At 52.4% G+C, this 59,255-nt stretch overlaps 2 protein-coding genes and 2 long non-coding RNA genes across 12 annotated transcripts; 2 read left to right on the forward strand and 2 right to left on the reverse strand.

The window, feature by feature from the left end:
* Positions 1–11,661: 11,661 nt before the first annotated feature.
* Positions 11,662–33,908, reverse strand: MAP7D1 (MAP7 domain containing 1). 9 transcript variants are annotated; one of them, XM_084871944.1, is made up of 18 exons: positions 33,589–33,908; positions 20,359–20,709; positions 20,112–20,180; positions 19,456–19,619; positions 18,582–18,687; positions 17,067–17,177; positions 15,843–15,965; positions 15,574–15,746; positions 15,331–15,473; positions 14,445–14,773; positions 13,982–14,174; positions 13,742–13,880; positions 13,510–13,614; positions 13,154–13,207; positions 12,920–12,965; positions 12,731–12,821; positions 12,428–12,615; positions 11,662–12,244 (listed from the first exon to the last, which is right to left on the reverse strand). In XM_084871944.1, exons 1-18 carry the CDS (start codon positions 33,632–33,634, stop codon positions 12,234–12,236), a joined length of 2,442 nt encoding a protein of 813 aa, XP_084728070.1. In that variant the 5' UTR covers positions 33,635–33,908; the 3' UTR covers positions 11,662–12,233. The 9 variants fall into 9 exon arrangements, with proteins under 9 accessions (XP_084728070.1, XP_084728069.1, XP_084728074.1 ...); XM_084871943.1 differs by having other exon boundaries at positions 18,573–18,687; XM_084871948.1 differs by lacking the exon at positions 17,067–17,177.
* On the forward strand, positions 20,717–24,543 carry LOC311616531. The gene is made up of 3 exons (XR_014793908.1): positions 20,717–21,616; positions 21,779–23,550; positions 23,747–24,543. It is a non-coding gene; the product is annotated as an uncharacterized lncRNA (long non-coding RNA).
* A 7,667-nt stretch (positions 33,909–41,575) lies between the features above and the next one.
* TRAPPC3 (trafficking protein particle complex subunit 3) lies at positions 41,576–55,086 on the forward strand. Its single transcript, XM_084871959.1, has 5 exons — positions 41,576–41,739; positions 51,515–51,612; positions 52,100–52,199; positions 53,734–53,916; positions 54,369–55,086. The coding sequence occupies exons 1-5, from the start codon at positions 41,698–41,700 to the stop codon at positions 54,486–54,488; spliced, it is 543 nt and encodes a 180-aa protein (XP_084728085.1). The 5' UTR covers positions 41,576–41,697; the 3' UTR covers positions 54,489–55,086.
* LOC311616532 lies at positions 50,712–51,507 on the reverse strand. The gene is made up of 2 exons (XR_014793909.1): positions 51,127–51,507; positions 50,712–51,083 (listed from the first exon to the last, which is right to left on the reverse strand). It is a non-coding gene; the product is annotated as an uncharacterized lncRNA (long non-coding RNA).
* Positions 55,087–59,255: the final 4,169 nt, after the last annotated feature.

The following is a 59,255-nucleotide window of genomic DNA, read 5'->3' on the forward strand; positions in this document are numbered from 1 at the left end:
GAGCGTTGGTCTGCGGACTGAAAGGTCCCAGGTTTGATTCCGGTCAAGGGCATGTACATTGGTTGCGGGCACATCCCCAGTAGGGGGTGTGCAGGAGACAGCTGGTCAATGTTTCTCTTTCTTTGATGTTTCTAGCTCTATCCCTTTCCCTTCCTCTCTGTAAAAAATCAATAAAATATATATTTTTAAAAAACGAATTGCCATACAAAAATTAACTCAAAATGGATCAACGACCTAAACAGAAAAGCTAAAACTATAAACTCTTAGAAGAAAACATAGGGGGAAAGTTTCATTGGATTTGGCAACCATTTCTTGGCTATGACACCAAAAGCACAAGCAATGAAAGAAAAAATAGGTAAGTAAATTAGATTTCATTGAAGTTAAAAACTTTTTCTTTTTAATATATTTTATTGATTTTGTACAGAGAGGAAGGGAGAGAGATAGCAAGTTAGAAACATTGATGAGAGAGAGAGAGAGAGTCATCGATCAGCTGCCTCTTGCACACCCCCTACTGAGGATGTGCCCGCAACAAAGGTACATGCCCTTGACCGGAATCGAACCCGGGACCCTTCAGTACCCAAGCCGACGCTCTATCCACTGAGCCAAACCGGTTTCGGCAAAGTTAAAAACTTTTGTGCATCACACACTATTAACAGAGTGAAAAAAACAACCAATAGAATGGGAGAAAATATTTGTAAATCATATATCTAATGTGATTTATGTCTAGACTAGATAAAGAACCCTTAAAACTCACTAACCAATTAATAAATAGGCAAAAGACTTGAATAGATATTTCTCCAAAGAAGATATACAAATGGTCCATAAGCAAATGAAAATATGCTCAACATCATTAATCATTAGGGAAATGTAAACCAAAATTACAATAAGATACCACTTTATACCCATTAGGATGGCTACTAGGGAAAAAAAAGTGTTGGAGAAGATGTGGAAAAATTGGAATTCTTTTGCAATGCTGTTGGGAATGTAAACGGTATAGCACTTTGGAAAACAGTATAGTATGGCAATTCCTAAAAAAACTAAACAGGATGATCATATAATCCAGCAATTCACTTCTGGCTATTTACCCAAAAGAATTGAAAACAGGAACTTGAACAGATATTTGTACACTCATGTTCATAGCACCATTAGTCACAGTAGTCAAGGTGGAACCAACCTAAATGTCCACCGACAGATGAATGGATAAACAGAACGTGGTATTTACAAACAGTGGAAGATTATTCAGCCTTAAGAAGGGATGGAATTCTGGCCCCTCACCTTGTGTATAATCCTTGAAGAAAAAAGAAATCCTTGAAGACAGTCACAAAAGGACAAATATTATACATTCCACTTACATGAGGTACCTAGGTACTCAAATTCATAGAGACACAAAATAGAATGGCGGTTGCCAGGGTCTGGGTGAGGAGTTGGTGATAGTAAGTTAGTGTTCAATAAAGACTAAATTTCCATTTGGGAAGATAGTAAAGTTCTGGAGATTAATGGTGATGATGGTTGCACCACAATTTGAATAATGCCATAGACCCGTACACTTTAAAATGGTTTAAATGGTAAACTTTATGTAATGTATCTTTTTATTTATTTATTTATTTATGTATTTATTTTATTATTATTATTTTTTAAGGAAAGACGTTAAGGAAGATTGGTCTCTTTATATATTTTATTGATTTTTACAGAGAGGAAGGGAGAGAGATAGAGAGCTAGAAACATCGATGAGAGAGAAACATCAACCAGCTGCCTCTTACACACTCCCTACCAGGGATGTGCCCGCAACCATATACATGCCTCTGACTGGAATCGAACCTGGGACCTTTCAGTCCGCAGACCGACGCTCTACCACTGAGCCAAACCGGTTTCGGCTGTTATGTATCTTTTTACCACAATAAAAAAGGATGAAATAAAAGGATAACCTTTACTTTTAAAGATATTTATATTTTGAAAAACATGTTACATTTTAAATTAAATTTGCACATTCTAAACAAAAATTACGCTTTACAGTTCCCACTGTTTGTTTGTTTTTAAATATTTTATTGATATTTTACACAGAGTAAGGGAGAGGGATAGAGAGTTAGAAACATCGATGAGAGAGAATCATTAATCAGCTGCCTCCTGCACACCTCCCACTGGGGATGTGCCTGCAACCTAGGTACATGCCCTTGACCAGAATCAAACCTGGGACGCTCTATCCACTGAGCCAAACCAGTTAGAGAAGTTCCCACTGTTTTAAATTTTAAACCCAAATTTTGGTTATTAAGTTTTGTAAGCTTTAAATTAGCACAAGTGATCACATAGAATGATAGTGTTGAAGTAATTTAAGCTGTTTCTTAGCCTTTGCAGTTATTGTGTTATTGTTGTTTATTCTGAAACTACTGTTTAAACTCAAGAATATGTAGTGTCATAGAGTTAGAGACGCCAGAGCAAGCTGGAGTGATTCCAAACTATTAAGAAATTACTTTTTTTTCTTTTTGTTTAATCCTCACCTGAGAATATTTTTCCATTTTTAAAAAGAGAGTAGGGGAGAGAGAGAGAGAGAGAGAGAGAGAGAGAGAGAGAGAGAGAGAGAGAGAGAGAGATTTGAGAGATTTGTTGCCTCCTGCACACCCCAGTCAGGTGCTGGGGATTGAACCTGCAACACAGGTATATGCGACCTGAGACACTTTGGTCCATGGGCCAACACTCTAACCACTGAGTCAAACCAACCAGGGGAAGAAATTACTTTCAAAATGAACGTGTGAAGAAGGGGCTAAGTGAGATTTCTCCTTATTAACTTCCATTATGGAACATAATGTTTATTTTATTTAGTTATTTTAAATATATTTTTATTGATTTCAGAGAGGGAGAGAGAGAAAGAAACATCAATAATGAGAGAGAACCATTAATTGGCTGCCTCCCGAATGCCCCCCTACTAGGGATCAAGCCTGCAACCCGGGCATGTGCCCTTGACTGGAATCTAACCTGGGACCCTTCAGTCTGCAGGCTGATACTCTATCCACTGAGCGAAACCGGCTAAGGCCATAATGTTTATTTTAAAAGGTAAGCAATAAATTTATGCTAATTTGAAACTTCTTTACTAAAACTCAACAGTGTGTGTAGCAGCAATTTAGAACTTAGACCAATAAAATATTTTTTTCAGGGAGAAATATTTTTTGACTGACACTGTTTAAAATTGCCAATGGACGGTGATAATAAAAAGCAACCCACTTCTGGTCATTTTGTTAAAGTGCTTAAATTCTCTACAGACAATGCACCTGCACTGCTCTTCCCTTGGGCCAGACCCCTGCCACCATCCTACCTTGGTACACAGTTCCCAACATATGGAATCCAATTCCACCTGTGGACCAATTACAACGGTCAACTACTAGCATAGCTGAGTGCCGGGGGTGCCCTCTGGAGTCATTCCAGCTCTCAGCCCTCGATTTCAAGGACTTCCCAGGTGTTGTTTCCCTTTCCCAGGAAGCCTCCCTTGACAGTCTCTACCTCCTTGAATCTGGATGAAATATTTCTCTTTTATGTCCCCGTAGAGCTATTAGATTGCATTATAATCATCTCCCTTCACTTCTCCGCTGAGTGCTCTAGGGATCATCCGGTGCTCGAGGTGCCGGCCTCCCAGGATAATGTCCCACGTGGGTCCCGAAGTGACATGTTTGGGAAGGGCTGGTAGTAAGCACACAGGAGCTGGGCTGCACAGGAAGTCAGGGCCCCTCGAGGAGGAGAGAAGGCCTTGCAACTAACAAAGCTCTTCTTCTAAGGCATCAGCTTAAGAAATCGATCACCCGTGTCAGTGGCCCTCATTTCCACCAGCTCACAGTCAGGGGCATTGCCCACAGCTACCAGGCGAGTAAGTCAAGCCTGGATGCGCCCTTCCTGGCCTCTCGGCAGGGCCTCCATCACCCAGGGCCGGTGCCTGCCTGGTCCCTGCCGCTCCGACCTCGCCCACCGGGCCATGTGCTCGTCTGACCACCAGGGGGCGCCGGACGCACGGTCCTGGGGACGCCGGGCCGGGCTCGGGGTGGGTGGAGTGACTGCTGGCGGGTGGCGCTGGGGCGTCGGGGTGAAGAAAGGGTGTGGGGGGCGGGGGCGGGTGTTGTAAGAGCCGCAGTGCGGGAGCGTTGGCGGCGGGGGGAGGGAGGCGGAGGGACAGCAGTTGCTGCCGCCTCCGGCGCTGCCTCCTCTGGCCTGCTGGGGAAAGGGCAGCGATGAAGAAAGGGAGGGCTCCCCGGAGAGCGGGGCCGCCGCCTCCGCCTCGCTGCTCCTCCGTCTTGCCCAGGAACAGACCGGACATTCCTAAGTCTCCGGCGGAAAACCTGGAAATAGAGCCGGAGGCCGCCTCCTGCAGCCCGGCCCGTTCTTCCCAGCCCAGCCCCAGGCTTCCCGGAAGGGCCTGCTGCGCCCAGGCCGGCCCAGCTCCGAGCTCTGCTCCCGCCGGGAGCTCCCCCTGCACTGTCCCTCCCTCCAGCCTGGGACCAGCCCGGAGCCACCGACCTTATCCAGCCACTTCTAGGTCAGGGTCATGATCTGTCAGTGTCCACATCGTTATTTGGCCACGAAAGCTGGGACTCATCCTTGACACCTTTCTTTTTCGTCCAATCTATGTCTTCACCTCCTTTCTACCTCTCGGTTTCCTTCCACCACTCACTGAACCAAGTGCCCATCATCTCTCGCCAGAACTGGTGCTCTTTTTTAAAAAAAAAATATGTTTTATTGACTTTTTAGAGAGGAAGGGAGAGGGATAGAGAGTTAGAAACATAGATGAGAGAGAAACATCGATCAGCTGCCTCTTGCACACCTCCTACTGGGGATGTGCCCGCAACCAAGGTACATGCCCTTGAACGGAATCGAACCCTGGACCTTTCAGTTTGCAGGCCCATGCTCTTTCCATTGAGCCAAACCGGTTTTGGCAGTACCGGTGCTCTTGTCTGGACTCCCTACTTCCAGGCTTCACCCCTTCTCCTCTTAATCCTTTCTCAGGTGGTAGGTAGCCTTGACAATATTTTCCAACCCCGTTTTCAACCCCCTTTTGACATCTCTCAATACCCTTCCAAACTCTGAGCATGGCCCACCGGGCCCTAAAAGGCCTGGTTCTTTCTGCCTTCCTGGCACCACCTTCCTTCTCTGTATGCTCCAGCTACACTTTCTGTGCTCATCATGAGCCTTTGCAAATGCTGCTGCCTTTCTGCCTTGGTAACGGGCTCCTGCTCCTTCAGATCTCAGCTCCAGCGTTGTTTTCACCCTCCCTGACCTCCCTGAGCAGGCCAGATCCCCTTATTTCTAACTCTCCCAGCACCCCGTACTTCTCCTTTATGCATCTGTCATAGTTACCACCCCCGCCGCCCTGCTGCAGTTTTGCTTTCCACAGTTTCAGTTAGTTACCTGCGGTCAACTGTGGTCCAAAAATATGAAGTGGGAAATTCCAGAAGTAAACAACTCATGAGTTTTAAAACGCATGCCATTCTGAGTAGCATGATGAACTCTCGCCACCCTGCTTTGTCCGTCCGCATGGGGTATGAATCCTCCCTTTGTCCAGCGTGTCCGCGCTGTACGCGCCACCCGCTCATTAGTCACTTCGTAGCCTGTTCGATCGACTGTCATGGCCTCACAGTGCCCGTGTTCAAGTGGCCTTTATTTTACTTCATGGCCCAAAAGCACGAGAGTAGTGATGCTGGCAATTTAGATATGCCAAAGGGAAAAGGTGAAAGTGTATGATTTAATAAGAAAAAAAAATCCTATGCTGAGATCTACAGTAAGAACTAACCTGCCTGGAAATCTCTGAAGGAAAACGAAATTGGTGCTAGCTTGCTGATAAGAGACAACATTTATGATAATTATTCTATTTTATTAGTTATTGTTGTTAATCTCTTACTGTTCCTAGTTTATACTTATCATAGGTGTATGTATAGGAAAAACATAGAATATACAGAGTTCAGTATATCTGTGGTTTCAGGCATTCACTGGGGTCCTGGAATGTACCCCCTGCAGATAGGGGGACTACTGTAATTATAACCGTCCATTTATTTGTAACATTATTTAATTAATGTTTGTTTCTCCCACAAGACTGTAAATTCCATGAGGATAAGGACTACATCAGAGAGGATCCAAGATGGCTGCTCAGGTATACACCTAGCCGCAGCAGCTCACAACAATTTCAAGGGAATACAACTAAAATGTAGAGTGGACATTGCCCAGAGCTACAGGTAGTCGACTGACTGAAAACTCTACAATAGGAAGGAGGGAGAAAACCAGAAGGAAAATCAGAGGAGCTGAAAAAAAGCCTAAGGTACGGAGACATGCTGCGCGCTCGCACGCACGCGCGCGCGGAGAGGTCGCAGCCGGAGAGGAGGAGAGGGCTGGGTGCTGCCTGGCGTTCCCTAGCAGGAAGGAAATAGAACCCCCAGCCTGGGCTGAACCCCCGAACCGGCAGCGCTGAGCCCCAAGTTATGTGCCAGACCCTGGGGACCCAGGCTCCGGCAGGGGGAGACAATCCCTGGAGTCGCGAGCACATGGCGCGCAGAGGACTGAATGTTGACTCTGATGCTGGATTACCCTAGCCGGAAGGAACAGGGCCTCCGGCGGCGGCGCTGAGCCTCAGTCCAGACCGCCCCGAACTCCAGGTCTGGGCCAGTCCCTGGGGACCCAGGCTCGGGCAGGGGGAGACGGGGCTGTGAGGTGGAGTCCTGGGAGCGCGGGGAAAGGCCGAGCCCCCGGAGTCGCAGAGGACAGTCTGTTGACTCTGATCCTGGACTCCCCTAATGGGAGGGAGAAAGAAAGCTCCAGACTGGAGGAACGCGACGAGGAGCAGGAGCCCCTGCCTGACACCGGCCAGCTGGGCGCCAGCAAGGGACTGGGCGACGGGGCCCCCGGGGGGGGGGGGGGGTGCCCCTGAGCCTTCGACTGCTGAGCGCGGGCAACGGAGCCAAGGACAGGGGCTGCTTCCTGGGCGGCGCAGATCCCGGCAACAGGCTGAAGCAGCACAGGAGCCTGCGGAGAACAAAGGGGTGCCACAGGCCAACCTGCTGAGCTCCCAGGACAAGGAGGAAGAAACCAAAGAAGTTCTCAATGTGAAGAAATCAAGTGAGAGCAAATGATAGTAAAATTACTTAAGAAAGAATACAAAGAAGATCTTGAAAAATCAAAGACTAAGTCAGAACTCAACGCACCAGCCAACATTGCAACATAAATGCGTTGTTTTTTTTAAAAAAAAAAAAAAAAGAAAAGAAAAAAAAAAGAGAAAAAAGGGACAGAATGTTGGAACAGCGGCGACCAGGCCTAGAGTGGCCAGGCACAAGGCAGTGGCAGCTGGGCCCGGAGCAGCAGTGGCCAGGCCCCAGAGCAGCAGCAGCCAGAACAAGAGCATCAACGGCCAGCACTGGAGCAGCCAGACCTGGGGCAGTGGCAGCCAGGCCTGAGGCAGAGGCGGCCAAGCCCAGGGTGGCCAGTCCAGGAACACCCAGACACGGAGTGGCTGGGCCCGGGGAAGCCGGGCCCAGAGCAGCCGGGTTGGGAGCAGCCAGGCCCAGAACAGCAGTAGCCAAGCACGGAGCATCCAGGCTGGGAGCGGCCAGGCTCGGAGCAGCCGGGTCGGGTGCGGCCAGGCCCGGAGCAGCGGCTGCCAGGCTGGGAGCGGCCAGGCCCGGAGCAGCAGCTGCCAGGCTGGGAGCAGCCAGGCCCGGAGCAGCTGGGTCTGGTGTGGCCAGGCCCGGAGCAGCGGCTGCCAGGCTGGGAGCGGCCAGGCCCAGAGCAACAGCTGCCAGGCTGGGAGCGGCCAGGCCCGGAGCAGCCGGGTCTGGTGCGGCCAGGCCCGGAGCAGCGGCTGCCAGGCTGGGAGCGGCCAGGCCCGGAGCAGCCGGGTCTGGTGCGGCCAGGCCAGGAGCAGCGGCTGCCAGGCTGGGAGCGGCCAGGCCCGGAGCAGCCGGGTCTTGTGTGGCCAGGCCCGGAGCAGTGGCTGCCAGGCTCGGAGCAGTGGCTGCCAGGCTGGGAGTGGCCAGGCCTGGAGAAGCGGCTGCCAGGCTGGGAGCGGCCAGGCCCGGAGCAGCAGCTGCCGGGCTGGGAGCGGCCAGGCCCGGAGCAGCCGGGTCTGGTGCGGCCAGGCCCGGAGCAGCGGCTGACAGGCTGGGAGCGGCCAGGCCCGGAGCGGCCGGGACCAGAGCAACCGGGCCCAGAGAAGCCGGGTCGGGTGCGGCCAGGCCTGTAGCAGCAACAGCCAAGTCCAGAGCAACTAGGTCGGGAGCGGCAGTGACCAGACCCGGAGCAGCTGGTTGTGGAACGAACCAGAGCAACAGAGGCCAGGCCCGGAGCAGCCAGGCCCGAAACAGCTCGCTCCTCGCCTGTCCCTGCCCACTGCTGCCTCTCAGACATGGCTGGAAACTTTTGCGGGAACTTGAGGGTCTGCTGAATCAAGTGATGAAGGCTTAGATCTGGATGTGTTGAGTTAGTATAGCGCTGGGGTGTTGATCTGTGAGTGCCTTGGATGGGGCCTGGATGAGGCTGGTTGACCTATTTGGAAATGTCTTTTGTGTGAAGTGTATCATTGTGCATGTGGAGGTATTATTGATATGAGAAAATGCTAAGTAACAGATTTACTATCTGAAAAGGGATTTACTATCGGGGAAAGGGAGGGAGGAAGAGACTGAACATAAACTGTGCACCTATGGATGAGGACAATGGGGGATGGGGAGGGGGCAGAGGGTGGGGTGGGAACCTGGTGGAGGGGGGAAGAAATGAGGAACCTTTGTAATAATATGAACAATAAAGATTGATTTAAAAAAAAATAATAAATAAAAAATAAAAAAATAAAAAATAAAATAAAATAAAATATACAGGGGGAAAAAAAAAAAAAAAAAAAAGGACTACATCAGTTTTTGCTCACTTGTGAATCTCCAGCACCCATGCGCCTGACGCACAGTAGGTGCTCGGTATTCCTTGAATAAATAAATATTGCATGTTGCACACTTCGATGTTTCCTGAGCCCAAACCTGTATCATCTCCTGTCTGGGCTCAGCAATCACTTTTAACTGATCTCCCAGTTTACAGTCAAGTCCCTACTGGTTTCCTAGCCAACAGCCAGAATGGTCTAATAAAGACGCCAATCTGACTATGTCACCCTTCCCACCCCCTTTTTAATAGCCCTCAGTGGCTTCCCGTGACTCTTGGGATAAACTCCAAATTACTGACGCAGCCTTAAAAGGCCTTGTATGGTCTGGCTCACCTCATGCACAGCTCCAACTCCCCGACGAACCTTTCTTAATTCCAGGAATATTGAGAGCTGTTTTCCCAGGCGCCGAGGAGTCAATGGTGAGTGACAGCATGCTCCCTCAGGTCTTACAGCCTCCAGATCTGAGCACAGCTCCTCTCCATGCAGGACCTTTGCACATGCTTTCCCCTCATCTGCAAAGTGCTTCTTTCTCCTTTTTGTCCCGACTTTGTCCCAGCAAACTATCATATATCCGGTCAAACACCATCTATTCAGGGGTAGCTGATTTGACCCCAACGTAATTAGTTCCCCAAGTTAAGATGCTTTTACTGCTCCTCTTAGTCCACCTCATAGCCCTGACCACATTTTTATTTTTACATGTTTGTGTGGTGATGGCCATCTTCCCCACCAGGGAGCTTCTGTCGGGTTTTTACTTCCCATCACATCTTAGCTGATACTTAGCTGGTCCTCCACAACTTATTGAATGAATTAATGATTGATTCCCTTGCAGAGTATTCAGAGGGTGTCGCCTTCAAGGATCTGTTGGTGCCTCAGCCTCATTGTGAATATAAACTGGGGGCTGGGAGGGGTGAGTAAAGGAGCTCGCACCGAGGACAGGCTTCTAGAAGCTGTTCTGTTAGTCCTTTCCCTGCCCCTCCTCATCCCCAACACCTGTGACTTGGCCCCACTTTCCTCTCCTCCCCCACCCAGCTCTGCCTTGTTCTTGAAGCCACACTTACCCCTCCAGGGCTTCCTACATACTGAGCCCTCTACCTGCAACTCTCCTCCCTGCTCTTTCACATGGCTGGTTCCTCCACATCCTGCAGGTCAAGTTTAATGCTGCATCTGTAGAGGACACCTTCATTGTAGCTCCCAATGGAAGCACATTTATATACTTATTGTCTGTGTCCCTAGATGCATTAGCTTTTGACCACACATCACAGAAAATACAACTCCATTGGCTTAAAGAAGGAAGCTGTGTAGGGGTAGGGCTGCTTTGGAGGTTGGGTTAACTCAGTGATGTCCTCTCGGAGCTAGGTTCTTCCCCTCTTGCTGCTGGCTATGTCCTCAGGTTGGTTAGAGGGTGGATGGAGCAATTCCAGGCACCATAGTCCGACCTCATAGCAGACAAGCAGGGTTTTCCCCATCATTATGCGTCTTAGTTGTCTCTTGCTGTGCAAGAAATTATCACAAAACTTATCAGTTTAAAACAACCTTTATTATCTGTTTCTGAGGGTTAGAAACCCAGGAGTGGTTTAGCTGGCTGGTCCTGGCAGAGGGTCTCTCAGGAGGTTATTGATGAGCTGTGGGCCAGGGTCAAAGTCATCTGAAGGATTAACTGGGGCTGGAGAACCCACTTCCAAGCTTATTCATGTGGCCACTGGCAGGGGCTTCGGTCCCTTGATCGGGTTTCTCCATTAGCTGCCCATATGCACCAACTGCCTTCCTCCAGAGGGAGTGAAGCAAGAGCGACAGCCACCAAGACAGAAGCTGTGGTGTCTTTAGTGACCGAATGTTGGATGGGACACGCCATCACTTCTGTTGTATTCTGTCGGTCACTCAGCCCAACTACATGGCATCTTTTTTAAAAGTGAGGAAGGCCTCGCCGGTTTAGCCCAGTGGATAGGGCGCCAGCCCGCTGACCAAAGGGTCCAGGGTTCAATTCTGGTCAAGGGCAGGTACCTGGGTTCCAGGCACCTCCCGTACCCCAGGCCCTGGTCAGGGCATGTGCAGGAGGCAACCAATCAGTGTTTCTCTCACATCGATATTTCTCTCTGTCTTTCCCACTCTCTTCCATTCTCCCTAAAAATCAATGGAAAAATATCCTTGGGTGAGAATTTAAATAAATAAATAAATAAATAAATAAATAAATGCCTCTCCTAGAAGCCCAGAAGGCTTTCCTTTCTTTTTCCCTTTTTGGAAGGCTTTTCTGTATAGGTCTGTGGCTGGAACTGTGTCACAGGCCCATACGTAAACCATCACACAGGAGGGGGTGGGACCACCAGTTCTGGCTCATTGCAGTCAGGATTCACCCTGGGGCTAGGTCCCTCTCCCCTGGAGCACAGAGTGGGATCCAGGAGGAAGATGGCCACCTGAACCAAGTCAGGATTCTGTTCGGAATAAGGAAGCGGGGATGGGAATGGAGGTCGAGTTGGCAACGCAGTGTCCACGACACTCACCTGCTCCCTGAGAAGAGAGCTACATCTCTGCCACTACTGTACCCCCAGCACGTGACCACTGCCTGGCACGTGTACAGATATATGTGTGTACTCTCCCTAAAAACCAACGCGGGGCAGTGTGAGACGAATAAATGAATGAATTCATGACTAAACTGGAGGACCACTAGGACCACTGCCAGGCAGGAGCAGATATCCCCAGGCCCTGCTCCTTAAGTTCTTCTGAGAACTTGGAGGTCACCTGCCACCACCCCCTCCGCCAGCCCCAAGGATAGACAGGACTGGCAGGATTATTCTCACTTTATTTCTGGAGAAGTTTGATCAGATGCAATAACACTGATTCCAGGCGAGGGCAGGGGCATGGGGACCCCGAAAGCAACCAGCATCCTGTGGCCCAAGGTGCTCCCCATCCCCAAACCTGGGCTCCCCCTCAGTTACAGTTAAATAGAGAGGAAGATCTTCCCAGGGAGTCTTGGGAGGGTCTGCCTCCTGCACCCGCCCCCTCCAGGCAGAGGAGTCTGAGCACAAGCTATTTACAGTATTCACATCCACTGTACCCCACCAAACCAAGGCAAATACTACAGGCGGCCCTTCCCCAAGGAAGGAGGCCGGAGAGGCTGTGAGTGTATGTGTGTGTGGGAGGTTTCCGCGCGTGTGAGCACACAAATGCACTGCGGGGCAGGGCCTGGCTCCGGCCAGAGACAACAGTCTATAAGGTGCTGATTAAAAATAACAGAGGACCCACCCCCAGGGGCCCAGGCCACTTCCGGCTTTGTTCTGTTTCTTTCTTTCCGACATCCCGGTAGACGATGCAGAGGAGCCCTCATAGCTGTGCCTGGATCCAAGGCAACCCCTTAAAGGACTTCTGGGGGGAAAGCGGGAGGGGAGACGGTCAGGCAAGCTATGCCTCCGAGCCAGGCCAGCCGGGGCGGGGGGCATGTGGGTGTGAGAAGGCCTCGGGCGGGGCTGGAACGGAGGGCAGGGCTGGGGAGCTCTGGGAAGGCCCCTGGGAGGGAAGGCTGTGGGCCAGGGAGGCAGGGGTCCCTACCTGTGACCTGTGGGGGCTGCACCACAGCTTTCTTGAGGAAGGCTTCTGCCTCTGCGAAAGGCAGGAGTGCCTCTGCCGTTCGGCCCAGGCTCTTTTCGCCAGAGGGTCCCTTGGGGGAGGAGAAGCCATTCTCCTGGTGTGCCGGGGGAGGCTGCAGGCCGTTCACCAGGGACTCCTTGTTCGGCAGGCTGTGGATGCAGGAACACACTCAGGCAACTCACATCCCCGCACAGCCCAGGCACCCCCCCAGCTCCAGCCTGCCCCTGCCTGCCTGCCCAGGACCCCGGGGTGGGGAGCTGGTACCTCCACTGAGGCTCCTGGGCGGCCAGCTCCTCTTTCTGCACAGCCTCCTTCTGCAGCTCTGAGGACTGGGAGTCTTCGGCTCTGACAGTGTCTGTCACAGGGAAGGAAAGGCCGTCAGCTGCTGGCTGGTGAGAGGAGGAGGTATGATGATGGGGTGGGGAAAGGCACAGAGGGGGACAGGGCCTTTACCTGGGCTGCCATTGCTGGTGTTTGCCTCCTTTCTCTCCAGCTTTTGCTGTGAAGAGGAAGAGCCATCAGACTCAGGTGTATGTGATCCCGCCTCACAGAGGTGCTGAATTCTCCCCTCCCCCAGCCGAGACCCTGAGCAGCCTGCCTCAGCCTCCTTCCTCCCCCCTGAATGCTCTTCCCCAGCTCCTCCTCACCGACCCCCACTTCCAACGCTGCCCTTTGGGGAGCCCTGACCTTGGCTTCAGCAGCTTCTGACTTCCGAGTCCTCTTCATGATCTCCTCCAGACGCTGTTTGGAAGCCCCACATCGGTTAGACCCAAGCGCCGCCCCAATCCTAAACCTCCCGCCATCCAGCCCCAGGCCTGGGGTCTCAGGGCCCTCCCAGCTCATACCAGTCCTTTACACGCCAGGAACCAGAGCTCACCCCATACCCTCGTGTCCTACCTTTTACAAGTCCAAGGCCGCTCCCACTTCCCTAACCCCACCAATACCATCAACCCAAACAGGGACTGGGCCCAGAAAGGCTCCGCCCCGTGGAGCCCCGCCCACCGGGCCCCCGCCCACCGGGGCCATGGCCCCGCCTCCAATACCTTTTTGCGCTCCTGCCGCTCCTGCTCCTCGCGCTGGAAGTGCTTTTCCCGCTCCAGACGCTGCCGTTCTGCCTCCTCCCGGGACCGGGCTTCGGCCTCCTCTTTCTGCCAAAGACCGTAGTGAGCTTTCACAGCTGGACCCCAGCCTTCCTCCCAGGCCAGGCCTTGGCCCACCAGCAGGAGGCGCCCACGCCCAGCCCCGCCCCGCCAGTCTGTCCGTCTGTCCAGGCACCTGCTTCTGCAGCCGCTCCTGCTCCTCCAGCTCGGCCTGCGCCTTCTCCCGGGCCTCCTGCTCTTCCCGCCGCCGGGCCTCGGCCTCCCTCTCAGCCCGGGCCTCGGCCTCCCGAGCCAGCTGCTCCTCTCGCATTCGCCTGGGGGAGAAGGAAATTCGTGCTGGGTCCGCGCTTCTTTAGCAGCCTCCATGCCTCCATAGGGGCCCCCTCCACCCCCCTCCGTCCCGCGGTGCACGCACTTGTCCCTTTCTGCCTGCAGCCGCCGCTCCTGCTCCTCGCGCTCCCGCTGCTCCCGGGCCTGGCGCCGCTTCTCGGCCAGGAGCCGGGTAGCCTCTTCGCGGTCTGTGGTGCCGGCCATGGGTTTGCTGGGAGTCACTGGGGGAGCAGGGGCCGGGGGGGCCGGGGCTGGGGGTGAGGTCAGGACAGCAGTATCTGGAGTGGAAACAAGGTCCAGGAATCAGCTCAGGCACCTCCAGCACCCCTGCATGCCCGCTTCCTGGACCTTAGGGTGGCCCATCCACTCAACTTCTGCCATCAACTTAGACATGAGCTCCTTTTCCCTGCCTGTGCCCCACTGAAGGTCCTATCTTCCAAATCCCAGTCCACAGCCACCTCTGGGCCCACACCTCTGACCACCGCCCCCACACAAGGCAGGCTGTCTCCCCTTGCCCTGCCCACCTTTCCACCTCCTCTCATGCCCACCTGCAGGGATCTCGGCTGTGGGCTGTTCCTTCTGGGGCGGGGCAGGCGTGGGTGAGGGCACAGGTGAGGGTGCCGGTGAGGCCAGGGCTGCCGGCTCCTTCTCTTCACTGGCCTTGCCCTTGCTCTGGTTCTTGTCCTCGGGCCCTGCCGCGCTGGGGCTCTCCTTTGCCTCATCCTTCCTCCGAACCCGCCCCTTGGGTGACGCAGTGGTGCCTCGAGGGGACGGTGGTTTTGGGGGTAGAGCGTGGTTGGGCCCTGGGCTGGGGCAGGGAGAGGCAGGCCTGTGCCAGGATGTGGAGGGAGAGGATGGCCGGGCCTTGGATTTGGGACTGAGAAAAAAAAAAGAAAAATGTTAAGCCTGGAGGGCACAGAGTCCACATACCCTCCCTGGGGTGTCATTCCTCAGGGAACCGTCCCTTCCAGGCTAGGCCAGCCCCCCACCTTATATGCTCTCACATGACCATAGTATTTCCTTCGAGAGTATGTTTTCTTCGCGAGTATATATCCCCAATTACATATTCTTACATCAATCTGCAGCATTCTGCACACCCCCTACTGGAGATCAAGCCCACTACTTGGGCATGTGCCCTGACTGGGAATTGAATGGGGGTGCATGGGATGAGCTCATGCACTGTTCCCTGAACCTCATCCGCTAGGACTACACAGTCATTTGATTAATGTCTGTTTCCCCAGTTGTCAGCAAGATTAATCAGAGCAAGGATGAGGTGCGGTTTGGCTCACCAAAGTGCCCTTGGCACCCAGAACAGTACCTGGCAGGTTCCTTCGTTCGCTCAGCAGGTACTGGTTGAGAGCTTACCAGGTGCCGGGCCCTGTTCTAGGTGCTAAGGTACTTTGGGGATCAGAACGCTCGAAAGGCGGTACGCACCTGAGCTCAGAGGCCGGGCCAGCAGAGAGGCGAGGGCGCGGAGACGCAGGCAGTGACTGGCGCTTCTTGCTGCGCTCCCGGGCCAGGGCACTCTTCTCCTTCTCATTTTCCCGCTCCTTGTCCTTCTTCTCCTTTTTCTGCACCTGGTGAGGAAGGGCACGGAGAGGGGGAGGCAGGGCACAGAGGTCAGTGGTGCCCACACTCCCGAGCTCGGCTCCCTGGGCCACCGGCAGGGCTACTCACCGGGGAGGACGGGGGCCTGCGGCGGGCGGGGGCGGGACTGCCCATGGAGCTGGGCTTGCGGCGCTCCCCGCGCTCCCCGGAGGAGGGGGTGCAGCGGTGCACGCTGCTGCGGGGGGTGCTGCACGGTGGCATCAGGGGACTGGCAGAGGCCGAGCGCGGGCACACCGGCACGGCTGCAGAAGGATGAGTGCGGTTGGGATGCGGCCCACACGTGAGGCTGGCCACTGCCCGGCCCCTCGGGGGGGCTCTCCCAGGGCCGCTGCCCCTACCCTGGTCCCGGCCATTGCGGGGCAGTGTGACTGCACTGCGGCTCCGTGCCAGGAAGGAGAGGGTGGGCGTCATGAGACGGTCCACGATGCTGCTCTCCCAGGGGCTCAGCTGCAGGCTTCGATCTGGGGGGAGAATGCCAGGGGGGGCTGGTTACCGCAGGGGAGCTGCAGGGCACAGGCAAAAGCCATCCCGTGCCAAGCCCGAGGAGTCTCCCCAGGAGGGCTCTGTCCTCATCACCCCGGCCACACTCCTTGCCCTCCAGTCTGACCCCCTCTGCAGACCACGGCAACAAGATCTTTCCAGGGCAAAGTGCTGTACACACGAGGGTCCGCCCCCGCCACTCCCACAGATGCAAGGGCCCTGCACTGCGAGGACAGCGAGAAGCCACCAGGATGGGTCCCACCGTGGCGCCCCTTCCCTCCTGCCATCAGAGGGCAGGGGAGGCATGACCCCAAGGATTTGGGACAGTAAAGGGTCCTGTGCTCCTCTGACTCAGGAGAGTCCTAACTGGCAGGGTGAGGCTGCGGGGAGGTCTGGCTGCCCTGGGCCACCCTCCTCTGTCCCCTCAGCTGCTGAGATATTTTTAAGTCTCAGTCAGGTGGGTTTGGTACAACAGCTGATTTGGTTGCCAGGCAACAGAGCAACCAAATAAAAGCTGGAGAAACTTATAAATAGCTCCTCCCATGGCCCTTCACATGTGAGCAGCAGGGCAGTGAGAAGCAGGCGCCGTGCCACCCTGGTGGGCCACGGCTCTGGAGCCAGCCACGGCCATGGCTGGGGTTCTAAGGCCGAGAGGGCAGGGCTGCATGGACCCTCTAGGGTGGAGCCAGAAAAAGGGGTCCCCTCCACACACAGCACCCAGGCCAGTCTGGTACCCGGGGGCAAGGCCACCTGCCTAAGGCTGGCCTAGGCCAGCTGGCTGTGGCTGGAGATGAGGCTGCCTGCCCGTTCCCACCCCCACTCCCACCGCCACCTGCTGTCGAGGCCCTGCCAGGCTCTCTGCCCTTTGTCTCTGTCCTCCTCCCTGCAGGGCACATCTCTGTCCTCAGGGTCCAGACCCAAATGCCGGCTCCCCCGAGGGGCACAGACCCCCGGTGGGGTGGAGTGGGGGTGGAGACCTAGAGTGTGTGAGGACTCCGGGGACCTGGGCTCTGGCTGAGCTCTGGAGGCTTGTTGGGAGCTACGAGGGACTCTGGAGGGAGCAGGGCTGGGCCTTCTCTTACTTCTACTGGGGGAGTTCCAGAGCGTGGCAGAGGACTTTGAGAGCCGCTTGTTGATTATAGAGTCCACGTGTTTGGGCAGGTTTACTGCCGACACAGAGCACCTGCTCCCACCTAGAGGGGAAAAGACACGGCATTAGGGCCGGGCCACACGGGAGCCGGGCACACTGGGCCGTCCATGCAGGATGCTCCGCGGGCGGGTGGGAAGGGAGGAGTGGGCAGGCTGGGAAGGGGAGGAAGAGGCAGACTTGGCTCTGGGAGGACAGGTGGGTAGGTGATCAGGGACAACCTGCATTGGGGGAGCCGACGGAGATGGAACAGAAGGAGGAGATGGAGTCAAACTAGAGAAACTACAGATTTCCTCGCCCAGAAGCCATTCCCTAGGGCTGGCGCTGCGAGCCCTCCCCCACAGCCACCCAGCGCTGCGCTTGCTGACACTGCCCAGCCAAGGCGCCCTGGCCACACACCCACACGCTGGGACGATGCAGCGCCGCTCCTAAACAGAGGAACCCACAGTCACAGTCGTTTGCACAAACCCACATATTCATACGGACACAAGAGACATGCGGGCACAGGCATATAGAGGGATAGGCATTTTTGCATGCACACGTGTGTGCAGACATGCACAGTTATAGAAACATAAACACCGAGAGAGAACATGTCAGACCCAGATGCACACAGACACGAACACATCGAAGCAGCTTAATGATGGCATTTGGAGCGGCCACTTTGTTGGAATGCTTACCATGTACCGAGCACTGTGCTGGACACCACACATATGTTACCTCACTTGATTCTCCCAAACATCTACCTACAACCTCGGAGGCAAGTAGTATTGTTATCCCCATTTTACAGATGAAGGAAGTGAGACATCGAGAAGTTAGAGGTCACACCACAAGTGCCAGGGCTTGGAGTCCTCACCGAGGCCCACAAGGCCACGAACACACCAAGGCAAACATGTTAAGACACACAATGCCCAGATCCAGGAGCACATACACCAAAAGATACACAGCTGGGAACACTGAACCTTGCCATTACATAAAGATATCCAAACATGCCAGCAAAGAACCAGACCAAAATCCATGATGGCCCTACGTGAAGAAAACTCAGAGACAAAATCTACCCAAGACAGGTCCATAAGGGGTCGGGGGGTTGGGGAGTGTGACATTTTAAAAAAATATTCCATGTCTACAGGGCACTAGAGTCCTCTTTTACATATCACCAACCAATAATAATTGTCAGGAGCAGAGAAGGCTAAACCTAAAATGACAGGTTTGATGAGCAAACCAAATGAAGAGAATCCATCTCTGACTGGATAATGGAGGTCCAGGAGAAGGGACAATTTGGTCCACAGACCATTCCAGAAGCCACAAGTCACACGAAGCAAGGCCTACCTGCTGCAGGGAGCTCCCTGCAGTCCTTGCACTGCAGCTGCTCCCTTCCCCCACGCCTCAGGTCCCAGCCTCACCCACCCGCCCGCCCACCCACCGGCCCCTCCAGCCCACTCACTGGTCTTACGTCCTGGGGAGCCGTGGTGCAGGGCCCCTGCCCAGGACCAGCGCTGCTGCCGGATCTCAGCCCACGTTTTCTTCACGGACCGCTGGATGGCTGCTTCATAGCGCTCCTGGCGGGGAGGGCGAGAGAAGGGAAGTCTGGGTTCAAAATCCTTCATCGCACCTGGGAGAAAGAGCCCTCTCTCTCCTGGGACAAGCCCTTCCCCAGAAGTTTTCTCTGACTCACTGCAGGTAACCAAGGTTACCGAATCCTTGCTATGATTAAGGACCATGGGCAGCAGATCCCTTGTTCTTGGGGAGCTTTTCACTGTTCTTGAGTCATTTCCTGAGTGTATGAGCTGTTTCTCCGAGCACAGGGTGGGACTCTCCCTGCCTGGGGCTCCCAGGCGGGGTCACGTCCCCTTGGCACTGCGGGTCCTGACCTTGAGGCAATGTTTCCCTTCCAGCCTGAGGCCGATGGGCAGAGCCAGGCCACACTTTCCTTTCCTCACTGATGCTCAAGTCAAGGCTCTCCTCACCTGTGGAGCTCAGCACACTCAGCCAGATTCATCTCTACATGCAAGCACACACACACGCGCACACACACACACACACACACACGCACGCACGCACACACACACGCACACACAAATACTGTCTGACAGCACACAGTTACAGGTGCCCACCTTGGCAAGTACTGACCCGACCATGCCTGCTGTTGCTCAGATGCTAAGATATCGAGCCCTCAGAGACCCAATGACAGGTGTGCACACAGATATAACCATGTAGACAGAGGTGACTCAGAGGCGCAAACACCGATGTGTACACACAGAGCCCGTGCACAGATGTGTGCGCACATGGGCATGCAGATCCAGGCACAGAAGTCCATGTGAACGCACCTTGTTTTTCTCCAGCTTCTGCCGCTGCCGCTCCTCCAGGGCTGCCCGGCGCTGCTCGGCTTTGAGCCGCTGCTCCTCCAGCCGCCGCCGGCGCTCCTGCAGCTGCTTCTCCCGCAGGGCCTTGGCCTTCTCCTCCTTCTCCAGCCACACTGCCTTCTTGGCCGCTGTGGGAGAGGGCCCGAGGGGTGTGAGGAGTTCTGCAGGAGGAGGACCTTCCTGGGTGGGTCTTGCTCCTGCCTGCTTTTGGGGAGGTGCCTCTGCGCTCAGACTCCCCCTCAAGTTAAAGGGTTTCTGCTGGCGGGCTCAGGCCTCGGAATGGGAGGCCTGGTTCTTCCCCACTGGCCTCACTTGAGAACAACTGAGTTCTTTAGTGCCAGACCCATCTGACTTTGGGGCCCTTTGGGCTGATTTCCGTGGGCTGTGACTGAAAGCATGAGCCTCTGGTCTGAATCTTGGGTACTCCGTGAGCTATATGACTTCATCTCCCTGAGCCTCAGTTTCCTCGTCCTCAAAATGGGTTGAGAACGCCAGCTGGGATCATCCAGGTACTGCTCTCAGCACAGTCCACATAATTAAGTGTCCACAGTGTTATGTTAACAGGGCGTTAATGATGATGGTGATGATGATGAGGAAGATGATGTTCCCTAAATACTCACCCAGGTACTTGGCCCGCTCTTCTCGCCGCTCCTTTGCCAGTTTGTGTCTCTCTCCTGCCTTCTTCGCATCTTAGTAGAGGGAACAAGAATAGATTTAGATCAAGTGGCTCTTCCGAAGGGTAGTCAGCCTCGGGGACCCTCCCCACAGGATCTCACCCCCTCCCTTTCCCCATCTCCTCCAGGGTGTCAGTAGGGCTGGAACCCTGAGCTAAGGGGTCTGGGCCAGGACTAAGGACGTCACACACACCTTGCTTGGCAGAGGGGCTGTCAGAGGCTGGCCCTGCCGTCGGGGACGGCTGGCTGCTCCTTCGAGGAGGCCTGGAATCCCGTGGGCCTGTGGCTGGTGGGGTGGGTCCCCTGGTCTTTGCCTCTGAGAAAGGGGACTCTTCCTTCTGGGGGGCTGGTCTAGGCCCGACCGGCCCTGGGGGGCTCTCTGGTTCCAGTGGGAGCTGCTTAGAGCTAGTGGCATTCTTCATGGCGGGAGGGGTGTCCGGGGGAGTGTCCGGCACCAGGGCTGACGTCGGTGGCGGTGGTGGCGGCGGAGAGGGGTCACCTTCCGGAGAAGGTCTTGGCTCTGGGGGCGTCCTGGCTGCCATAGCTGGAACACCAACACAAGAGAGGAGAGTCAGACAGCACATCTGCACCATCAATTCCATTCGAAGCTCTTTCCTTGCCCAACCGACTTGTTCATTCATTCACCCAACACGTTCATTGAGTTCCTTCTGTGTACCAGGCCCTGTTCCAGACACTAATGATATAATGGTGAGAGAACAGCCACGGTCCCACCCTCTAGCAGGGCAGACAGAGAGCCAGGCAGTTACAGTAGAGAATGAGGACTCTGTCGGGGGGAACGTAGCAGAGATGGTTAACCTACATTTGGGGGTTTCCGGAAGAAGTAACAATGAGGCTGAGCTCTGAAGGATGAGCTGGAGTTGGCAGAATCAGGAGGAAAGGGTTCTGGCAGAAAGAGCGTTTGCCAAGGGGCAGAAGGGAGCAGGCTGTGCTGGAAAAACTGAGGAGCCTGCCCAGGTGGCTCAGTTGGTTTGAGTGTCGTCCCGATACACCAAGGTTGTGGGTTTGATCCCCAGCCAGGGCGCATACAAGAATCAACCAATTAACACGTAGGTAAGTGGAACAACACAGAGACGTTTCTCTTTCTTTCCCTCCCCCTTCTTCACTCTCTAAAATAAAAATTTTAAAATGCCACAAACAACAAAAAAACCACCTGCGAGGTTTGTAGCACTTTTTGAAGCACCAAAGGTAATGACTGGTTTCCACGTCTGCCTCCCTCGCCTTTCTGCTTTACCTCAGGGTCACAGCGCCCAGCCCTGGTCTGGCTCTCAGAGGGTGCCAGTGCTGGGCACATGGGACTGGAGAAGAGGAGGGACACAGCATGGGCACAAGTAGGATCCCCAACTGGATGGGCAACCAGCTATGTCCACTTTGTAACCTTCTCTTCTTTTCCAACCACCCTCAGATTTCTTCTTTTAAGACTTTAGTATCTTGTACATCCATATAGGTTCAACCAATGGACATGGAACTCTGGGGAGGAAGGGTATGTACGGGAGGGAGGGGGGGGGGGCAAAAAAAAATCAATAAAATAAAAAAAATAAATAAAAAAAAAGGAGTTATTAGAAAAAAGAAAAAAAAAGACTTTAGTATCTTAGGGATTCTGTAGAAGATACCAAAGAGCCAAGGCAAGAAGCCACATGACTTGGTAGGCACCTGTGTATGCACACATGTGAGCACATGTACACCATGGGGCAGCTGAGGGCCCAATTCTAATGTCACTATCCCAGACAGGACAGGAGGGCCCACTGCCCTGGCAGGTAACCTTGGGCAAGTGAATCAATTCCTCTAAGCCTCAGCTTTCATAGCTGTAAAATGGGGCAATGATCCCAAGCTGGCAGGGATGTCAGGAAAGTGCCGGGAAACAGAACTTTCCTCCCTTCCCCTGTGGGTCTATACAAAGCTCCCGAAGAGAAGCCTCTGCGTGTGGAGCCCTAGTGCCACCTGCTGCGACTCTGGGCACTGAAGAGACCAGTGGGGGCACAGCCACCGACCTGGGCTTGGGCAGCAGGGCCATGCGACGGTGGATCTAGGGAAGCATTACTTGCTCCGATTGGGTGCCTTCTCCATACTAGGTCCTCTCTTCTGGGAACTCTGGCCCTTTAAGGAGGTGGCAGACTCCCCATCCTTGTGGGTGGCAATGTGTGTGCAGGGACCCCAAGGTACCGCCTTTGGGATGGGGTGCCTTTTTTTAAAAAATAATATATATTTTTTATTGATTTTTTATAGAGAGGAAGGGAGAGGGATAGAGGGCTAGAAACATCGATGAGAGAGAAACATCTATCAGATGCCTCCTGCACACTCCCCACTGGGGATGTGCCCGCAACCAAGGTACATGCCCCTGATCAGAATTGAACCTGGGACCTTTCAGTCCGCAGGCCAAAGCTCTATCCACTGAGCCAAACCGGCTCTGGCAAGGGGTGCCTTTTTTAGAGGAGACAGATGTCCAGTGGCCGAGTATGGGCTATAGCGGCAGACTATGTGAATGTGAATTCCGGCTTTCCCACTAACTGTGTGACCTTGGGCTATTACAGACCCTCTCTGTGCCACAGCTCCTCCTCTACAAAATGCAGGCAGAACCCACCTCCCAGGACTGTGAGGAGTGTTAGTGATAAGAACAACCACTAACGCTTATTCATTTCCCAAGAGCTTCCTAAAGTGAAAGCACTTTACACGTATTAGTTTAGTCCTCACTGAAAATACTTATGAAGGAGACACTATAAATATCTCTCTTGTACAGATGAGGCAAGTAAAGCAAAGAGACACTGAGTAAAGTGATTTGAGGTCACTCAGCTGGTAAGTGATGGAGGCTGGACTTGAACCCAGCCTCTGTGACCAGAATCCATGCTCTTACTCATTTCACCAGCCTGCCTCTGTTTGAGCAGTATGAGGTCATACGTGTTACACAATGGAATTATGTAAGGCTCATACTATTTTCCTCTCATTCCTCCCCTTCTAGCTTCCTGGGCTCCAGGCAAGAGCCTCAGCTGCGGCCTGTCTCCCCAAGAGCCCTGAAACTCCAGGCCAGTCCAGCTGGCACCCCCCGTGCCAGCTCCCGGCCGCCTGGTCATGGCCGTTCTATTTCCCGGCCACCGGCAAACTCCCTTCCAGCTCCAGCCAGCAGTACAACCACTGCGGGCCCTGGAAGACAGTAATGTAGTTTCATACAACATGCTTTTGTTATAACATGGGTGAGGTACCACAGGAACGTAACTCTTGTTTCTATCAATTAGCCTATGATAAAACTGGTCTCATTATATGTTGTTTCCCTTAAAGTCACAGAACCTATTGACGGCGTTGAGGACTTAGTGCGGTGGGAACTATTCAGTGAGTGCTTACTACCCACCAGGAGTTGAGCTAGACCACATGTGTCAAACACAAGGCCCGCGGGCCAAATCCAGCCCGCCAGGCCTTGCAATGTGGCCCGCACCGCGCTGTCATCACTGCACTCCGCTGTCAGTTTATGACATTGTCAGTTTATGACTGTTCAGTAAACCATTCGGCCCGCGATTTAGGCTGGATTTTAGATTTTGGCCCCTTCTCTGATTGAGTTCGACACCCCTAAGCTAGACCCTCTGCATCTTCACATGAACTCTGAGAGGCAGAGATCCTGATCCCCCTACACACAGGAGACAATCAAAGCTTACCCGCTGAGCAGATCTGCCAGGGTCCTAGAACTAGTTAGGGCCCAAAAGGCCTAGGCTTGTAAACACTGAGCTTGAAGGCTGAGGGTGAGGCCCGTGTGTTGCCATTCTCCTAGCGCCTGTGCGTGCTGCAGGTGTTGCAAGGAAAACCCGTAGGCCGATGGTTGTCTAGACCTAGGCAAATCACACCCACCAGGCAAGACGGAATCTCCACCTAGGTGCTGATAAGCCGCGCAAAGGGAACCTGGGAGGAGGGCGAGAGGGAGGCTTGAACGGCCTGGACCTGGTGTCTGACGCAGGGAAGCAGGAAGGTCTTAGAGTCGGATAGGCCTGAGTGGGGAGTCCTGGCTCCGCTGTGGGACCCGGGGCAAGCCCTGAACCTCAGTTTCCTTGGCAGGTTGCTGGGACCGATGGTGAGTAGGTATATCGTGTCTGGCACCTGCCCGATAGAATCTGTCCACTTCTTCCCATCACTGCCACTGGAGCCCAAGTGGTCAGGCCTCCACTCCCATTGCGCCAAGATACTGCTCTCTCAAGGTCACCAGTGACCTCCGCATTGTTAAATCCACCCCGTCAGCCACATCTAACACGGCGGGTCCTTGCTGCTCCTTGAACCCTTCCTTGATTAGGCTTTCCAGACACATCCTCTCCTGATTTTCCCTCTCTTGCTGGCTATGACTTTTCACACTTCTTTGCCGATCCCTCTTTAACTTGCTCACCTCTCGATCCCTCTTTAACTTGCTCACCTCTCGGTGCCCAGTGCCCCGGGCTCAGTGGAGGACCTCATCTCCCTGCTGTCTGCACGCACTCCCTCGGTGACCTCATCCAGACTCACCGCTTTAAACACCGGCTCTCTGCTGACAACCAAGTTTGCTTCTCCAGCCCAGACCTCTCCCTTGAGTTCCAGTTTCGCTCATGCAACTCCCTGCTTGACACCCCTGCGTATCTTACAGACACCCCGAATCTAACACTCCAGAACGGAGCTCCTGGTACTCCCTCCCCTAAACGCCACTCCTCCCCCCGTCTTCCCCATCTCAGTCAATGGCAACCCTGTCCTTCGAGTTTCTCAGGCCAAAACCCTCGGAGTCATTTTAGAATCTTTTCTTATCTCACATCCCACATCTAATCTCTCAATAAATCTTTTTTGGCTCAATGTGCCAAATGCATTCTGAATCCAATCGCTTTTACTGGCTTCACTTCTAGTGTTTCAGAAGTGTTACCAGCCCCTACAAAAGCCCACCCAGGGCTATTCTTTGTTCCCCTTTGGCCATTTCTCAACACAGCAGCAAGCAATTCTGTTTAAAAATAAGTCAGATCAAATCACTCCTCTGCCAACATTCTCCAAGATGCCCCCTCTGCCGGGGAGGAAAAATCAAAGGCGTCACATGGCCTCCGGGGCCTGTCGGGATCCTCCCTCGCCAGCCCATTGCCTCTGAGACCTCGTCTCTTCCTCCTCTTTGCCCCCCGCTCAGTCTGTTCCATCCACTGTTCCTTAAACGTGCCAGGCAAGCTCCTGCCTCAGGGCTTCGCACTTGCTCTTCCCTCTGCCAAGAACCCTCTGCCCCGGATTAAGCAGGTCTCACTCCCTCACCTCCTTCTTCAGGTCTGGACTCCAATGTCCCTTCTCAATGCCGCCTTCCCTGACAAACTGCAGTGGGTGGCTCCTTTCCCTCCAGCAGTACTTCCTTCTTTCCAACTCGATTATTCTCCACAACGTTAACACCATTTTAACAGTCTCTTCCATTGGCAGAAGATAATCTCCACGAGGGAACACATTTGTGCCCTAGATCTAAGGCCCTAGGACGCTGGCACACAGGTGCGCCACAGCTACCCGTTGGATGAATAAACTGATGGTCTCCCTGCTGCCAGACAGCACCGGCCTCTCTCTCACCTGGATGACTGCAAAGTCCCCCACTGCTCTCCTCACCCATTCTCACTCCGCTCTCCATGGAGCAGCCCGGGCAATTGTTCCCAAATGCAAATCTGACCAGGGTGCCCCTGCCACCTGAAACCTCTCAGTGGCTTCCCGCTGCTCTGAAGATGAAGATAAAATTCTTGAACCCAAACTGCAAGGCTGGCATAGTTTATCGCCAACTACCCCCAACCTTTTGAATCTCCACTCCATGTCACCTACCCACTTGCTCTCTGCATTCCAGCCATACTGACCTTTCGGTCCGACAGTCACCCTTGCTCTCTCCAGCATGGGGCCTTTGCACATGCTCTTCCTCCTCTTTTCTTTTTAAAAAAAATATATTTTATTGATTTTTCACAGAGAGGAAGGGGGAGGGACAGAGAGCTAGAAACATCGATGAGAGAGAAACATCAATTAGCTGCCTCCTGCACACCCCCCACTAGGGATGTGCCCACAACCAAGGCACATGCCCTTGACCAGAATCGAACCTGGGACTTTTCAGTCCATAGGCAGACGCTCTATCCACCGAGCCAAACCAGTTTCGGCATCGTGTGGTTAGTTTTAAACTGTCAGCCCTACCAGGTCTGGGCCAGGTCTGCTTCGCTCACGGCTGCAGCACCAGCAGACACCACACCGCCAGGTACGGAGACAGTCGTGAAAGCCTGTTGAATGGGGATCTAGTGCTGTATTGGAAGTCACGCTGGCCTAAAGCGGGTGCACAGAGAAGGAGACGTGTACTTTATCAAAGACTAAATCCAGGTGGCAATTTATTGCAAAGAAATGAACCTGGAAGGAAGGCAAAACAACAGGCAGTTCCATCTCAGTTGAGTTCGGGCAACTCCCTGGGTGAAGGCACTCAGGTAGAAGTTACTATTGTAGAATAATGAGTGTTTACTCCAGCAGCTCAACAAGAAAGACTTCTCTCGAGAGGCAAACAGGACTTTTGGGACGCTTTTTTGGACCTGGCGGACTATTGACCTGGAATACAAATATTTTCCTCAGAATTATGTCAGCCCGAACGAAATGTCATTGGGACGGTGTTATCCGGAACAAATGATACTAAGCCAAATTATTTCCTTGGTTAGTTATCTAGAAGGTATGATTAAACCAAGTTCCGGTGATCCCCGTTGTCCATCCTGAAACGGGATCCTTCATTTTATGTTGGGTTTGTGTCAAAATGTGAGCTGTTAGCCACTGTGAGTTTCATTCGGCTACATCGATATCTCCCAGAAGTATTTGTTAAGAACTGGATAAGAGGCAGACAGTTTGTATTTCTTTCCTGGCACAAGTTCACAGGGCAAAGGTGCAGGCGCTGGTCACAGGGTCAAACGAGGCTTGTCTTCTCACGAGCCCCAGGGAGGGCTGACCCTGGGGTCTGAGAAGACTCAGCGAGTCTCCAGAGGACCTGTCACCTTGCTCGCCTTCCCCACCCGCTGGGAGCCGGCAGTCCTTGCCTCTTTTTTTTTTTTTTTTTTTTTTTTTTTTTTTTAATGTTTTTATTGATTTCAGAGAGGAAGGAAGAGGGAGAGAGAGAGAAACATCAATGATGAGAGGGAATCATGGATTGGCTATCTCCTGCAAGTCCCCCACTGGGGGTCAAGCTAGCAACCTGGGCATGTGTCCTTGACTGGAATCGAACCTGGGACCTTTCGGTTCGCAGGCCGACGCTCCATCCACTGAGCCACACCAGCCAGGGCAGTCCTTGTCTCTTGTCCCTCTCTCCTCCCACCCCAACAACTGCTGCCCGGCCAGGTACTCCCAGCATGCTCACTCAGTCTGGCCTTTCTGTTTGCCTCCCTGCCCATGTGAGAGCTCGTGGAGAGAAGAGACTAGGGTCTCGATCCTTCCCTCAGCCCTATGCCTTAGATAGCACCTGCCCAGCACAGAGTAGGGAGTTCTACGTCTGTTTATTGAACACCTGGGTGAATGGGTGGGTAGATGGGCGGACAGATTGCGGAAAGCTACTTAGCCAGCACACAGTCAACTCCCAAGCTGCTCCGAAGCCCAGCCTCTCTAATCCCAACATCTTGATCATATCAGAGCCCTGTGTTTGTCCTGCCAGCTCCTAAGCCCAGGAAGGGAAACAAACGAATTTATTGAAGCCCTGTCGTATATACGAGGCACTCTCCCTCATCTCATTTAATTCTATGACAGCCCTGAGGGGAAGCGCCATAGACGGCCCTCGATTTGCAGGTAAGACAATTTACATAGACAGATTAAGGGAATTGCTCATGTCGTGTCAGAGGTAGGATATAAATCCGAGCTGTCTGGTGACAAAGCCCTTGTGTCACAGTCGCTGATAGACATCACCCCTCCCCGGGCTCTGCCTGTTCCTTGAAGAAGGAAATGATGCGGTGCTCCCCAGGGAGGTTTCCCCCAGACAGCGAAGGGTGCAGGTGGGGCCCGAAGGCACTGAGCTCAGGGACCAAGAATGCAGGGAAGGCAGGTCCTGCCCAGGCTGGCCACCAGGAGGCAGGAAGTGAGGCAGCAGGGCAGAGGGTGGGGAGAGTGCCCTCCAGCTGGGGGCAGAGCCAGGGAGAGCTGGCGGGCAGGGGGCACACAGATAGCACCCCTGAGCGGGGAGCTTGGGGAGGCAGAGGCATGAGGCAGAGAGAGGAATTAGGACAGAGATCAGCACCTCTGGCCAGAGCCCCTCCTGGCTCTCACAGAAGCTCCTTAGGTGGTAGCACTGGGCCAGACAAATGAAGACAGTGAGGCCGACAAAGGGGCAAAGACACACAGAGAGACAGAGTGCACGCCGCAGAGAGAGACACTCCATGTGGACAGAGCCCACACAATGGCAAGAGACAGAGCCCACACAATGGCAAGAGACAAGAAACATTCCTCTCTCTCTCTCTCTCTCTCTCTCTCTCTCTCTCTCACACACACACACACACACACACACACACACACACAGCCAGGGATCCCCTGTGTGCTTCAGACACCCACACAGCACTCAGAGACACAATGTCCCCAGTATATTTACACAGCCACATCCAGGTCACTCTGCCTTGCCCCTCGGGGCCCAGGGAATGGCCAGTTAACAGCCGCAACAGCTAACGCTGTGCCAGTCACCGCTGAAACTTTAGGCACATCAGTCCATTTCATCTTCACAGTCCTGTGCGGTGGACGCCAGTGCTCCATTTTACCACTGAGGACATGCATTCAGAGAGGCTGAGATACTCGCTTAAGTCACACAGCTGGTGAGTAGCAAAGCTGGGGTTTGGAAAGGAATTGGTTGGACGGTTTGTACTTTCACTCTGCTACCCTAAGGGGCAATCTCCTGGGTTTCCTCTCCTTCTGAAGAGATCTGCTGGGGGGATGGGGGTAGGCAGGAAGGACCAACCCTGGGGGATGCCTGACTGTGGGGCTGGGACAGAGGGGCCCTTAGGGGGCAGCCTCACTTCCCGCTGAGCCGGGTCGGAGGGAGTGAAGCCGGAGGGCCAGCCTGCTCCAGCGGTCCGGGACCGAGGCCACAGACCCTTGGCAGGACATGGGGCCAGGCCACGGGACTCTGTGCATGATAAAGCCGGGAGCCCAACTGCAGAGCTGAAGGAGCTCTCTAGCCCGGTTGGCGGCCATTGTTCCCAGCCTCCAATCAGGAGCACCCACTTCCTGTTATTTTAGGCGGCAGGAAATGACCCCATCCCGCAGTCCGGCTCCACCATGGCCCTCCCTCAGCCCTGGCAGGGCCCGCCTCACTGAGGCCTAGGTGCTGAGGGCAGAGGCCCGGCCCTAGGCCAAGGCCTAAGGATGGCCCACTGGCTGGCCTGTCCCCACCGCTGAGGGCCAAGGCCGCCTCTGGTCAGACACTAACTTGGCAGGATGTGTGTGTGTGCGGGGGGTGGGGTAGGGGGGAAGCGGAGGGGAGGCACGTGCTGTACCTCTGCCGGCCAGAAAAAAAAGATCACGGGGTCCCCAAGACCAAGATGCAAGGGAAGTGGCCAGACTGTCACCAGCTAGCTTGGCCACGATCATTCAGCAGAGGTTCGGTGCACAGGCTTTGGAGTCAGACAGACCTGGGGTCGAGTCCTAGCTGTGTAGCTTTAGACAAGTGACTTTGCCTCTCTGAGCCTCATCTGCAAACTGGAGATAGCACAAGTTTCCACTTAGTTTTTTGTGTTTTTTTTTAAATTTATTTTTATTGATTTTTTACAGAGAGGAAGGGAGAGAGATAGAGAGCTAGAAACGTCGATGAGAGAGAAACATCGACCAGCTGCCTCTTGCACACCCCCTACCGGGGATGTGCCCGCAACCAATGTACATGTCCCTGACTGGAATCGAACCTGGGACCTTTCAGTCCGCAGACCGACGCTCTACCGCTGAGCAAAACCGGCTTCGGCCCACTTAGGTTTTGAGGATCAAATGAGACAATGCATGTGACATGCTGAGCACTGGGCCAGGCACAGGGAAGGCCCTTCATGGATAGGAGCAGGAAGTAAGTCGGTTTACCAGGGAGTCTACTGGTCCACATTTGCTCTCATAAGTGGCAAAGAGTGCTGGTGGGGGCGGCTGAGAGGTGATGGAGAGCCGCTGAAGGCTGTGCCCGGGGTGCCAGGCAGAGCTGCCACTTGTCAACAAAGCTGCATTATCTGGGCCTGGCTCCTTGGCTCCCTCACTGGCCCCAAGGCCCAGCGGGGGACCCAAGGACACAGCTCCCAGCTGCTTGCAGCCTAACTTCCGGCCTAGGTCAGACCTGAGACCTGTCCTGACTGCCCTCAAGTGCCACCACTTCTATTCTGGGCCTGCATTCAGCTCCTTTCCCCACTCCCTCAGCCCTGCCTCACCACCAACAGATGCCCATCCTGCGGGTAAGCAGGGGGTGAACTGGCCTAGGGATCTTTCTTTCTCCTTTGCATTTGCGTGACTACACATTAGAGGCTCATTAGAGACCTCATTACTGGGCCCACCAGTTCATTTAGGGAGGAAGACGTCAGTGGGAGGTGCTGGCACTGACGGGACTGGCTGCTGTATGCAGAGATGTGGACCACTGTGCCAGCCTCACCAATGGCTACTCATCCTCTCAGGTCCCCACAAATGCCTTCTCCTCTGTGAAGCCTTCCCCAGGTGGAGCCCTCTGGCCGCTGTAGAACCATTATACCTGGGTTTCCCTGCAGGGAACACATCTGCCTCGCCCACTGGGTCAGTAGCGACTCTGTCTGATTCACTTCTCTGCTGTCAACGCAGCCAGCAGCGAGCTGGCACATGGCAAGCATGGGTGTGCTGGATGGGGACTGTCTCCCATGTCCTCTCCTGCTCCCACTGCCCCCTCACACCCCCCTTGCCCTGTCCCACATTTACCTCCTGAAGTTCTAATTACCCTATTCCTCAGGCCTCCAGAGGAATTAAAAATAATAACAAGAAAACAAATAGTGTTTATTGAGCACTAACTATGTGCCAGGGCTAAACTGTTTATATGTTCATCTAATATGATGACCCTAGTGCCCCTAATTTCTAGCATTATTCTCATTTTATGGATGGGAACACTTAAGACTTAGGTTAAGCAACTTAACCCGAGGTCACACCGTAATAAATTATGAAGTGAAGGCTTAAAAATCTTTGATTCTAGAGTCTACACTCTTAAGTAAACTAACTCCCAATTCCTGCCCTCTCCTCCCCTATACATATTTCATACCTGCCTGCTGGCACCAGTTCCAATTAGTATAACCATAATTACGGTGATAACACTGTCCTGAGGGTGTCTGTGTGCCAGGGCTCTCTAGGTACCTCACCTCTAACCCGCACTTGACCCCATCCCACACGACTGATAACACTGCCTCCCTTTTTCAGGGGCATCAACTGCGTGGGAAGCGGACAAGTGCCTAGCTCCACTCCAGTTGCCAGGAGATGGCTCGCTGGGATTTCCCTCCCGGTTCTGCCCCAAAGGCAGGTGCCACACTTGTCCCCTAGTCCACGCTGCCTCCTGTAAATGCCCAGTGTGCGAAAGGAACTCAGAGGGCAGGGATCCTGTCACGCGCACTCAGCCTGGCAGCCATGTCTCAGACTCCCCCGGGGCACACGGAGTGGGCAGGACCTTTATTCCTAGGAAGCCCTTGGCTCAGAGGGGGCCTCTACCACTTTTGACTTCTCTCTGTGATGGAGCAGGCTCTCCAGGCCCCTGTACATAGAATAGTCTTCCCAGTAGGGTCAAGCATCCCACCCACTCCTTCATCCCCAGTCTGGGCATCCCACTCATGTCCCTAATTATAGCCACTCAGGCCCTCATCTGCGGCCTGGTCACCACCCCCACTCAGGCTATGATGAACACCCCGGCGATGGGGACCCTGAGGTGCAGAGGGCCGGTCACCTGAAGGCATGGACCCAGGCTGGGCCTCGCTGCGTGTCCCTTCTCAGACTCAGCAGAACCAAGACAGACCCAAGCAGCCTTGTTTCAGCCCAGTCTACAAACCTTCCGAGCCGCACCAGTCTGATGGCCTGCCCTCTGCGTCCTCCAGCTCCCACGCCTACAAGGTCCCCCTAGAAGCACCCATGCTGCATAGGGAGGTGCCCACCCACTGCCAAGCGGCTCCACCTTGTCCTGGGCTCTCCACACCCAAGACACTGCTTCATCCTGGGCCCACGCCCCAGCGGCCCGGCCGGGGAGGTGGCGATGGGGATTAGGCTGCAGGACTCTATGGAGGTGTGCGCGGATGGGGCCACCTCCCCCCTGACTCAGTGGGAACAGGACTTGGGTACTCAGTAATCATGCTCTTCCCTCCTCTTCCAGGAAGAAAAAGAGAGAGAAATCCCTCCCTCCAACGCCAGGCCCAACCAGAAATCTGTCCCCACCCCCTCATCAGCTGCTCGCAGATCCGAATGGGATTTGCAGAAGTCCAGGGCGCTGGTGGTTGGTGGGGTGAGGGGAGGGAGAGCTTTGATGGTCAGGGGCCTGGAGAGAGGGGAGGAGAAAGAGAGAGAGAGAGAGAGAGAGAGAGAGAGAGAGAGAGAGAGAGAGAACGAGACTATATGTGTGTGTGAGGGGGTATGTATCCAAAGTCTCAGGCTGAGCAATGATGTGGTAGGTCCCCGGAGTGCAGGCCTTGAGCCTTCAAATCATTCTCCAGGGGGGGAGACTGAGGCCCAGAGAGGCGGGGAAGGAGGACGAGTGGAAAAACCAGATTTTTCTGTCCCCTTCCTCCCCAGATCGGGCTGGGTGGGCTACAGAGGCCCACTCCCCAGCTCCCGCCCTCGCGCCCCAAACAATGCTGCCTCCCCCTCCCCCTCCCCCTCGCCTTTATCCGGCGGGTTACTTGGCAGCCGCCGCTCGAGACCTCGCCTTCCCTCCCTCCCTCCTCCCCTCCCCGCCCGCCCGCAGCAGCAGCAACAGGCCCTTTGCGCGGCAGCTGGAGGGATGGGGTGGGGGCGAGGTCTGCGCCCGGCCTGGGCGTGGGGGGCGCCGGAATGCGGGGCTCCAGGCCTGAGGATCTGGACCCCCGACACACACTTTCAGGCTTGGGGTCACACGTGCCCACTGGGCTAGAGCGAGGCCGGCGCCCCCGCCCCGCAGAAGCGGATCTTCGGGGCCCGGGAGGACGGAAGGGGGTGGGGGCGGGGAAGTCGAGGTGGCACTGGGCTGGGACGGAAGGGTCACCCGACGGCGGCTCCGGAGCGGGGTCCCCGCGGGTCCCGCCGCCCAGGGCGCCCCGGCGCTCCGGGTGGGGGAAGGGGGAGCTGTCAGAGGATGCACCGGTGACCCCGAGTCGCCGCCGCGGCAGCTTTATTTTTAAACTTCAAGCGGGCGGAGGGCGCGGAGGGGGAGGGGTCCCCGCCCAGCGGGCCAGCCTCGTCCCCGGCTTCCCCGAGGCCCCTCCATCTCCCCCTACGCCGCCTCGGCGCGCTCCCCGCGGCTTACCTGGAGGCGCGCCGGCGCCCGGCTCCGCCCGGGGGCCGCTCTCCATGGCTGCGGCGTCGCTGGGGGGCTCGGGGGGCTCAGCGGCGGCGGCGGCGGCGGCCGGCGGCCAGGACGGGGGTCCCGCGGCACATCACGCCCAGCCCGCCCAGGCGGCAGCGGTCGGTGGTCGGGGGCGCTCCGGGCGAGGTGGAGGCCGGCTCGGCTGGGTGGGCCTGCGAGGCTCAGAGTCGCCGGCCGCCTCGAGTCTGGATGGCCCGGCCGCGATCTGCTCCCTGCCCCGCGCCGGCCCAGCCCCGGCCCCGGCCCAGCCCTATTGTACCGCCCGGGCTGGGCCTGGCCTCGCCGCCGGCGCGTACCAAGTGCGGCTCGGGGGGGAGTCCCCCCGCGGTGCCCGGGGAGCGAGCCGCCGCGCGCCCCTCCCGCCCCGGTCTCGCCCCCGCCTGGGCCTCCAGAACTCGATGCTTCCGGACGCCTTCCCTGGGGTTCCGGCTGCGGGGCCGCTAGGGCTCCGGGAGGACCCCCGTCGAGCTGCCTCCCCCCCTCGGCCGCGCCTTGGTACGCGCCGCGGCGGGAGAAGACTATGTAGGGAGCGCTCTGTGACTCACCCGCCGCCGGGAGTGGGGGGAGCGGGGCTGGGAGCCCCCGATCCCACCGCGGAGCCCTAGAGCTCTGGCTCTGCGGCCCTGGCGGTAACTTCAAGGCTAAATTCTCTGCCAAACCCACCTCCAAAGCCACCCGGGGGACGGCGGGAGACCTGAAGCGGGGTCCCAGGGAGACCCCTGAAAGAGCTAGGCTTTCTTTCTCCCCTGGTCACGGCTGGATGGGGGAGGCCCGAGAGTGCCGCCGCCGCCCTTCCTCCAGCATCCCATGGTGTGTCCTCCCCGCGCCTCTGGGGTAATTACAGGCCTGCACCGCTGCTTACCCAGGTCTCTAATCCGCTGGGTCCCTCCCAGCTCCAAACTGGGTGGTCCTGGCCCAGAACCTCCCCACCCCCACAGACCCCTTAATCTCCTCGGATACCCTCCTCCGTCTCCCCCCCCCCCCCCCCCCCCCCGTGGCCTGATGTAGGAAGGACTAGACCCCTTCAGACTCCCCTCCACCAAGGAGCCCTGCTTCCTAGCCCTCGGAAGTGGGTCCCCCAATTCCCGGTAGTGCCAGTTGAGGTGGGGCCTACTGCAGCCGGGGCAGACAGGGGGAGCCTGCTGGGAGGTGGATCGATGATGTGGTGCTGCAGAGACTGACCGAGGCCGGAGGAGGTGCAACCGGGCCTGCCCACCCCAGCCCTGCTGCTCTTTGTCCTGACCTCTAGAAGGTCAGTTCTCCAGTTCTCCATTGTCCAGAGATGAGGCCCCGGGAGTTGTTGTCCGCCTGTCCCTCTTGCCAGTGTCTCCTTCCTTTGAGCCTCTCCGGAGAGCAGCCATTTCAAGGGGGAGGGTGGAGAACAAAGAGGTCTGGGTCTGGGGCAACCTAAGAGTGAGTAGTTGGGGACCTGAACCCTCTGGGGAGGGGGGGGGAGGGGGAAGGAATAGTTCCCCCTCCAGCCCCCAAATCATTAGAAGATGATGGAAGGCCGGCGGATGAAGCTGGTAACCTTATTCTAGTGTCTTAACTTTTCTGAAACCCAGTGTGCTCACCTATAAAGTTAAGGAAATAATGGTATCATAAGGTATCATGGGGTGGTTACACAGATGAAGTGCTTAGCAAAGAGCCTGGCACATAGGATGTTTAATAAATCAGTACGACGACGATGATGATGATGATGATGATGATGGGGCTTCAAAGGTGAAAGCAAATTATGGAGAGGAGCAGATTCTCCATCTTTGTTGTCAGTTACTCCCCCTGCAGGATGAGGGTGAGGGGACCAGGGGGGGGCGGTGGGATGAGGTCAGAGAGGCCTCAAGGCCTGCATCTTCCACAGCTGAACAGGCCCACCCTGAGTCAAGTAGCGAACTAGACTCAGGAGAATTCATTAATGGAATCTAAAAGGTGGGGGAGGGGGGCTCTTTGATGGATCTTTCCCCAGCCCCACCTCTGATTTGAACTGACTGCAGGGATGAAGACATATACTAGTAGGTGGGGGTGGTGAGATACCCTCATTGACTAGAGCTCAAGAACAGTGAAAGGGAAATGGTAGCTAAAAATGAAAAGATAGGCCAGGGATGGATTTGAATGTACAGAAACAGGCCTTCTGTACAGAAACAGGCAGGAATGAGCTTGACATTACAATCTACATCAAGCATGTCAAACTCACGGCCCACAACAAATATTTTTGTGGCCCAGCCAATATGACAATATGTAAGAAACTTTTTAAAAATATATTTTATTGATTTTTTTATAGAGAGGAAGGGAGAGGAATAGAGAGAAATGTCAATGAGAGAGAAACATTGATCAGCTGCCTCTTGCACACTCCCTACTGCATATGTGCCTGCAACCAAAGTACATGCCCTTGACCGGAATCAACCCAGGACCTTTCAGTCCGCAGGCTGACGCTCTATCCACTGAGCCAAACCGGTTAGAGCTGTAAGAAACTTTTTAATAAAAATTTTGTAACTTATGCCGAGATCGGTTTGGCTCAATGGATAGAGCGTCGGCTTAGGGACTGAAGGGTCCCGGGTTCGATTCCGGTCGGGGGCATGTACCTTGGTTGTGGGCATATCCCCAGTAGGGGGTGTGCAAGAGGCAGCTGATCGATGACTCTCTCTCATCGATGTTTCTAACTCTCTATCTCTCTCCCTTCCTCTCTGTACGATCAATAAAATACATTAAAAAAAAAATTAAGTTACAAATTTTTTTAAAATATATTTTAAATATATTTTATTTATATTTAAATATTTATTTAAATATATTTTATTGATATATTTAAATATTTATATTTATTTTATTTATATTTAAATATTTATTTAAATATATTTTATTGATATATTTAAATATTTATATTTATTTTATTTATATTTAAATATTTATTTAAATATATTTTATTGATTTTGACTCTCTCTCTCATCGATGTTTCTAACTCTCTATCTCTCTCCCTTCCTCTCTGTACGATCAATAAAATACATTAAAAAAAAATTAAGTTACAAATTTTTTTTAAATATATTTTATTGATTTTGTACAGAGAGGAAAGGAGAGAGATAGAGAGTTAGAAACATCGATGAGAGAGAGAGTCATCGATCAGCTGCCTCCTGCACACCCCCTACTGGGGATTTGCCCACAACCAAGGTACATGCCCTTGACCAGAATCGAACCCCGGACCTTTCGGGCCCCAAGCCGACTCTCTATCCATTGAGCCAAACCGGTTTTGGCTGTAACTTAATTTTTACAATATCCTGATATACATAATAATAACAAACTGTAACGTTTACTAATGACTGATTACTATAATCGTGTTGCATTCATTTCCTTTACCCGCCTTACGTGTAGGCGCACCATTTCTTTCCACTAATACTAACAGGGAATATTTTAGCAGCTGATTGCTATGTCATTAGTCTTGAACTGACTTGTTTGGTGTGCGCAACAGGAAATATTTCGCTTTCAGAGATCAAGAAAAATAAGTTTACTTGCATCATGCTTATTAATTTGTGCAGTTATTTAGTGTCTGGTAAGTTAATGTCCAAGAAAAAAATATTAATTTTTATTAAAATGTTCTATTATTTTATGTTAATGATTACTCATTTATTTCAGCCCTTTATAATCAGCATGTCTCTATTTAAATAAACCTATGTTGCTATGAAAATTGAAGCTTTTGGGTTTTTTTGGCCCACATAAACATAAACATAAACCTTGTTTATTTGGCCCGTGTTAGCCTTTGAGTTTGACATGCTTAATCTACATGGAGATTCTTCAGAAGGAGAGGGGCAAGCAGTGCTATAGAACTGGAGAGCCTCTGTTGAGTCTAATGATCTGAGACTGACTTTGCAGAACTCACTGCAAAGAGACAGTGGATGGTATTAGCCTCCACCAGTGATCCTCAAAAGGAGGCAATTTATCCCCCTAGGGGACACCTGGCAATGTTTACACTGGGGGTGTTACTAAAATCCAGTGCTTAGATGCCAGGGATGCCACTGAACATCATACAATGCATAGGACTTCCCCCAGAACAAAGAATCATCAGGCCTCAAAACATCAATGGAGCCCTAACCAGTTTGGCTCGGTGGATAGAGCGTAGGCCTGCGGGCTGAAGGGTCCCAGGTTCCATTCCGGTCAAGGGCACATCCCCAGTCGGAGGTGTGCAGGAGGTAGCTGATCAATGTTTCTCACTCATTGATGTTTCTGACTCTCTATCCCTCTCCCTTTCTCTCTGTAAAAACCAATAAAATATATATATATATTTTTTAAAATCAATGGAGCCAAGGGGAAGGAACCCTTCCCTAGGTTGAGGGTGGGGGCACCTGCACCCCCTCATAAGATGCTAGTGGTGCCACTTCCTGCATGCTGAGGGGTCCGCAGTGAGTACTGGGAGGATGGAGCCTGGAAAGTGCCCGTCCTGAGATTGCTGCCATCAGAAGACACAGATGGAGAGGACTTCTCTTCATTCTCCCCCTAACTGACCAGGATCCCTGGCAGATGCCAGGCCTCGGCCACTGAGGAGGTTCAGAGAGGACATCTCTCTCTGAGTTTGGGGCTGCGTGACAGTGCTTGAGGACCCCCACTTGCCCCCCAAATATGGAACATCCTGGAGTGGGGGCACTTGCAACATCCAGAGCTAAAACTCGGACAGGCTGCCCTGACCTCTTAGATGAGGGACAGGGAACTCTGTGGCCCTCCAGTGCCTGCCCTACCGCCAGGGCTCACCCCCTGTACAGAAACAGGCGTGAATGAGCTGTTCCATCTCACCACAGCCTGGGCTCTGGGGCAGGTCCTTAAATGAGGATCAGAAATATGTCCCCTTTCTGATCCTTTTCCAGGAGGGCAGGAGTTCATACAACCTCTTACTAGTAGGTTCCGGGAGGCAGGGTCCAGGTTGAGCCTGATGGAGGGGTGAAGGCAATCACAGGGAGATTTGACACGGGGCTATGAATCAGGACCAAGGCCCTGGAGGCGGCCTTCACGCCCACAAAGTAGGAAGTGGGAGGGGCCTCATGTTGGGGTGGTGACGGCAGGGAAGAACAGACACCAGATTCTCCTACCCCACCCCCAAGGTGCTACTGCCTGAAGAGAAAGGGGTCTCCAACCCAGACTGCTTTCCCAGGGTGCCATGGCCTCTAGGAGCCACTCCCAGGCGCTGGAGGTGGAGAATGTCCTCTGGGATGTTGGTGATATCAACTGCAATAGGCCTCCCTCTCTCCAGCTCCTGGGATGCCGAAGAACGGAGGGGTTGGGAGGCAGAAACTCAGATCCAAGACTAAATAGGTTCAACCCTTTGGGTTCCCGGAAAGAGGTCCTTATCTAACGCCTTTGCTAGCGAAGGGAAGTTGTCCTTGCTGTGTTCTTTTCTGAAAAGAAGGAACCGAGGGTGGGGCAGGATGCCCGGTGTTCCTAAATCCTGGCCCTGAGGGGTGCTGGGGAGGAACTGGGATTTGGGGAAATGGTGGAAGCCGCACTGAGAGCCCTCGGAGTGGCTAAGGAGCCTTTATTTATTAAGCTTCATTTAAAAAATCAATTTTAGAGAGAGAAAGAGGAAGAGATAAAAAACATCAGTTTGTTGTTCTGCTCAACTATGCATTCATTGGTTGATTCTTATATGTGCCCTGACTGGGGTGGGGAGGGTGGGGTGGTGGGGGTGGTGTCGAATGCAACGTAGTGTATTGGGACGATGCTCTAACCAGCTGAGCTACTCAGCCAGAGTTTACAACTATAAGGAGCCTTTAAATTCTCATGTAAGCTAGGAGGAGACCCTATAGATCAGCCTGAGATGGACCCTGCCCCAACCTTAATTTAAGATTGATGACACTTTTGAAGAGTTCCCCCCTAAAAAGACGCCAAGAGGAGGAATCACACACACACACACACATACATACACACACACACTAAAATAAAAGGATTCACAGGCAGAGAGGAAGAATCTCAGAGGTTGAAAGGCAAGGAGAGACTCCACCTCCAGTCTCTCCAGAAGCTCCCTGCTTGACAGCAGGCTGGGTGGGGTGGGGCTGGTGGCTGGCCGTGACTGTGACTCAGGTTTCTGTGGGCAGCCAAAGGCAGGCGGCAGGGAGGAGCCCAGACCAACAGGCAGGCCAGCCAACTGCAGCTTTCACCTCAGCTGTCCTCTCTCCTGGGAATTCGGGATGCTCTTCTCTGGCTGTGCTGGCCTCTGGGGATTGCTGACCCCTGCTTTCCCCACCCCCAGCCCCCATGTTCCTTCCCAGAACCCTCAGCCCTTGGCCCTCTGCCCTAAGCACTGACACAGGAGGGAGAGTCGAGGGGCCTCTCCGGAGGCCCCAGAATGTCTGGGCCACAGGGCGCAGGGTGTCATAATAATCCGGCCTGCACCCTGAGGGGAGACCAGGGGAATCCTGAGCACCAGCTTTCAGCCTGAGCAGCGGAGCCCTCCAGTCTTCCTCAGCCTGGTTGGCTCAAGTCTGGACAGGCTGGTTGTTGTGAAGAGGGTTAGGGGCTAGAATTCAGCTTCTGCAGAGTCAGGCCTACGTGAGGAGAGGGTGCCCAGCTACTCAGCCCTGCCCCTCAGAGCTGACCAGCCAGGGAGGGATTGTTGGAGCTGAAACCAAAGAGCTCTGGTCAGGGACAGTAGGACTTCCCCTTGTGAGGGATGCGGGTGTGGCCAACATTCCCCTGGTGTTTCTGGGACCTGTTTCTTGGGCTGTTTTTGTTTTGTTTCCTTCCTTCCTTCCTTCCTTCCTTCCTTCCTTCCTTCCTTCCTCTCTCTTCCTCTCCCCCCCTCTTTCTTTTTAAAATATTGATTTTTTTTACAGAGAGGAAGAGAGAGGGATAGAGAGTTAGAAACATTGATGAGAGAGAATCATCAACCAGCTGCCTCTTGCACATCCCCTGCTGGGGATGTGCTCACAACCGAGGTACATGCCCTTGACCTGAATCTAACCTGGGACCCTTCAGTCCGCAGGCCGACGCTCTATCCACTGAGCCAAACCGGCTTTGGCTTCTTTCTTTCTTTCTTTCTTTCTTTCTTTCTTTCTTTCTTTCTTTCTTCCTCTCTCTCTCTCTCTCTCTCTCTCTCTCTCTCTCTCTCTCTCTCTCTCTCTCTCTCTCTCTCTCTCTCTCTCTTTCGTGGCGAGAAGAAAGGGGAATACACACTTTGTGTCCCAGTGCTCTGTATACGCCTCTCACCAGTCTTCATAACAACTGAGAGAGATCCAGTAACTTGCCTAAAATGGCAAAACTGGAATCATTACCCAGACTGGCTGCCACCAACACTGGTGATCTTTTCTGGAAGCCAGGCAGTTGTTCTAGGGAGGGAGCCAGAAGAATGTGACCTGAACTTTATGGAATACACTGGATAGTCCATCACATGGTTCAGGTGGTAGGATGCAGATGCTGGCTGCGTTTGGAGTTTGGGGACACGATGGCAGTTTGAAGAGAAAGCCACTAGCAGAATGTTTGACACATAGTAGGTGGTCATTAAATATTTTTGTAGTGAAGGAGAGAGATTTGCATGTGAGCCATTGCTAGTTTTTTGGGACATCCTGGGATCTTCTAGCTCTGAATTGCAGCAACAGCATAAGAAGCTAGTTGGAAAAAGGGACTTTCTGAGAGACCAAACCCGGCGACAGAGGAATTTGCGGAGCATATCTGAGTGGGGGCTGGGGTGTGGGGAGGAGGGGGGGAAAGTATGTGGTTGATACAGAATTACCCTAAGGTGTGGACGCCACCCGGTGGCCAGTATGCAGCCCCGGGGAAGACGGGCTCTGCAAATTAGCCGCGCGCGGAGTACTCTGGGAGTTGTAGTCCAGCTGAACTAAGGGGGCGGTGCTGCCAGAGGGGCTGTTGGGTGTTGTAGTCCGACATTTACGGGAGGGAGGGGGCAGTTACCCTCATCGGCCGGACCACGAGTCCCGTGGTGCCCCGCGGCGGGCCGCGCAGGCGCGGTGTGTCGGTGCTGGTCAGTCCGGAAGGCGGAGGGGCCGTGGTTGGGTTGAGCCTTGTGAGAAGGGGTCGCTGAGTGGGCCTGCGGCGAGGTGGGCTGGGGCTTCCGGCACCATGTCGAGGCAGGCGAACCGAGGCACTGAGAGCAAGAAAATGGTAACTCGGAGCGTGTGACTTCGGCGGGCGGGGCGGAATAGAGGCGTTCTGGGGAAGGGGTCTGGCTGGGAGCGCAACTGGGAAGGGGTCCTCCTTTGAGCTCTGGGCGGAGGAGGTTCCGCTGGAGGAAGGGGGCGCTGCTCGGTGGGCGGAGAGGGGAGAGTCCCGCCGGGGCGCCCGGGCCTGGGGCCGGTGGGAGGGCCGCTGGAGCGGCTCAGAGACCCCTCCCCCCGCCTGCGTGCAGCCGAGCCACTGTGTGCTGGGCCAACGACAGCGACGGCAATAACAGTCATGGGCACTTCGGACTCTTCGTGTTAGGCCCCGGGCCTTCTACTTACTTTCCGTGTATTATCTCACTTAATCCGCAAAATAATCCTCTCCGGTGGATGCAGTTATTGCCACTTTACAGCTCAGAGAGGTTACCTAACTTGCCCAAATGGACAGCTAGGAAGCATTAGGATGTGAACCCCTGTCTCTCTAACTCCAAAGCTAATGCTTCAGACTTCCAGACCATGGTCTCTCACACTTGCCTTGGCGTTGCAAGAGCTGCTCAGATACTGCTTTGGTCAGAAAGGAGCTTTCTGCCCCGTGGAGTGAGAGGTGGAGCAGAGAAGGCCATAGCTGGTGTCCCTCTGTCAGGGGGCGGTTCTCTTCTTGTCCTGTAAGAGTGGGACACCACAGAGTCCCCTAAAGTTTGCCTGTGAATGGGGTCTGGGCCTGGGAAGTAAGGTAGATAACACTTTTCTCCAAAGTCAGGGGACTTCTTGACAGGTGTGTCTTCTCTTTGGCATGTTCTTACGTCCTCCAGTTCCCCATGCTGCCTTTCCTTGTTTTCCAGCTAAAATCTGAGTACTCAAGGTTGCATGCTGGGCAGGTCAGGGGCCTTTTGTTGACCTTTAGCTCTAGAGGGGATGATTCAACTTCCCGCTCACCTTCGCATGTGCTGCAGGAGACCCCGTACTGCCGAGGAGGACCTAACTTTTTCTCTCAGTCAGACCCCTTTTGAGAAGCTGATGATTCCTGGTCTTCTCCCCAGAAATAGTAATTAGAAGAGCAGAGACATTCCTAATACACAGACATTTAGTTACATTTGAAGATACTCCGTGAGTTACAGGTTAACAATTCCTGTTTTGGAGGAAATACCAATAGTTTAAATAAAGAAGAACAAGAGAATGTTTTATTAGGAAATTGTCATGTAGGGAGAAAAGAATGACCATCGGTTGGAATCTGTCTTTCTCAACTGGTCCTCAGTTTCCTTATGTATAAAATGGAGATAATAATGCCCACCTAGGATTAGGTTAGATTTCAGTGTACATCGCATGGGGCATGGTCAGTGTTTCCTCCTCCTTAAGATATGAGCAGAATAGGAGAGGTCTTCCTGCTTAGTTTTCATAACTTGCATTTATTTTGTACTTTTAAAAAATATATATATTTTATTGATTTCTTACAGAGAGGAAGGGAGAGGGATAGAGAGCTAGAAACATCGATGAGAGAGAAACATTGATCAGCTGCCTCCTGAACACCCCCTACCGGGGATGTGCCCGCAATCAAGGTACATGCCCCTGACCGGAATCGAACCTGGGACCTTTCAGTCCGCAGGCCGACGCTCTATCCACTGAGCCAAACCGGTTTCGGCTATTTTGTACTTTAAAAAATATATATTTATATTGATTTCACAGAGAGGAGGGGGAGGAGAGATAAACATCAATGATGAGAGAGAATCAGTGATTGGTTGCCTCCTGACACCTCTTTGGATTCCTGCTCACTGGAATCAAATCTGGGACCCTTCAGTCCACAGGCTGATGCTCTATCCACTGAGCCAAACTAGGGCTGTACTTTTTTTTTTTTAATCTGAAATCTTTAATATGAGTACAGTCTTCACTTCCAACCCCAATATTCACTCAGCTTTTTTGAAGGGAGGGAATTAGGGGGAAGGGGGCTACAGCACGCTCCTGCCTCAAAGCTTTTGCAATGGCTCTTGTTGCTTGGAACTGGCTTCATGCACAACTATTCAAATGTCACCTCCTCAGAGAGGCTTTCCCTGATCACATGATTGGTTCTCTGTTCTGTTACTCTGCTGTTTTTCTTCATGGCACTGTATTTTGTTTGAAATATTTCATTATAAATTCTATATTTAGTTGTATATTTTCAGTCTCCCCCATGAGAATATAAACTCTGTGAGAGTAGGAATTTTTGTTCACTGCTCTATTCTCAGCAACTGAATGATGCCTTAGGCCAGTGGTCGGCAAACTATGGCCCCAGAACCACATGCAGCTCTTTGGCCCCTTGAGTGTGGCTCTTCCACAAAACACCACATGCAGGCACGCATGTACAGTGCGATTGAAACTTCAAGGCCCATGTGAAGAAGTTGGTTTTCGGCCTGGGCGAGTGCATTTTGAAGAAGTGGCATTAGAAGAAGTTTAAGTTTAAAAGATTTGACTCTCAAAAGAAGTTTCAATCGTTGTACTGTTGACATTTGGCTCTGTTGACTAATGAGTTTGCCGACCACTGCGCTAGGCCGGCTGTATTTACTGGATGAATGGCACAAAGGTTTGGTGTGTCCTCTCATTCAGTTCCTACTGGTACCTACTTGGGGCTCGTCACATGACCCTCTTTGTAGCCACATGGCTTTCACATGCTCCTTCCCTCTCTGCTTGGGCGTCTCCACCTCCGGCAGAGGTCTTCCCAGTCAGCCCAGTCTTCTGCAATCAGCAGTCTTCTAATTGCTTCAGCCTTTCAAGACTTCAAGGTTGAATATGCCCAAGTAACTAGATGTCTGCTTTTAGTTTGTGCAAACAGAAACAGCCATTTGTCCGGCAAACTTTCCTTGAGTCCCAGCTTTATGGAAAGCTCTGTGCTAGGTGTTGGGGGAAATGTAGAGAGATGAAGTCCTAATCCTTAATTCGAGAGACACATAATCTATGAGAGAGTCGGAAAAATACTAGCATAGGAGTATAGTACTGTCCGGGATTGAGTCCTGACTTTCCTGCTTGCTTGTGTGACCTTGGGCAAGTTTATTCATTGTCCTAAACATCAGTTTCACCAGCTTTAAAATAAATTTAAAAAGGTAATAATAGTATCCATATCATAAGGATGTTCTGAGTATTAATTGAGATAGATAATGCATGCAAAGCGATGTCCCAGGATGGTTCAATTCCGAGTCAGGGCACATACCCAGGTTGCAGGCTTGATTCCTAGTGGGGGCCATGCAGGAGGCAGCCGACCCATGTTTCACTCTCACATCAATGTTTCTCTGTCTTCTGTTCCCTCCTTCTCTCTCTCTCTAAAAAATAATAACAAAAATATTTTTTTAAAAAGAAGAAAATGACACTCAGTAAATGTCAACTAGCATTTTTAAAAATATATATTTTATTGATTTTTCACAGAGAGGAAGGGAGAGAGATAGAGAGCTAGAAATGTCGATGAGAGAGAAACATTGACCAGCTGCCTCTTGCACACCCCCTACCGGGGATGTGCCCACAACCAACGTACATGCCCCTGACCGGAATCGAACCCGGGACCTTTCAGACCGACGCTCTACCACTGAGCCAAACCGGTTTCGGCCAGCTAGCATTTTTATTAGTAAAGATATTAGCCTTCATGTGTCTGCATAGTGTTTGGTTCCTGAATCTCATAGGCAATCAGGCCTGCCCTCCTTTTGTGTTGTGTTACTAGTAACCCAGCCCCAGCTGCTCAGGTGAATTACTCCGGAGCAGCAGCTCCAGAATCTCCATGCCAGGAGTCTGGAGAGGGAGAGAGAGGTGGACTCTGTCCTGTTACCGACTTTCCTTCTCTAGCCGCTGGGGGCAGTCACACTAGATTACTTCTGTTGACAAAAATAGTACGTCTGACTCTTTTAGCATTAACTCCAAAAATGAGCTCCCTTAAAGGAGATTTGGTGTTTTTTGGGGGTGCTAAGTAAAAACCTGAAAACTGTCAAGTGCAGCAGCTCACCTGAGTGTAGGGCTTGGCTTAGCTCACTCTGCTCAGGTTGTACCTGAGGTATCTGGGGAAGAACTCGCAGATCTCCCTCTTTGATGCAACTGAATGATGTATTATTGGTTGCTACAGTTATTTATGTGGATCAAGATCTCCCTCTTTGATGCCCTGACCAGTTTGGCTCAGTGGATAGAGTGTAGGCCTGCGGACTGGAGAGTCCCAGGTTCTATTCCGGTCAAGGGCATGTACCTTGGTTGCAATACAACCCCAGTAGGGGGTGTGCAGAAGGCAGCTGGCAGCTGATTCTCTGTTTCTTCTTCTTTTTTTTCTTCTTTTTTAAAATACAATATATTTTATTGATTTTTTACAGAGAGGAAGGGAGAGGGATAGAGAGTTAGAAACATCGATGAGAGAGAAACATCGATCAGCTGCCTCTTGCACACCCCCCACTGGGGATGTACCGCAACCAAGGTACGTGCCCTTGACCGGAATCGAACCTGGGACCCTTCAGTCCGCAGGCCGATGCTCTATCCACTGAGCCAAATCGGTTTCGGCTGATTTTCTGTTTCTAACTCTATCCTTCTCCCTTCCTCTCTGTAAAAAAATCAATAAAAAAAAATATTTAAAAAAAAATCTCCCTCTTTGAGACTATTTCAGGGTATTTTCTGACACCACACCACAGAAAACTAGTTTAAGAATAAAAGTAATATCTACTTGAGTTCATACTATGCCCCAGGCACTGACAAGCATCTGGTTGGAATCTCACAGTAACCTTGAAGGGCAGACAGTATTGTTGTAATTGTATAGAGGGGAAAAACTGAGATTCAGAGATATTAAGGAATGGACTAAGGTCACATGAGTTTTTAAAAAAATATATATTTTATTGATTTTTTACAGAGAGGAAGGGAGAAGAGAGAAATATCAATGAGAGAGAAACATCGATTAGCTGCCTCCTGCACACCTCCTACTTGGGATGTGCCTGCAACCAAGGTACATGCCCTTGACCAGAATCAAACCTGGGATCTTTCAGTCTGCAGACCAAACCGGTTAGGGCAGGGTCACATGAGTTTTTATGAGACAGTGCTCAACTATAAGAAGACTGCATCTAAGCCCTGGCCATTGTTGCTCAGTGGTTGGAGCATGGTCTTGTGTGCATCTAAGCGTCATAGGGCCGAAACTGGTTTGGCTCAGTTGATAGAGCGTCGGCCTGTGGACTGAAAGGTCCCGGGTTCGATTCCGGTCAAGGGCATATACCTTGGTTGCAGGCACATCCCAAGTGGGGGGTGTGCAAGAGGCAGCTGATCGATGATTCTCTCTCATCGATGTTTCTAACTCTCCATCCTTCTCTCTTCCTCTCTGTAAGAAATCAGTAATTAAAAAAAAAAGCGTTATAGGTTCAATTCCCAATTAAGGGCATGCACCTAGGTTGCAGGTTCTTCTCTAGCCCTGGTCGGGGTGCCTGCAGGATGTGACTGATGAGTCTCTTTCTCCCTCTCTTACTCCACACTCTGAAATTCTGAGTGCTGCCATTAAAAAATTAATGGGAAAAATATCCTCGGGTGAGGATTAACAAAGAAAGAAAGAAAACTGATTCTTAGTTACTTAACCTGTCACCTATAAAATGGGGATAAGTAAAGTTTTATAAATGTTAATGACCATTATTATTGAACATAATTAAAGCACTTGTAAAGTTGAAGTGTTGTAGAAGAGATTCATATTTCTGTTGGGAGGAAGAATGTGGTGCTTGTGATCAGTGAAGAAATCGAACTGGTTGAATAGCTGACCTTGATGTTGAATAGCTGACCTTGACGGTCCCATGGATTCGTTTGTTATAAGGGTCACAGGAATGAAAACCCAGGTCTTCAGACTCTGCAACCTCCCCTATATTTCTCTGACTTCCTCCCCAGTTCTCTTTGTTCACTCCTTTCTTTTTTTAAAAAAAAAAATTGTACTGATTTTCAGAGAGAGGAAGGGAGAGGGAGAGAGACATTGATATGGTAGTGCAACATCTATTGGCTGCCTCCTGCACGCCCCCTACCAGAGTCCGCAACCTGGGCATCCGCTCTGACTGGGAATCAAACTGGCAACCCCAAAGTGCACAGGACAGCCAGTGCCCAACCAGCTGAGCCACACCGGCCAGGGCTGTTCACTCTCTCATTACACTGGTCTCCTACCTGTTTCTCAGACATGGCAAGCATACTCTCACCTGAGCGCCTGTACACTTTCCTAGAATTTTTCACCAGGATATTATCTTTATGGCTTATTCTTCCTCCTGTTCTTCTCTTTTTTTAAAAAATATATTTTTATTGACTTCAGAGTGGAAGGGAGAGGGAGAGAGAGACAGAAACACCAATGATGAGAGAGAATCATTGTTTGGCTGCCTCCTGCACGCCCCCTACTGGGGATCAAGCCTGCAACCCAGGCATGTGCCCTCGACCGGAATCAAACCCTGGACGCTTCAGTCTGCAGGCCGACACTCTATCCGTGGAGCCTAACCAGCTAGGGCTCCTCCTGTTCTTTTATGTCATTTTAATGAGGCCTTCTCTGTTTACCCTCTTTAAAATTGACATGAACAATAAATAAATAAATAAAATTGGCAGGAACATAAATACCTCCCAATCTCCTTTTTGCTCATTTTCCTTCACAGTACTTATCACTATCTGGGAAACCGTATATTTTATTTATTCAGGTCATTATCTGTCTCTCTCTCCAATTACATAGTGCCTGGTACATGGTAAACATTGAATGATACTTTTTTATTTTTTATTTTTTAAATATATTTTATTGATTTTTCACAGAGAGGAAGAGAGAGGGATAGAGAGTTAGAAATGTCGATGAGAGAGAATCATCGACCAGCTGCCTCCTGCACACTCCCTACTGGGGATGTGCCCGCAACCAAGGTACATGCCCTTGACCGAAATCGAACCTGGGACCTTTCAGTCCGCAGACCGACGCTCCACCACTGAGCCAAACCGGTGCTGGCTGAATGATACTTTTTAAAAATATATATATTTTATTGATTTTTTTACAGAGAGGAAGGGAGAGGGATAGAAAGTTAGAAACATCAATGAAAGAGCCGAAACCGGTTTGGCTCAGTGGTAGAGCGTTGGTCTGCGGACTGAAGGGTCCGGGGTTCGATTCCGGTTAAGGGCATGTATGTTGGTTGTGGGCACATCCCCGGAGGGGGGTGTGCAGGAGGTGGCTGGTCAGTGTTTCTCTCTCATCGACATTTCTGGCTCTCTATCTCTCTCCCTTCCTCTCTGTAAAAAATCAATAAAATAGCCGAAACCGGTTTGGCTCAATGGATAGAGCGTCGGCTTGGAGACTGAAAGGTCCCGGGTTCGATTCCGGTGAAGGGCATGTACCTTGGTTGCGGGCACATCCCCAGTGGGGGGTGTGCAAGAGCCAGCTGATCGATGACTCTCTCTCATCGATGTTTCTAACTCTATCTCTCTCCCTTCCTCTCTGTACAAAATCAATAAAATATATATTTTTAAAAATCAATAAAATATATTTAAAAAAAAGGAACATTGATGAAAGAGAAACCGATCAGCTGCCTCCTGTACACTCCCCACGGGGGATGTGCCGCAACCAAGGTACATGCCCTTCACCGGAATCAAACCTGGACCCTTTAGTCCACAGGCCGACGGTTTCGGCATCTTTTTAAAAATATATATATTTTTTATTGATTTCAGAGAGGAAGGGAGAGGGAGAGAGAGAGAATCATTGATCGGCTGCCTCCTGCACGCCCCACACTGGGGATCAAGTCTGAAACCCAGGCATGTGCCCTGACCAGAATCGGACCTAGGACCGTTCAGTCCACAGGCCGGTGCTCTATCCACTGAGCCAAACTAGCTAGGGCAAATGATTCTTTTCTATACCACAGCCCCATTCCTATTTTTAAAGCATGAAGACCTTTAAGGTACATACTTACGTTGTACACTGTTCCAAACAGGCTTGGTTCACATGGGAGATGGAGACAGACTTGCAAATCAGAGGGTACAGAGAGCTGGGCCGGGGTCCCATCCCCATATCCCAGGAACGATTCTGTGACCGTGCACTGGTCCGTCTAGGCCCTTGATTTTTCCCATCAGTAGCTTGGGGGCTGCTGCATCTAGAAGGAGCTGGATAACATCACGATGTGCTGTGACTTGGCATCACGGTGGGCTGAGGCTCATGAATAATGGAAGGAAAGCGCTCCTGACTTAATGCAGCGATGCCAGTTCCGTGGACTGGTTACTGCTGGATTGTCTCCATCCATTCATGCCCAAGTCATTCTAGTGCCAAACCTTAACCTGACGGAAAAAGCCATTCTCCTCAATAGCTTCTCTTAAACCGCCGTAGTTGGTAAATGGGCTCTCGGAGATACCCTGTCTGGCTGTTTTAGTTGAGTTCAAAGGACTTCCTAATTCAGAAACTGATTCTCTTTGGTTTCCCAGTGCAGCTAAATGTTTTGTTTTGCTTTAGGGGGGTTATTAATGCAGTTTTGGGGAGCAGTGTGCAGAGTGAACATTGGTTTAGAAACTCTTGGTTTTTGTCCTCCAAAATTACTTTTGTCAATAATGAGCTGTTTGTCCTTGGGAAAATTACTTAACCGTTTTGAGCCTCAGTTTCCTCATCTCTAAAATGAGATTAATTCCTGCCCTTTCTGCTTTACCGTTATTGTGGGGTAGAAAATGAGGTGATGAAAAATAGAATACAGTGTGGAGGCAAAAGGCATTCATATATTGTTCTTGCCGTGGGGACGAGGGGAGGAGCAGTGGGTCCTGAGAGCCTGGGTGTTAACTTGACTTGGACTCTGTTCCCCAGAATGCTGACGACAAAACGACGCTCTGCTCCAGTTTGACAGGCCTCCCCTCGGAAGGGAGTGGCTGAGTGGCGGTCTTATGTTTTTAGCCTCGTACCTGTTTGAATCCTGGGTCCAAACATACTATTCACATGTATCTCACTTTGTCTAACTCTGGTAATGCCTTTCCCCAACTTGCTGCTTTTATTCTGTCTTTTATCAGTCTTTGGTTCTGTACTTCCTCCCCTTATTTATTTAGAAATTTATCTTTATTGTTGAAAGTGTTACAGATGTCTCCCTCTCTCCCCCCGTGGACCCCTCCCCTGTTGCACTTCTTTTTACCTTCCTCTTCTCTCTGTTTCTTGGTAGGAAGGTGACAGGATTCCTTATCTGGGAAAGAGTTCCTGTGATTTTTAACTGTGATTATAGTATTATAGAAACCAGTCCAGCTACACAACGGAATGTATTCCTTTCAGAATTATCCCCTTTCCCAGAAACATCCTAGCTGTGTGTCAGAAGGAACATGACTTTTCCCATGCCTTAGAAGAGGGGTTACCATCCTGCAATGGACTTCATCTTAGACTCTCTTCCTTCCCCAGGGAGGAGGCCCCTTGGTCTGCTGCTCCTGGGTGGGGTCAGGGGGTGGGGAGTCCCTTGGTCACCACTTGCCAACCCGCAGAGGGCAGTTTGTGAATGTCAGCTTTGGGCTCGTCTCTCACAGGAGCTGGTGGATGACTGCTGCGCCCACACCAGACCCTGGTGCCTGGAGCTCAGGCTTGGGAGCTGTGGTGGGTTCTGGCTTTGCAGAAGCCCCTCGGCGTGTTGGAAAGGGACTGCTCAGTGTATGAGTGCCCTTACAGCCTGTTTTCAGTAGGTCTGGCTGCAGCCCTGCCACGTTGACTCTGGGGAGCCAGGTTCTTGACCCCTCCACAGGGGTGTTCCCTCCCACCAGACACAGTGACCTTTCTCTGAATCCTGTCACGTGCATTGAGTGAGGCCAGTCAAACTTTCTCTTTTGTGTGTCCTGACTGCGTTCTGCATCTCTTTCAGAGCTCTGAGCTCTTCACCCTGACCTACGGGGCTCTGGTCACCCAACTGTGCAAGGACTATGAAAATGACGAAGATGTGAATAAACAGCTGGACAAAATGTGAGTGCACTCCTCTGTGGGAACAGCAGGAATGGGGCATGGGGCTCCGGAGAACGTGAACCTGCCTGGTCCTTTGGAGGCAGAACAGGGTCATCACTCTTATAACCAACGTTTTGGTTTCCACTGAGCTCATTTATGGGGATGTTTTGGAATTACCTCCATTTTTCTTTTACCACCAACAGCCTTATATACAGACTGGTGCACAAAATTCATGCACGGGTAGGGTCCCTAGGCCTGACTAGGAATCAGGGCGATCAGGGCTTTCTGACTGCCAGCTGGGGCCTTTCTTCCCCTGGCTGCCAGCTGCTGGCCAGGGCCTGCCTTCATTCTGCACCACCCGCTGGTGGTCAGCACACATCATAGTGAGCAGTGGAACACCCGGTTGGTCAAACTCCCAAGGGGAAATTTGCATATTAGCCTTTTTCTTATTTAGGATATAAAACACTCAGATTCTGTAATACAGTCTGTGCTCTCATTTCCTTCCCAGGGGCTATAACATTGGAGTTCGACTGATTGAAGATTTCTTGGCACGGTCAAATGTGGGGAAGTGCCACGACTTTCGGGAAACTGCAGATGTCATCGCCAAGGTCATTATCCCTGGTGGAAGGATTGTCTACTCTCTCTGTCTCCCTTAGAGAGACCCTGAGCATTCCAAAAGACTAGTTAGGCAGCCATTTGGGCCAAAGAAGCCCTCCTGATGGTTTGGGACTAGCACAGGTTATGGAAAGGGAAGAGTAGTTGGGATGATCCCTGGGTATTAAAGCCCCGCTGAAATCAGAGCCAAGTCTCAACTGTGAAGCTATAGAGAGGAGCATGGCAGTTAAAAATACAGACACACCTGGCCTGGCTGGTGTGGCTCAGGGGTTGAGCATCAACCTATGAGCCAGGAGATCAGAAGTTTGATTCCAGGTCAGGGTAGATGCCCAGGGGGCGTGTAGGAGGAAGCCTATCAGTGATTCTCATCATTGATGTTTCTGTCTCTCCCTTTCCCTTCCTCTCTGAAATCAATAAAAATATATTAAAAAAAAAAAGAAAAGAAAAGAAAAAAAGAATATAGACACACTTGACTTCATATTCTGGCTCCAATATTTATTAGTTCTTAGGTAACTTACTTTAACCTCTTTAATTTCCAGTTACCTCATCTTTAAAGTGAAGAAAATAAGAGCTTCCTCACAGGATTGTTGTAAAGAGTAAATAAAAAAATGAATATGAGCATTCAGGTAAAATGGATGCATTTAATGTAGTGTGGGTATAGTAAATGTTTGCTATTAATAATATTAGTGTTACATAATATCTATATATAAAAGCCAACTGACCTGAACGACAGAACTGGAACGACTGGTCACTATGAGGCGCACTGCAGCGGCCAGCTGGACAGAGCCACCCTGCCCCTGAGCTGGCCCCGCCCCGTCACACACCCCTATCGGGGGTGGGGCCAGCCAACCTCCTGCCCGCTGGTCCCAATGCCTCTGGACCCAGGCCTCTAGTAGGATTAGTAATAAATGATAAAACCCTATAGAATTGTAGTGTCAGTTATCTTGCCCAAATCCACGAGGTTAACTGGCGAGTTTCGTGAGGGTTTGGACTTAGGAGGGTAGATAAGGGAAGGCTGCTTCAGAGTAATTCGCCCCAGTGACCTGTATCCCATTCAAAAAGAAGGGCTGAGACAGGACAGGGAGGTGGGTTGGGGCCTCTATGCACTCAGATGCTGGTTCAGGGCAGGCATCCTTATCAGAAGGTCAGTGCTTCCTTCCCTTATGAAGTGCAGGTAGATAGCAAGTTGTTATCCACCTGATATGATCCTTGAGGGAGAGGAGTATGATAAATGTTTGCTATTGTTCATAGGAAGGATGGGCTGGCAGAAGGGAAAATGTTGGCTTTTATATATAGATATTATGTAACACTAATATTATTAATAGCAAACATTTATATGATACCTTGAGGGAGAGGAGTATGGAATTATGCACAGATACCTTTTTTTGGCCCTGAATGCCTAAAGCTTCAGTGTCTTGCAGAGCCATAGTTTTGTTCCTGAGTCACTTAGTTCCCTTCTGCCAGCCCATCCTTCCTATGCACACTCCCTGCCGCTCTTCCCATAGTGCTCTGTGTGTCCCCTGACAGGTGGCGTTCAAGATGTACTTGGGCATCACTCCAAGCATCACCAACTGGAGCCCAGCTGGTGACGAATTCTCCCTCATTTTGGAAAATAACCCCCTGGTGGACTTTGTAGAACTTCCCGATAACCACTCATCCCTTATTTATTCCAACCTCTTGTGCGGCGTGTTGCGGGGAGCTTTGGAGATGGTGAGTACAGCTCTTCACCTTCTGGGGCGCCTGAAATGTGGAGGGGAGGGGCTTGGTAAATGCTTGAATGAATAAGAGAGAGAAGAAAGGCCTGTGGCTCACCTGGCACTTCGCTGCCTGAGGTGGTGATGCTGCTGAGTACAGGATGCGCGCTGGATGTCTCTGCGTGTGATCCTCCCTGCTAGACTGAGACGGTGTTGTCAGCACCAAAGCCCAGAACACCCATTCCCAGATTGGCCTGTTTGGTGACAGTCTCACTCGGGTGTGTTCTTTGCTCAGTCTTTCCTTATGGGTTGGGGCCACTGCCCTCTACAGGAGAACATTGGAATTGACAGTCTTGTCCTGGGGAAATCAGCCCCCTATGTTGGCTGCTGTGGACGAACCAATTATATAGCCCTCTCCCCAGAGGCTGTGGCTAGGCAGTCACCCTTCATTTTCCCACTGTCCCCCAGGTCCAGATGGCTGTGGAGGCCAAGTTTGTCCAGGACACCCTGAAGGGAGACGGCGTGACAGAAATCCGGATGCGGTTCATCAGGCGGATTGAGGACAATCTCCCAGTCGGGGAGGAATGACCGTCCCCAGGACTCCAGGGCTGCCAGCAGGAGCACTGGCTGGAATCAGAAAGCCCTAGTGCTCCCTCTGCCCTCTAGAACTCAGTGACTCTTTAACACGGATGTTATATATTCTTCTAACCTTGTTTCCATTCTCCATGCTAGACTGTGATATAGTCCATTTCCCCCACAGTGTGTGCATTCAGGAGGGAAATCCCTGCTCCCTCTCCCTTCAGAGGGGATGGAGGTAGTCATCCTTAGATGGACTAGAAAGAGCTCAACCATTTTACATTCCTGTTTGAATTTCCGAAGCAAAACCCACTTGGACCCAGTGAGAGGCACGTCATCCCTGGGCCTTCAGAAAGCCGTTGGTACCTGGCTGCGGGGGGCCCGGGGCTGTGGGGCGGGAGGAGAGGCAGGAGGGTGGGGAGCTGCTTGCGGCAGTGTGACACGTCTAGTGCTGCAGGAGAGGGAGCCCGCCGAGCTGGAAACACTGACTTCTGGGAAGCCACCCAGGCCTCCTGCCTCCCTGCTGTTCGGAGGCAACATCTCCTCTTTTTACAGAGGGTTCATCCTTTTTTCTTACAAATTCTTCAATAAAGACACATTCTTGAGTGAAGTCCCAATCCTGCCCTGTTTTCTTTCTGCTCAGCCCTGGGGATTCAGTCACAGTGGGCGAGGAGACCCGCTGAGTTCCTGGGCCCTGCCTTGATTTTATCCGGTCCTGACAGACCAGCGAGCAAACCAGGCCCCTTCAGAGTCCCTTTTGGGTTTACTCTGTAGTAAAATACAGAAGCAGACCGTTATCCCAGACATACCCTGGGCTCTTGGCTACTAATTCGGGGTTTTGGCTTAAAAAGACCATGTAAACCCTGGTGATGGGTACCATTGATTGTGTGCTTTCCATGTGTCAGACTGCACTGAAGTCTTTATGTATTATCTGGTTCTCAGGAATTCCATTTGTAGAGGGGAGGCCACAAGCTGCTCAAGGTCATACAGCTAGTAAGTGGAGATGATAGGGTTCAAAGCCCCAGCCAAACTCCAAAACCCACATTCTTAATGAGCCCAGCGTGGGCGGAGGAGAGCAGGCCTGTGGCTGCCTCTCCTAGCCTTCCCGAGCCTGGGATAGCTTTCAGAGGGCTTGTGGGGATCAGAGTTGTCAGACCTTGTTTGGTAGCACTTTTCTTGGTGTTATCTAGGGCCTCCAGATTCAGATGCTCAGGTTGGTGGGGGTGGGGAATGGGGCCCCTGGGCCTGAGATGAGGAGTGGTGAGGATGCATTGTGCTGGAGGAGTGTCTTGGTTTAGGTTCTGGGACACCTGGAAGAGAGACATTTTGCACATGATCTGCCTCTTCCAGCTCACTTTTAAAAATGTTTTATATTTTGCCGAGACCGGTTTGGCTCAATGGATAGAGCGTCGGCTTGGGGACTGGAGGGTCCCGGGTTCAATTCCGGTCAAGGGCATGTGCCTTGGTTGCGGGCATATCCCCGGTGGGGGGTGTGCAAGAGGCAGCTGATCGATGACTCTCTCATCGATGTTTCTGACTATCTCTCTCCCTTCCTCTCTGTAAAAAATCAATAAAATATATATATTTTTTTATTTTATTTTATTTTTTATATATTTTATTAATTTTTTACGGAGAGGAAAGGAGAGGGACAGAGAGCCAGAAACACCAATGAGAGAGAAACATCGATCAGCTGCCTCCTGCACATCCCCTACTGGGGATGTGCCTGCAACCAAGGTACATGCCCTTGACCGGATTCGAACCTGGGACCTTATAGTCCTTAGGCCGACGCTCTATCCACTGAGCCAAACCGGTTTTGGCTAAAATATATTTTTTAAAAAATGTTTTATATTTTATTTTTTATTGATTTCAGAGAGGAAGAGCGAAGGAGAGAGAGATAGAAACATCAATGATGAGAGAGAATCATTGATTGGCTGCCTCCTGCACGCTCCCTACTGGTGATCAAACCCACAACATGGGCATTTGCCCTTGACCAGAATTGAACGGGGACTCTTCAGTCTGTAGGCCAACACTCTCCAGTGAGCCAAACCAGCTAGGGCTATTTTATAAATTTAAAAAATTGCTTTTAAGAGCCGAAACCGGTTTGGCTCAGTGGATGGAGCGTTGGCCTGTGGATTGAAAGGTCCCAGGTTCGATTCCCGTCAAGGGCATGTATCTTGGTTGCGGGCACATCCCCAGTAGGGGGTGTGCAAGAGGCAGCTGATTGATGATTCTCTCTCATCGATGTTTCTAACTCTCTATCCCTCTCTCTTCCTCTCTGTAAAAAATCAAATAAAATATATATTTTAAACAATTAATTAAAAATTGCTTTCAAGAGGGAGAGAGAGAAAAAAAATCAATTAGAATAATTGATTGGCGTCTCCCGCATGCCCCCTACTGGGTACAGAGCCAACAACCTAGGCATGTACCCTGACTGGGAATCAAACCGTGACATCCTAGGTCATGGGTCAACGCTCAACCACTGACCCACACTGGCTGTGCTCACTTTTTAAAAAAAATCTTCGCCTAAGGATATGTTTCCATTGATTTTAGAGAGAGGAAGGGAGAGATACATCAATTGGCTGCCTCCTGTTTGATACCCTGACCGGGGATCAAACCCACAACCTAGGTATGTGCCTTGACCAGGAATTGAACCCACAACCTTTTGGTGAATGGATGATGCTCCAACTGACTGAGCCACCAGGCCAGGAGGAGGAAAGGTCACTTTTGTGTTTCCAAGTATAGGGCGGCTCATGTTCTCTCTGGGATCCCATCCTTCTCTAAGTCTGTACTTCCCCCTCCAGGTACAATTTGGGGCTCAGGGCAGGCAACTCATTTTGGCCGACTGTATTCTTAGGACGCAGTGTAAGGCCGGGCCCAGCTGCACTGGGTTTTGAGTGAATGAGGAGAGGGGAAGGAAATGAGGGCTGGGACTCAGACGTGGAAAGCGTTGTGTGGTGTCCAGATCCTACCACGAAAAGTGAGCTGCACACCCTCCCCCTCTCCTGGGGGCCCTCGCCCTTCCTCCCCCTCCTGCCCTCCCAGCACCACAGCTCACTTTCCAGCAGCCGTTTGTAGGCGTGAGGTTTTGGATATTTCCTTTCCCAGAGTTAATCTTGGGCAGCATCACAGGGTCTGCAAGCTGTGGAAACAAAGACCCTTCGTGCCTTTCCCGCTCCAGCCCCACCGGGCGAGGTGCAGCTGTGTGAGGGACAGGAAAGAGCTGTTCGGAACATCACCTCGTCATCGCTCCCGGAGGAGCCAAACGTACTGCTGGCCCCCCACCCCCACCTCCCCAGAGTTAACCAGTGTGGGTTCCATATCCCTGAGCTCTGCTGGGCCGTGGGGCTGGGAGCTCCCCTGACCCAGCCTGGGCGGTTCCCACTCCCCTTGGTGTCCTGGCATGCAAGATGGGGCAGGAGTGCCGGGCCCCATGGGAGCACTGACTAAGGAGGGATCACAAAGAGCCTGCTCATAGTGGCGTTCTGGGGCCGGCGGGGTCCTGCCCCGCAGACTCTGAGGGAAGGCCTTGTTCTGTAGCCTTTGGCCACCAGGGGTCTCCAGATCACCACTTACTGTTCCGGAAAGTGACCATTGGACCCCTGGTTTTTGGAATTTGCTAGAAGATGCACCTGATGGAGCCAATCTCAGAAGCTGGTCCGAGCCAGGAAGTGCCCCCTTCCTTCAGTCATGCCCGCTGGCCCTGCATACAAAGCTCAGAGGGTTGCCATGCTGAGGGCTTGCCTACTGCGCCCAGGGCATTGGAAAGAAGTCCGCGGCCCCACACACGCCCCAAACTCTCATGCTGACTGCTGAGTTGCACACACCGGCTCCGAGCCCTCCCCTAACTGACCCCCTTGCCTCCTGAGTGGAGACCAGAGCACCAGCCTGGTCCCCCTGATGTGAGAGAGTCCCGTTTCCGCCCTGGGCTCCCACCAGTGACATCTTCATACGCGGGGCATGCCTTTCCCTGCTGGATTGGCCTCCTTACGTCTGTTCTGGGCATCCCGGTCTGCGAAGGAGGTGGCAACAGAGGCCCAGGAGCAGAAATTGCATTAAGTAAAATTAAAATAGTCTCCTAACAAGTAGTTCATTGTGGATGGTTGTGGGGAGGGGGGGGGTGGTGCAGGAAAAGCATCTTCCCTGTTCTCCCAGAGCTTAAGTGCTACCATGTGCTGCTCCCTGGAAGCCAGAGGGCCGGCGGGAGGCGGGGGAGGGTGGCAGCAGGCGAGGAGCCTCGCTGTTACGGATCCCCAGCCTTTGATGTAGGGCCAGGCCTGACCCCAGGACTGCAGCCGGCCACTGCCAGGGGCGCTGTGGGATGCAGTGCATTCCTGGGGGCAATTTATGCTTCTGGCAGGAGGAGAGGAAAGTTTCTACTGTGGGGAAGGGGGTGGGGAGAGGGCGCTGCTGCGGAGGAGGCCGGGTGCGGGGGTGGGCGTTGTGAGGAGCAGTGGAGGGAGCCAAGGAACGGGGCAACACTCTCCGGCTGAGCCTGGCTCCACCAGCTTGGGTGGAGGCCTCCTCCAGGAAGCCTTCTCGGATTGGCCCGGGGCTGGTGAGGAGCAGCACATGCCCAGGCCCCCCTGCTCCCCCTCCGCACACATGAGGGGTCCAGGTAGAGCCGGGAGGATGAAGGATGCCTGGAGAGGCGGCTGCTCTGCCCTCCTGGCTCTGGGGCCTGGACTGTCAGCCATGAGGGTGTCTAGGACCGAGCTAAGCTGGGAGAGGGCTGGGAAGAGGGTGTGATGGGCTAGAGAACTCGTGTGAGTGCGCACAAAT

The sequence above is a fragment of the Pipistrellus hanaki genome (genome assembly GCF_964339955.1).
Source record: "Pipistrellus hanaki genome assembly, chromosome: 2".
NCBI lineage: Eukaryota > Metazoa > Chordata > Mammalia > Chiroptera > Vespertilionidae > Pipistrellus > Pipistrellus hanaki.

Excerpts from the sequence above, each read along its gene's own strand:
- MAP7D1 (XM_084871940.1), bottom strand. The coding sequence starts at position 33,634 with ATGGAGAGCGGCCCCCGGGCGGAGCCGGGCGCCGGCGCGCCTCCAG. Across the intron at positions 19,620-20,111 it reads AGAGCGGGCCAAGTACCTGG|CGGCCAAGAAGGCAGTGTGG; the intron begins GTGAGTATTTAG and ends CCTCTCCCACAG. Across the intron at positions 14,175-14,444 it reads CACAGCCGAGATCCCTGCAG|ATACTGCTGTCCTGACCTCA; the intron begins GTGGGCATGAGA and ends TTTCCACTCCAG.
- TRAPPC3 (XM_084871959.1), top strand. The coding sequence starts at position 41,698 with ATGTCGAGGCAGGCGAACCGAGGCACTGAGAGCAAGAAAATG. Across the intron at positions 51,613-52,099 it reads AATAAACAGCTGGACAAAAT|GGGCTATAACATTGGAGTTC; the intron begins GTGAGTGCACTC and ends TTTCCTTCCCAG. Across the intron at positions 53,917-54,368 it reads TGCGGGGAGCTTTGGAGATG|GTCCAGATGGCTGTGGAGGC; the intron begins GTGAGTACAGCT and ends ACTGTCCCCCAG.